At 34.9% G+C, this 72,089-nt stretch overlaps 5 protein-coding genes and 1 pseudogene across 6 annotated transcripts in view; 2 read left to right on the top strand and 4 right to left on the bottom strand.

Moving 5' to 3' along the window:
• Positions 1 to 75: 75 nt before the first annotated feature.
• On the top strand, positions 76 to 1,701 carry LOC143604317 (uncharacterized). The gene has a single exon (XM_077080837.1). The coding sequence runs from the start codon at positions 76 to 78 to the stop codon at positions 1,699 to 1,701; it is 1,626 nt and encodes a 541-aa protein (XP_076936952.1).
• Positions 1,702 to 6,972: 5,271 nt separating this feature from the next.
• Positions 6,973 to 10,864, bottom strand: LOC143603485 (uncharacterized). 2 transcript variants are annotated; one of them, XM_077080269.1, is made up of 3 exons: positions 10,306 to 10,864; positions 7,501 to 9,600; positions 6,973 to 7,428 (listed from the first exon to the last, which is right to left on the bottom strand). In XM_077080269.1, the coding sequence occupies exons 1-3, from the start codon at positions 10,829 to 10,831 to the stop codon at positions 7,418 to 7,420; spliced, it is 2,637 nt and encodes an 878-aa protein (XP_076936384.1). In that variant the 5' UTR covers positions 10,832 to 10,864; the 3' UTR covers positions 6,973 to 7,417. The 2 variants fall into 2 exon arrangements, with proteins under 2 accessions (XP_076936384.1, XP_076936379.1); XM_077080264.1 differs by lacking the exon at positions 6,973 to 7,428 and having other exon boundaries at positions 7,474 to 9,600.
• A 24,170-nt stretch (positions 10,865 to 35,034) lies between these two features.
• Positions 35,035 to 37,526, top strand: LOC143602674 (protein NUCLEAR FUSION DEFECTIVE 4-like). The gene is made up of 3 exons (XM_077079710.1): positions 35,035 to 35,526; positions 36,075 to 36,924; positions 37,011 to 37,526. The coding sequence occupies exons 1-3, from the start codon at positions 35,212 to 35,214 to the stop codon at positions 37,496 to 37,498; spliced, it is 1,653 nt and encodes a 550-aa protein (XP_076935825.1). The 5' UTR covers positions 35,035 to 35,211; the 3' UTR covers positions 37,499 to 37,526.
• A 176-nt stretch (positions 37,527 to 37,702) lies between these two features.
• LOC143604307 (uncharacterized) lies at positions 37,703 to 41,389 on the bottom strand. Its single transcript, XM_077080830.1, has 16 exons — positions 41,277 to 41,389; positions 40,675 to 40,850; positions 40,027 to 40,106; positions 39,835 to 39,930; positions 39,648 to 39,768; positions 39,496 to 39,554; positions 39,322 to 39,399; positions 39,173 to 39,243; positions 38,992 to 39,088; positions 38,800 to 38,874; positions 38,556 to 38,654; positions 38,342 to 38,485; positions 38,241 to 38,270; positions 38,103 to 38,165; positions 37,905 to 37,982; positions 37,703 to 37,780 (listed from the first exon to the last, which is right to left on the bottom strand). Exons 1-16 carry the CDS (start codon positions 41,387 to 41,389, stop codon positions 37,703 to 37,705), a joined length of 1,458 nt encoding a protein of 485 aa, XP_076936945.1.
• Positions 41,390 to 43,829: 2,440 nt separating this feature from the next.
• On the bottom strand, positions 43,830 to 45,326 carry LOC143603474 (xylulose 5-phosphate/phosphate translocator, chloroplastic pseudogene; annotated as a pseudogene).
• Positions 45,327 to 71,466: 26,140 nt separating this feature from the next.
• Positions 71,467 to 72,089, bottom strand: part of LOC143603466 (DDB1- and CUL4-associated factor homolog 1-like) — a 9,018-nt gene continuing 8,395 nt past the window's right edge. The window contains exon 14 of the mRNA XM_077080249.1: positions 71,467 to 72,089. This exon is cut by the window's right edge and continues 239 nt beyond it. Within this exon, the coding sequence (XP_076936364.1) occupies positions 71,642 to 72,089 (448 nt within the window). The 3' untranslated portion in view covers positions 71,467 to 71,641.

The following is a 72,089-nucleotide window of genomic DNA, read 5'->3' as shown; positions in this document are numbered from 1 at the left end:
GTTCAAAAAAGATGTTAGTTTTTTTAGGGCTTTGAATTTTATTTTTGCTTTTACAGAACTTAAATTTGATAGATTATGGACCGTTTTTTATCGAGAAGGCCACGAGACCCTTCACCATCTAGTAGTAATAATCTGGCAAGAGTCGAATTGGATGATCTTCCATGGGATCCTTCAGATCGAAAGCCGATTTCATCATATCATCCTAATCAAAAAGATGAAATTAGAAGAACATATTTGCTAAGAGGGCCATGTCAACCTATTGGGCATAATTTCCCGCAACGAGATTTTAGTGGTTGCTTAAGAAAATTTCGTCCCGAGTGGTTTAAGACACATGAAAATTGGTTGGAGTATAGTGTTAAAACGGATAAAGCATATTGCTTGTTTTGTTATTTGTTTCCAGAAACTGGTCAAAAAGATGCGTTTGTGACCGATGGATTTGGTAATTGGAGCCATTCTGATAGAATATCCTCACATGTTGGTGGTATTAGAAGCCTTCACAACAAAGCACGTAAAAAAGGTGAGGACTTACTTAAACAAGAACAATCCATACATGTTGTCTTTGACAAACAAACTAATAAACAAAAAAGGGACTATAGACTCCGTTTGAGTACCTCAGTTAGACTTGCAAAAGGTTTGTTGAATGGTGGATTACCTTTTCGTGGTGATGATGAATCTGAAAGTTCACTCTATAGAGGACATTTTATAGAGTTTTTGAAATTGTTGGGAGAAATAAATGAAGATATTGCTAAGGTTATATTAAGTAACGCTCCGGGGAGATGCCAAATGATCGCTCCATCCATCCAAAAAGAGATTTGCAATTGTTTTGCACAAGAAGTATTAAAAAAGATATTCAATGAACTTGGTGATGATGTTTTTGCAATATTGGTTGACGAATCGAGAGATATTTCTAAAAAGGAACAAATGGCCGTGGTTTTAAGATACGTTGATCAATTTGGAATTGTAAAAGAACGATTCATTGGCCTTGTCCATGTCAAGGAAACAACCGCGTCGTCTCTTAAATCTGCAATTGATGATTTATTTGCTCGTTACAACTTGAGTTTGCGGAAGGTTAGAGGCCAAGGATATGACGGTGCAAGCAACATGTCCGGTGAGTTTAATGGATTGAAAGCTTTGATTTTGAAAGAAAATTCTTCGGCATATTTTATTCATTGTTTTGCTCATCAACTACAACTTGTTGTTGTGGCTCTTGCGACAAAGCATCATGACATCTATAAGTTTTTTGATGAAGTGTCGGATTTAACGAATGTTGTTGGTGCTTCTTGCAAACGAGTAGATTTGATTAGAGAAAGTCAAAGAGAGAGATTACATTTGAATCCGGAAATTGAAACAGGGCGTGGAAAAAGTCAAGAATTGTCACTTGCGAGAGCTGGAGATACACGTTGGAGTTCTCATGAAAAAACTCTTTTGCGTTTGCTTGCTTTATATCCTGCCGTTATTGATGTGCTCGAGTACATAGAAAATTGGGGAGAGATACGTGCTCAGAAAAGTCAAGCACATGGCCTTCATGTATACATAAAATCTTTTAATTTTGTATTTTATCTACATTTGATGAAGTACATCTTGGGAGTTACAAACACATTGTCTCAAGCTCTTCAGAGAAAGGATCAAGACATCATGAATGCAGTTGAGCTGGTTAGATCAACCAAAAAAGCTCTTTATTATATGATTAATCTTTCTTGACCCGAACCGTTAAACCAATCCGAATCGTCAACCCGACCCAATTTTTTTATACGCGTTCTTATATATTTAGAGCATCTTAAAATAGCGAACCAGATAAAAAAAAATTCTAAATCCGTCACTGGTGACAAGATCAAGGATCTCAATATCATCGTGGGAACAATGGCGATTAATATATAGCAAAAATCAATCAATAGCTAGTTATTATAATAATAAACTATCTGTTTATATACCTGTTAGGTGGTTAACGTGATTAAGAATGCATAATAATAAGTAAGTTAATAACAATAATGGTACTATAGTTTAAAATACTTCATAAATTAAGCACTATTCATTTTGCGACTTTCTATTTTGACCCGGTCAAATACGAGCTTTATTATCACACATTCACGGGGCACGAGTGTTAGGCTTAGAAGTAATTGTCATTGTGCTTTAAACCAACCGACAAAGTTGAAGCCCTAGATAGAACTAGGCTGCCGGTTTAAGGTTTGTGTCAATATTTAGGTCATGAGTAACGGACTTCGGGGTAAATATTGGCTTAAATTCAAATCTATTTAATGTATATATACATCTACTAATTGGTTTTTTGGATTATTAATTGGTTCTAATCAACCCGAAACTAACTTCCCAAATCATCACTTATGACAAGTTAGTTAGTATTTACAAATGAGCAGTGATCGAACCTTGTTTAGGCTGAGGGGTGTGGGGCTTCAACGGGGGCGCTAGAGCCCCTCCGCTCGCGCCCCCAGGCGCTAACACCACACCACCAGGGCGCTAGCGGGGGCGCTAACGGAAAAAAAAAGAGAGGCGTGAGCTGGTTAGCGGCTGAAGAGAGAGAGAAACTTGCATTGGGTTTAGAAAAAGAGCCGTTGGGCTCTTAAATATTAAAAAAAAATATTTTCTTAAACTATAAATATCTACCTTTATAAAATATACTTCATTTCACAATTATACACCTTTCCTCCTAAAATCCTCTCAAAACTAACACAAAAAAAATGTCGTGGTACTCGTCTGATTCCAACTTCTCCGAAGAGGATGATTTGCTTCTTCATGTAGGGGGAGTTTTGACCGCAACCGTGGTGGATCTCTTGCAAAATCAAGCCCCTCAACCTCGAGTCCCGAGAGTTAGAGCACCACCTCGTGATCGTGATCGATCGGGTGCTAACGATACTTTGATTAGGCATTATTTTAGCCCTCAACCGGTATACGAGGAGTCGGATTTTCGAACTCGTTTCCGAATGGGCAGACAATTGTTCATGCGTATAGCAAGTGATTTAGAGGCACGGTATTCCTTTTTTCAACAAAGGGAGGATGCTAGGGGTCTCCCCGGTTTTACCTCTCTTCAAAAATGCACGGCTGCTATCCGTCAATTAGCGTACGGCATCTCGTCGGACGCTTTGGATGAGTATTTACAGATGTCGAAAAGGGTTGCACGTGAATCCCTTCATTTTTTCTGCAAAGGTAAAAAACATTAATTTTAGTTTTTATTAAATATTTATTACATTTTTTAATATATATTATATGTTTATAGATTATTTTATATACGTAGGAGTCATATCGATTTACTCTCGGAGATATCTGCGTAAACCTACAATGTATGACATCCAACGCATATATGAGGTGCACGCAGAAAAACATGGTTTTCCTGGGATGCTAGGTAGCATCGATTGTACGCATGTTGGATGGGCTATGTGTCCAACGGCCTGGCGAGGTCAGTTCCACCGTGGTGATCATGAAGGGCCGACCCTTATACTTGAGGCGGCGGTGTCACAGGATCTTTGGTTTTGGCATGCTTTTTTTGGTGTTGCTGGGTCAAATAACGACCTTAATGTTATCGATCAGTCACATTTGATCAACGACCTTATCGACGGGGTTGAACCACCTCAATCTTTTGTTGCAAATGGAAAACTCTTCAAGTACGGGTACTATCTGGTCGATGGTATTTACAATGAATGGGCTTTGTTAGTTCAAGCTTTTACAGATCCAATCGCCGATAAACGGAAGTATTTTACGAAGAAGCAAGAGTCTGCTAGAAAAGATATTGAAAGAGCTTTTGGAGTTCTGAAAAAACAATATTATGTGCTGGCGAACCCGATACGTTATTGGACTCGGGAGAGGATAATGGACGTCGTCTACACGTGTCTGATCCTACACAACATGACGTTAGAAGACGAGGGCAAAGCTATCTACCAAAACTACCAAGGTGACATTCCGCCACAACCGTCCACAATCAGTGATCAACAAAGACTTCATAACATAGCAAATATCAAGAGCCGTGAGATACACGGGAATCTTCGACATGAGTTGGTTGAACATTTGTGGGCGAGGCGACCCGATGATCTTGTATTAGATTAGTGTTATTATTAAGTATTATTGTTTGTTTAATTTTTAGTATGTTTTCTTTTGTAATTTGAATTTTAGATATTAATGTGTTTTTTTTATTAATGTGTGTTTTTTTAATAATTTATGAGTTTTTTTAATAATACGTTGTTTGAATATATTTATAAAAAAATAAAAAAAAAAATTTCGCTGGAGCCCCTGCTGGAGCCCCTCCACACCAGGGGCCAGGGCTCCAACAACCCCCTTATCCAGTTTCTCTCTCTGCCACATGTCATAATATTATTGGTTGGAGCCCCCACTAAAGCCCCCATTAAAGCCCCCACACCCCTTAGTCTTAGAAATTAATGGTGTGAGGTTAAACACTCGTGATGTCCTTGTCATGCATGCACACGCAAAATCCATAAGAGATGCAATTCTCGCACTGCCTTGGTGCATCCAATGTGTTGGTAATTTGTGTTACCAAGTTATTTTAATTTAACTAGATTTACTAATCAAACACCTGTAATATGTTTGAAAATATTCAATGTAAAGTCTTATGTGTGAACTATCAAACTCAAAACGTATACTTAAATTACGGCTGTAATGTTTGTAAACATGTTGCCAAGTTTGAAAATATTCAGTGTTATCTTTTTAAGGTTTAGACATTTCAAACACTGACCTTGTGTGTGAATTATCATAGATTGTCTAGGTTTCATAAATTATATTTTGTGCAACCCGTATACTAGTGGGCCGAAAGCTCACCTAGCAATCATCCTAGTATCCTACCATATTATAACACCCCCAAAAGCCCAAAGTAATATGGGTCTCATAATAATCCATTTGACCCAAAAATAGTTCTCTCCATTTATATTAATTGCATCCTACCAAATAGAGGTGTATAAAAAACGGTTCAAAACCGGTTAACCGGAAATCGAACCGAATTAGTTTGACATGAAAACCGGTTTCGGCACCGGTTCCCCTTTTAAACTACCAAACTGGTTTTAAAACCGGACCGGTTTGAGTAAAACCGTTTTAAACCGAACCGAACCGAGCTGGACCAGGCCAACATCTCTTGCTCTTAAACCGGTTTCTAAACTGAACCGAGCTAGACCAAGTCGACATCTCTTGCTCCTAAACCGGTTTCTAAACCGAATCGGTTGGGGTCAAACCGGTTTTGACTAGGCTTTGACCAAACCAGTTCGGTTTGGGGAAAAAACCAATTTGTACACCTCTACTACCACACATAGGACAAGTACTTCACAATTAATTAATCACTTTATCAATCAAGTGATTGCATTATTATTGGACTTTGGTTATTCACACGCCCTTATCTATTCACATACTCACTATACGAGCAAGGGTGGACCTAAAGTCCAGGGAAGAGAAGCAGCCGTTCACCTTAAATTTATCCTTTTTAGTATTATACATACGTGAAAATTCCGAGCGCCCTCTCATAAAATTTTTCAATCGCCCCCTTAAATTTTTGAAACCATTGAGAAAAAAAAATAGTTAGTTTTGATTGATCAAATATTTTTTCCAATAATTTTGATTGATGAGTGTTGAGAAACATGCATCTTTCTTTGATAAAACCCTTCAAAAACGAAAAAGACGAGTCACCTTTTATGTAAAAGTAATTTCACAAAATTAAAAGCTGACATACATCGGTAGTCAAATTTAAATAACTTTATTTATTTGATTGTTTATTATTTCTCTTTACCTATTAAATTTAATCTTATAAACTATCTGTATTAAAATATATTCCTCTTTATTTATTCCCTTGTCTGGTTTATTAATTTCAATAATAACAAGTTATATTATTTTATTGTAATAATATATAAGCACACTTTAATAGATAAAACATAACATTACTTATCGCATCCGTTAAATACAAACTAAAAAATATTAAAAAAGACCAATTATATTATCATGTTTTGTGCCTTCATTATTGAAAAATGTTACCAACATACGATTGTAAAATTCGAAAGAAAACTTTTGTTCGGATCTCCGGTTAAAACGATTGGTCTCGTCACTGGTTGGAGGTTGCGAAAAAGATGATGAGGCATTTTGGTGTATTTTATGTTAGTGTGGGTGATTTTTCGTCTTTTAATCAAATCCATTTAAAGCAATAACAAGAAGCAATGACATTATACTTTTCATTTTTCTTTTGTCAAATCCCATGTCAATTTTTTTTTCTTCTCTCATTGTGAAATATTCAATAATAATAACAAAAGTTTAAATAAATTCTTTTATTTTGCTTTGGTTTTGCATTTCATTTATTTATTTGTACTTTCTTAGTGTATTTAGTTTTGTTTCTTTTATATTATTACTTCATCTATCTATTTTGTATCGGTGAAATAGTTATTATTATACTATGAGCCTAAAAAAGTAACAAACACTATGACCATTCGGTTAAAGTTTTCTAGTTATGTCATTGACTATGCATTTGTAATAATGTTTGACATTCTTTTTGTTAATTAAATGAAATTTTAGTTTGATTGTCTTTTTTTAGTATGACCCGGCCGAAAAAAAAATATTATAAATGATAGTTAAATGACACTTAAAAAATTTCGCTCTTAAGAAATATATTCTGGACCCGTCACTATATATGAGTCGTATTATGAGTGAATGGCAATGACAACATAGAAAAGTATGATGACACACATACATACAAAGGATGTATGAATATAACAACCCTATTTTTGTTTGTCTTAGGACAAAAGAGGAACTCCAAGATATCTCATAGGCAACACCAGGCACAATCTTTTAGTCTCAACTTGGTCCTCAATAATATTCCCAAATAAAACCATTATCATTTTTTTAATTACTCACATGATGGCTATCACCTCTACTAAATAACATTATATCATCAGCACAACAGGTGAATGATTTTCAAATCACCATTTAGATCAAGACAAAAAGCAGCAGTCGAAGCACATGTCATAAATAAATACCCTACCAACTCAATCCTCTAGTTACTGCTCTGTTAATTTCAAAAAACCAAATGTCCTGCACCACTTTCACTGGTTTCAGAATCTTCACCTCATTGAGCTGTCAAATCCAAACAAAACAATTTCAAGTGTCAACCACAAAACAAATACAAATACAAACAGAAACAAAACAAGAAATATGGTTATTCGGTTTGTGCTCTTACTTGAAGATAATACCTATAACAGATTACATTACCTCCAGAAAATAACCATCTTTGCTTCACGAACACACCGTTTCGGTTCACTGAACAAATTCACTCCAACCTAAGTAAAAAAACAATAAATCATATCAAAAGATTTAATTAAAACAACCAACTCAAGATTTCTTCCTGAACCTTAATTTTCAGAAATACATTTCAAACATACCCGGGTCAACACTCGTCATTGTTTCCATCAATAATATGCAGGTCTCCCTATCCATTACCTGGTAATATATACAGAACATTAAAATACAAAAGTAACAAAAAAAATCAATATATCAGAAATGAAGACTTACTGTTGATGTTAGACTCGTTTAAGTATTCTTGATAGCAATTAAACTTTTGTTTAAAATCAGAAAATTGCCTCTTATACAATTTATACCAATTCTTTTCTTTTTCCCCGAAACCCGTTTCTTGTTCCTTAAACCTAAACTTCAAATGGCAACCCGAGTCAAAAAAATCTTCCTCATCCTTTTGACCCGACCTAAAAACAATATTATTGTGTTTCTCATCCTCAACATCCGAACCATCCATCATTGCACGAGACTTATATGAACCCAAATGTTGTAAATTTGAAGAGCTATGAAACACATCTTCATTATCATCAGCAAGAGATACCGTGATTGGATCAACAGGCCCCACTAGATAATTATCCACTACACTCAATACTTTATCACATTCAATATCGATTTCAGAATTAACCGGTCGGTTATCTGCCTTTAACATTAACGTTTTTTGATACGCCATCAAGAATGGGATTGGAGTAACGGGTCCCACTAGATTATTACTTGGCTTATGTTTTTCTGACCACTTGCTGCTACGAGAAGAGGGGGCACGAAAGAAGAAAGGAGGTAAGTGGGGTTGCTGACGTGGCACATCCAAGAACTCGAACGGTACGTTCGTTAACGATGCCGGGACGCTCGGTAGATCTGAATATGTCGAGAATCCATGACATAGTACGTTTTTAGGCAGATTTGACCATATGCTTCTTAAGGCGATTTCGTGTATGCTCGTTGGCAAGTAAATGTCTTTAAACACATCGTTAATGTTTACAGACCCATGCGCCCCGCCCCGCCCGTACTCCTTCAAACTCTCGCATATATGTTCGTGAAAATCTGAACCAGAAGACGGGTTTCTCGTGATATCGTTATCATTGTCACTGTTTTTACATAAATTTATACTCAAAATTCGGTTAAGATCAGAGTTCAAGTATCCATCAAGCCAATCAAGTTTCAAATAGTGAAAAACCTTTCTAAACTTAAACTCGTCCTCACCTGTTTCATAATAAACGGGATCTTCAACATCGAACGCGTGTTCAGCGTGGCCCTTATCTGGAATTCTAGAAGAATCCCACAAAGCAAGATACCTATGTAGCTCAAAATTTCCTGAAGCCGTTAATGTAACAACCGAAAACCCACCAAAATTATCACCTTTAAACATATGATGAGAAACCGTTGCATCAAGAAACCCAAAACCCAAAACAAAATTTTTCTTTTGTTGCCAATTAATCCAAACCGGAAGCCGATCTTTTGCAAAATCTTGTTTTACAAGACAACTACCACAACCGCATTCACGGGTACCCAATGGGATGTTAGAAGGGAGTCCCCATGCATACAAAGATGAAGAATCGCGCCCTGAGAAATCGGGTCGTGGGCCATAACAAAAAAGACTAAATTCACCGTTCCAAAACGAGCCCAATAAAATCCCATAGCCGGCTTCAGAAGCCCAACTATAACTAACATCCTCAGATAATGACCTTAAGTCAGACAAACGCGAAACTGAAACGTAACTCGGGTTAGCGATATTGTGGGCCCACAGTAAAACAGGAACCGTGTGTTTTCTAATATCACAAAGGAAAAGCATGTGATTGGTAGCTAAAGTGAAGTAGAATCGGTCGGGCCCGACAACTGAAAACGCAACAAATTTATCGTTCGTTGCAACGTGTCGGGTGCCAAAGTTTAACAAAGGAGTAATATGGTAATTTTCAGATCGTGAATCGACAAGAAAAACGCCAGTTGCATGAACAACAATTAGAATTCTTGGATGCCAACTGAAATCACAACTCAACCAACATCCTTGGTCAAAGTCAACGTACTCTTTCCATGGAACTTTGACTTTCTTCCCGATTAACCTTTGAGACGGGCTTGTGGGTCCCAAGATGGTATCAAGATCGAATAAATATAAATCAGCGGTTTCCAGTAAGACTAAACTTTCTTCGGGTATATGTGGGCTCCAACAAGCGTGAACTATAGAACTTTTGAAAGATTTGTGATCGATTAATTCTAAACAAGATGTAACTGTTCTAGAATGTTCCATTCTGATTGTAACCTTGAAGTAATGAACTGAATTCGTAGTGCAAACCAATAAGTACCCAATGATGGTATCAGAAAAATCACCTGTAACAAATCAACAAGTAGGTTGACCAAGTTGTCAAAAGTCAAAGCAATAAGTTTGTACAATAATAATACGTGTAACTTTACACAACAATAACCAAGTTTCCAAATGTCCTCTAAATTCACATAACTTTCATCAGGTATTTCAAATCTATGTAATTCTTTTTATAAATGTATAAAAGTTTTTAAAGTTAAATGAGGCAAATGAAACATATATGTATAATCGGTTCACTATGGTTAATTCAATTATGCCACACACCAAAACCAACCACAATTTCCAGTTTATCGGTTATGGCTTAAAAGAACCATTGGTTAATTGTTTGGTTAAGTCATTTACGGTTTGATTAATTCGGTTATTGATCATCCATCCCCTACTAATAACTAATAATTTTTCCCCGATTAGTTTGAAGTAGGAGGTAATAGTAAGATAAACAAATTCACTGAATAATAACCAAGTTTCATAATTATTATATATAAGTTAAATTGGAAACAAAATAATCACTAAACAGTAACCAAGATTTATACATGTTTCATCTGCCTCATGTAACTTTAAAACAGTTATAACATTTATAAAAGATTTACATTAAAATTGGAAAACCAAATGAAAGAAACAATGGAGAAGCTTGATTACTATTTTGTAAAGTTACCCCTAATTTATAACAACAAAAACCAATAAATATATATTAAAAAAAACACTATAATAACTACCTGAAGTATATTTACAATCAGCAAGCGGGCTTACAGAAATCTTGATAATCCGATGAGTTAACCCATTTTCCAAACTCAAAACTTCAGTTTCACCATAACTTCCATTAACCGCCAATCGGAAATTCACAACCGACAGTGTAACAAAGCCAACTTGATCCGAGTTGGGCCCGGTTGGAAAGAATGCCAGAGTGGAATCAGTACCAGGACACGTGAGCAACTGAAGAGAGTTGTGTAACAGAAACTGTTGAGGATTTGAATCATCAAATGAGGGGAGTTGTTGGGAAATAGAAGAGGTTGTTGACGGGAGGATAGCAGATGACTTGTGAAGGAATCTAGAGGCCGAAAGTGCAGGGTAAGGAGGGATTTGAGGTAATGTGAAGAAGATATGGTGGTGAGTTTGCGGTTGGGGTGATGGAATGAAGATCAACCGTCCGATTTTGTTGGTGGCGCTCGGAGTGAGGAGGAGTGGCGGCGAGTAGACAGATGAGATTGTCCATAAGGATTTCCATTCATCTGATGTGTCCATCAATCGCCGAATGAGCGAGCTGCTGCAAATATAATAAATACTAGCTTTAGAACCCGTGTATCACACGGGATGAAAAATGAGAAAAAAATAAATACATTACATAAATATTACATACAAATTATATGTAAAACATGTATGACGTAGATGATAATAAACGAAATTTAACTTTACAATTAGAGTATGTGTACACAATTCTTCATAATGCACAAAATAATACAAATATAATGCTTGGAATATTAGAAAAATTGAGAGCATATATCTTCATGCTGCCCTTGGACCAAAAATCTGCAACATTTGCCTCAAACGAACCAAACTAAACACAAATCCCTAAATTGCCCTTGGATGAAAAATGATGATATTTTTACGTGTGATCAAAATCTTAACTCCAAAGTAACGCTTTGACCCGTTTACCCTACAAATGTATAACATGCAATTTGCAAATATTCTGTTACAAAAAAAAAGACCAAAGGGAGTTTTAGAAATACCCTTTAGATCCAAATTTGATTTGCAATTTATTGCTAGTACTCTGTGACTACCACTTGTGCTTTTCAAAACATCCGGATTCAAAATGACCATCTCTATATGTTGATCATGAGGTTGAATTTATTTCTTTGACTTCTAAGTCACAAAAGTCATGTTTTAACTGCTTCAGACACCATAAACCCACCAAACAATAACAATAATAATAATAATAATCCAATTCATTTTATAAAATTCTAATTTCCTGTATTTCCTAATTCATAAAAGTCATCTATAACCCTCTTCAACCATCACAAGTTAAATAAGAATTAGAATCTAGTTAAAAAAAAGAGAGGGAAAAAAGATAAAGAAAAACTAAAATGAATAGATGAACGTTCGAAAAGATGTAACTGTTATAATTATAAAAATCTTTGAATACTTTTTATAACAGAAGAAGCCATAATATGTACTAATATGTTCAAAGACAGTTAAATAAACCAAATTATATTTGAAATACTTGGCAGTGATGAAAGTGCTAAGAAATTTGTTTTTCAAGTCAGAGAATACTATAACTTATAACACTTTTTTTGACCAGAAATCAATCTATTTATAACCCTTTCGACCAGCCCGTTTTGACCTGAACCAATGTGAGACTCTTTTAAAACAACCCGCTTCGTCCCGTACTCATGACCCAAACTCAATTTACTCAAAAAAGAAAACCATTAACCAAAAGTTGTTTGAACTAAATATATGAAACCAACCCGCCTATTAAAATAAACATAAAAACCAAGAATACATGAATAATGAATTTGTCTCTTATAATTTAGAACATATTATTATAACATAAAACAACCCGTTTCAACCCAAAGGCAGTCTGTGCGTAATCCTTTTTGACCGGAACGGATCAGTTTGATACTCTATTTTAAAACATTGAATGCCACTGAAGGCTAATAAGTTAGCTTAAAAAAGCAGTAAGCGCATGCCTAGAGAAATAGATAAGAATAATAAACACCAGCCAACACAAATTTTGTTGCAACATCTATTATTAAGTGTAAAGAGCCATACCAATTTAGCCTTTAAATCCATTCTAATATATATTGCAGGTTGCATAAAACAACTTATAAAAAATGAACATAAAAGGTATATGATATGCAATACAATTATGATGAATGCAATTTCAGTAATTAGAAAAGGAGATAGGGTTCGTTTAATCGCAAATCAAATATATTTAAATTCGAAAATACAGATGATTACCAGCAGATTGTGATGTCGTGCAGATTACAGATCGGTAAGGGTTTGTTTGAATCGCTAATCAGATACCGAAGATCGGTAAATACATCCCAGATTCATAGTGGCCACTGTTACAAAAGGAGGGATTAGGGTTTAGATGAGGCTTTAGTGGGTCAAAAATCGTAATTAGGCCGGGTTTCACCGACGTCCGGGTATCTTATTTTTTAATTTTGGTAAACATAACTAACTAGTTCTTCTACCCGACGTATTGTGCCGGACTGCCGGGGCTACTACTCACATGATCAATAACCCGAGTAATTTTCAATCTTTTTTCAATAGTGACATTTCAAAAAACATATATTATAGACGGTGATGGCACGACCATCCTGGTTCATGGACTTGGCAACCAAACTCTCCCACCACATTTCCCACCTCTTAAACTTAATAATGTTCTTTATGCCTAAACTAATAAAAAATCTAATTTTGGTTCGTCGCCTTACAATAGATAATTGAATATCCATTGAATTTGATCCTTTTTGTTTTCTTATGAAGGATTACAAGACCCGGGTTCCTAGGCTATGGTGCAACAGTAGCTGTGACCTCTATCACCTTCTCTCGTTCATGTTATTCGGCCTCAACAAACACACCGCTTTTGCTGCTGTTTCTCAAGATCTTTGACATAGTCGCCTCGGTCACCCAGGACAAGCATTATGAAATAAATTAAAACTTTCCAGTTATATTTCCTGTGTTTAGAATAATACAGTCTTGTGTTTTTGGGAAGAGTGTTAGACTGCTGTTTCGGTCAAAAATTAGCAAACTAACTTTTGATTAAATTAGTGCGTGAGGTGGGGTGCTTAATGGTAAAATGATTGAACACAATGATGTGATTACGAGGGAAAAACCCTTGATTATGATAATTTTGTCTCGGTCAAAAATTAACAACGTAATCTTTGGTCAAATTGCTTCGGTCAAAGATTAACAACGTAATCTTTGGTCGAATTGGTACGTGATTATGATAATCCCCGGCACAAAAAACCCCCGGACGATGAAAACTATCACCGTCACTTTTATTAATAATAAAATGGTGGTTACAAGTGGTGGAGCTGATAAGTGATCGTAAACTATGTGTTACAGTGTATGCTAGTAACTTGGTAAGTGAAGGTGTGTGTTCTAATGATATTATCAGCTCGTTTATATAAGAAAAAAGTTACAGCTGTTATCCCGAATAATCCGGAAACCCTAGACTATTTCTTCCATAATCTATTGCTTGCCCACGTTCCAATTGACGAAGTTCAAGCATTAGCCGTTGTAAGTCCACGTTCAAATTAGCATATTTAGCACGTGATCTTATCTACAAAACAAATATAAGTAATATAGGACAATTGAATTAGTCAAATATCATCCTCGGAATATTAGCGTTGACAGGATAGCTCAGAATCCTTGAATCGTAGCTCATCCTAAGGATAAAAAATCTACACCCAACAATTGCCCCTAATTTTTACGGATAGCGCGTGACAGCTGTAAAAATTTCAAATTTCAAAGAGTAAAATATCTTCTGTTAACTGAAAGGACATGCACGCGGATTGAGGAGACCCTAAAAACCGTCCTTTTAGGTTATAATCAACCCATTTCCATATCTCTAAATCAAAATACTCTCTCTCTCGCTTGAATCTCCAGGTCAGTCTCTTTCTTCTTCATCTTCTTTAATTTTCTGAAATTTTTTCTTCCGATTCGAACAATAATGAGGAAGAGGACCCTTCGAGCGCCCAATTCTTTCTCTTTCGTAACCTCGGAAGATTTCGTTAACCAAGCTCACATCCCCGCCACCGATGAAGACCAGTGTCTATTCAGAGATCTAGATATTAGATTTCTGAAATACTCGGGCTTACTACCTGCTGAAGCTATTATTAGGCCGTATGACCCCAAAGTAAAGGCTGACTTTTCTTCCAAAACCTGGGTTTGCTTCTTTTATTATCCCTTTTCGATCGGCCTTTCATATCCCTTTTCTCCGCTTATCAAAGAGTTCTTTGATGTCACCGAGTTCTCTTACTCCCAAGTCATGCCAATGGTGTGAAGAGTCTTGGCTACTGTAGATCGACTGAATAAAACCCATGGGTTGTCGATAGGCGTACCTGAGATAGCCGCGACCTATAACCTCCATACCCACGGATCTTTCCGCTACTGTCTTCAATCCAAATACAGCCGTCTTTATATGATTCCCAAGGTGTCTGGTAGTGACCCTGATTGGACGAAAAGATTCTTTTTCGTGCGTCGCGACTCTATTCCCGACGGAATGAGCTTGCCTGTTAAATGGGTTCACAAGGGTAGGAAATTCTTAGGATAAGATTTCTTTTTGCAAATAATTTGTGTTAATACGGTTTCTTTTTGGCAGTTGTGTTTAAGGATTTGATAAAGTATAAGAAGGATACGAATAGAAGGCTTAAGGCGTTGTTTAAGGTTCCGCCGGAGGATAGAGAGTTCTGGGTAGAAGAGGAAACCGGGGAAACAAGTGTGACCGCTACGAAGTCTGTTGAGAGTATGTCTTCTGGTAAGTTTTTTCGGGTTTTTTCATGAAATTCTTAGGATTTCACTTTCTTGGGAATAACTTGATAAATTGTTGTATAGGGATGCCAAAGCCAAAGTCTTCTTTCAGCTTAGTCGACCTGGGCGTTCTTATCGAGGATAGGACCCTGGTTAAACAAGAACACTCCAAGACCCTTTCCCCGGTAGTGAGAGTTCCGATGACTCGCCAGAAAAGCGCTGCACAGAAGAAGAGGAAAGCCACTACTTCCACTGAGACCGAGCCCTTTTCCGACATGAGCACTACAGATGCTGTGGAGAAGCTACAAGCTCTTGCCAACTTTCTTGGAACAGTAAGTACTTCTATTTATCCTGAAAATAGTAAACTGCAGAAAAACTTATGTTAATTTGGGGATAACAGAAAACTGAAGGTTACCGTCAGAGATCCCAAGATGCTGAATCGGCTCAGAGAGAGGCTGAGGTCAAGGTTGTTGATCTTCTACATGCTGTTGACATAAAGGATAAGCTACTCAAAAAGAAGGATAAAGAGATTGTGGATCTTAGAGCCACATTTGAGTTGGAGAAGACTGAATTCCTTGAAGAAGCCAAGAAGTGTGCATCCACCAGTATCTTGGAGTCGATGCTCAAGATGTCGGAGGAAGTGCAAGCGAAGGGCTACACGATGGACTCCTGGAACTCCACGGCTTGGAAAAAGAAGCTGAAGATGCCGATGGGGGAGAAGGTTGAAGAAGATGATGTGGCGGGTACTTCTGAAGTGATCAAGGATGCTGGTGCTAGCGAAGAGGTGAAGGAAACCAAGGCTGGTGAGGTGACGGAGTCGGAGAAGAAGGAGGGTGATCATGGTGAAGGTGACAAGGCTTGAACGGGGGGTTCCGGTTGTGTTAATTTGTTTGTGATGGTTGTTAAAACAATTTTTATTTTGGTTGTGTAAGGATAATATGACATGCTTAGGATAATGGTTTGGGTGGAGTGATCCTAGTTCAGGACGAAGCCCAAACCGTCTTTTATTTCCTGCTTTAGAACAATATGATGGTTCGGGTGGATGGGCTCCGTTTTGAGTGAAACCCGAATCATCTTTTTCCTGCATGATAATATTAGTATAACTTTTTATGACTTATATTGGTATCCTTTTCCTTTTCTGTCTAGAGAAAAATTTAAGTTTGTTAGAAATCAAAAATTTCTTAACAGCTTAAGTTTTATTCAATAAACCAATACCAAGTCATAAACTTTATCTTGTAAATAATACGAAAGATAGAATATTCACAAATAGGAAATCATACCGAAATCGTATATCAATTAACCTGGATAATGTCTAGACCATCTTATTTTTGCAATAAGACCATTGTTTAGGATGCTCCTCTAATCATGGGGATATAGCGATGAGATTGCAATATCAACATTATCCTGAAAATAATTTCATCAATTCTGGCGACAAGGCCTAAATAAACTGGCGACAAGGCCCTTAGAGGAGGTGAAAACCCCTTAAACCTTAGGAATAAACTGGCGACAAGGCCCTTAGAGGAGGTGAAAACCCCTTAAACCTTAGGAATAAACTGGCGATAAGGCCCTTAAGAAGAGGTGAAACCCCTTAAACCTTAGGAATAAACTGGCGACAAGACCCTTAAGAAGAGGTGAAAACCCCTTAAACCTTAGGAAATTGTACGTTAATATGGTCTAAAATATACATATTATTATATAAATATTTCCTACATTTTTAATACTTTGAGCTAGGTTTTATTGAATATTATTCTTTATTGATTCATATTTAGATTTTAAAGGTTTCATGACTAAACTTGCTAAAAAGAGCATTTATATTATGTTGAAACCAATATTAAGCTTGAGGACAATTAGATATAATTTTCTAATAGATTTTATTGTAATTATAATGTTTGTTATTATTATTATTCACCTTTAAAACTTAAACGAGATATATCAATAATATGGTGTAATAAGTTTTAGTTATAATTTAAAGGAATTAATTGATTTGAAGATTTGTTAATAAATGCTTGTTTATGTCTTCCTTATTTGGACAGGTACATCAACGAAAGTGATGCCTCACATGAGTAAAAGTTAATTGTGAATGAGATTTAGAAGAAAGACACTAGATCTCTAATTTTGGGCTTGGAGCCTAAACAACCCACTATCTAAAATAAATGGCTTATTAATGGGCTATGATAAATTGAGAAAAGGGACGGAAGATTGGGTGGACGCAATTAAAGGGGCTGCCAATTAACTTGGAAAAAAAGTCTTCATAGGATTATATATTATTGTTTTAGGCATACGTGTGAAGAGGGGCTAATTGAGAGACGCCAATCACGCTGGGGGCCACCCCCTTTGGACGGCTGGAGCTAGGAACAAATCAGGGAAGCAAATTAAAAGAATTAAAAAAGAAAGAATCAAGCATCCACACACGTCAATTTTGTCCACGGCCAGATTCAAATAAAAGAAAAGAAGCACACAAGCAGGCTGCTCAATTAATTTAAGCTCACAGGCTAGTAGCTCAATCATATTTATATTTTTTTACGATGAACCGTAATATATATTTTATCTTTGTTTCATTCGTAATTACAATTGGCTAAATTGTTAACTGCCTGGGTTTGGATGAATACTTTTTAGACTCGTTTTATTTTTGGTCTTGGATTATTATTGATTGGTTCATGTTTTGGTAAAGTTTTTATTGTGTTTGGTTGTAATGCATATGCGTATTTGGTATTAATTTATTATCAGTTTTTGTTCCATATGAGTCTTTGTGAATGTCTTTCATGTATGGATTCATATTAGGTTGTTTACTGTGTGTTACAATTAGTTTATGGTTTATAGTTAACGTATTCCATAGGAACGGTAATTGAGAGTTTAGAGATACCTTATATTCTGTCATTTGAGAGACCGGGAGGTAATTAAGTGTCGCCTATTTTGGTCTTTTGCGGGTTTGGGTAGTGATTGCACGGGAGTGAGTTACCCTAGATTCCCTTAGATTCTTACAGATCCGAATTATAACCGAATTTAATAAGAATACCCCTTTACACCTTAGGGTGTTTTGTGATTAGAGAGACTGGGAGGTAATTTAATCTTTGGGTACCTTAGCATAGTTAGGTTAGGTGAGACCGGGAGGTGATCCGAACCATTAAACCGTTGAGCTTACATGATATTTAGGGTTCTTAGGTATTGTTGGTGAGACTGGGAGGTGATCTAGCATACTATAGTTATTCCTTAAATTTCATATTTTTAGAATACGGTACCAATCATAAATCCAATTCTAAGAATTTACGAGTTGACTAGTAGGATTCCTTACTTAGGTAGTTGTTCCCCCTATCTGTTCGTGTCAGTTTTAGTTTAAGTATTGTTTATTTTATATTTTAATAATTAAAAAAAGACAAAAATCAATAAAATCAATTTATTTAAGTTATTAGTCAGAGTCTAGTTTAGGTGTCGCTAGTGTCCTTTGGGTTCGATATCCGGACTTCATTAGGCTTTACTACAGTTGATAGGTACACTTGCATGTCTAGTGGTCTAGCATTAGGATAGTCTAGATTTATAAATTTAAAACTAGAGTGTCTAGGTTAGATTAAGTTTTTATTAGACCGTTTCGCACATCATACATCTACCATAAACTTTGAGATTCAAACCAATAGCTGAGGATAACGAGGTAACAAGTCACTATATTTCATGTGCTGGCCCCGTCTCTCAAACTACGGCCGAATAAACGTGCGCTACAGGCGATCTTAAGAAGAGGTGAAAACCCCTTAAACCTTAGAAGGTATTGAATAATACCTTAAATGGCGACAAAGGCCGAAGAAACTGGCGACAAGGCCCAAATATACTGGCGACAAGGCCCAAATACAAACTGGCAACAAGGCCTATATAAACTGGCGACAAGGCCCAAATTAACTTCATTCCACGTGGGGATACCACATGTCTTCAAGCTACAAAACATCCAATCCAATCCTAAGTGAGGGGTGGATGTTAGCCTTGCTAACACCCCTCCGATGCTTAAGTCAGTACTATGATAAAAGAATAATAATATTGAAAATGAATAAAAATAGAAATTTGAATACATACCTTAGTTGTTTAACATTACTGCTAAATTTCTCAGGATAGCAATTATCTTCGAGATAGAAGTCTTACATAAAATATTTTTTGAGGTGGATAGTGTTCCAAGCCCTTGGCAGTGAGTCACCATCCAAAGTGGACAATCAATATGCCCCCTTTCCTGTTTCTGACTCAATCAAGTAAGGACCTTCCCATTTTGGTGCGAGCTTTCCATCTGCAGGATTTGTAGCATTCTGAAAGGCTTTTCGAAGAACCAAATCCCCTTCTTGGAATCTACGAATCCTGATATTCTTGTTGTAGGACTTTGATATCTTTTGCTGATAAGAGGCCATTCTGATCTTTGCTAAATCCCTGAGTTCTTCTGCTGCATCTATATCTTCAAGTAGACTTTGAGTGTTATCTTCGGGATTTTGATGACTGACTCTAGCTGTAGGGATAACCATTTCTGTTGGGATAACTGCTTCAACTCCAAATACTAATGAGAAAGGAGTCTGACCAGTAGCATTCTTCGAAGTGGTCCTATCTGCCTAAAGAACAAAAGGTAGTTCTTCGGCCCACTTTCCTTTCTTAGACCCCAACTTTTTCTTCAGGTTATTGATGATGATTTTGTTGCTTGATTTGGCATGTCCGTTAGCCTGAGGATGGACAGGTGTTGAAGTGATCATTTTGATTCCTCAACTGGCACAGAAGTTGGTGGTTCTCTTGCCGATGAACTGCGAGCCATTGTCACACACTATCTCTGCCGGGATTCCAAATCTTGTCAGAATATTGCGCTTGATGAATGAGATAACCTGTTTCTCTCTGACTTGAACAAAAGGCTCAACCTCAATCCACTTCGAGAAATAATCTGTCACTGCCAGCATAAAGACTTTTCCTCCCGGAGCTCTTGGTTGCTTTCCCACAATATCCATACCTCACTTCATGAAAGGCTAAGGGGATACAATAGGATACAATGGTTCTGCTGGTTGGTGCAGAATGTTGCTATGTCTTTGGCATGCATCACATTTCTGAGAATAATTTATAGCATCTCTCTTCATCGTTGGCTAGAAATATCCTGTTCTCAGGATTTTGGAGAATAACGCTCTGCCCCCAGTGTGATTCCTGCAATCTCCTTCGTGGATATCCTGAAGAACTTCTTGAGCTTCTGTGTCACACCCCGCCAAGGCGGAAGAGCGGGCACGTGACGTCATGAATATCGTAAGCATATGATTATCACAAACATAGTAATATTAGGATACCATTAGTTTTCAAAAGAGTTTTACAAACCATGAAATGTTTTTAACTAGATAATTATACATAATAAGAGATTTCTCGTATATGACCCAGATATCAGTCGGGTTATACATCTGAAATCCCTCCAAAATAGGTATCCTAATTATGCATCGTGGTCCCGGTTCCATGATTTCCTTACAAGCTTGTTAATTCCCTGAAAGAAACATACGATTTAAAAAGGTCAACACAATGGTTAGTGAGTCCACAAGATTTAAGACTCGATATAAAATCACGTTATTTATAAAACGATGAATCAGTTCACAAATAAGTATACGATAATATATTGAAACAAATACGGTAATCCTCCGCAGACTGCGCTAAATCTACGAATTAATATACGACCTATGAGCCTATAACCAAACCACGACTTATATCCGTTTTGCCCTGTTCAAATCTCACAGATGGAATATACGCACCCTGTTTCGATGCAATATCGGAGGTTAGCGCGACCAACCTAAAATAGGGGGGATGTCAAGGCCAATAGTACTATTCGTATATTTCTGTGGCTAACTACGTTAGCTAATGGTTATATTATGCAAACAAGGGACTTATAGCACTACATAGTTCAACTCAAGTTCGTATAAGGATCGGTTGTTTTGTTTCTAACTATCGTATAAAGCAGTTGTGTATGTTCCCCCCCAAGTTGAAAACAACAAAACAGTAAAAAGGGGTCGTGAAACTCACCTTGTGAGTTCAGTGGTTGATTTGCTAGCAATTTTAGATTAATCACAATTCCGCTGCCTTCACACGTCCTAAACGCGTAAGGTCAGTTAGTTCATTATCGACTCGCAAGTCGGTTTATGCCAGTCTCTTTCACCCAACTAGCCGTTTCGTTTATTATGTTTGTGTCGGTTGCTTTCACCAACCGAGCGTTTCGTTTGTTATGTTTGTGTCGGTTGCTTTCACCAACCGAACGTTCCGTTTAATTTCTGGACAACCCGTTGGTGATAAGTTTTTATATTCTTTTTGAAAATAAATATTTATATATATAGTTATATAAATATCAAGATTATAATTCTTATTAGTGCCGGTGTAAATTTGGATATATCATGTTTGTTTGGGCGAGTAATAAATATATTTTAAAATTATATATTTATATCTTGATAATTTTTCCTTAAGTTACGACAAATATTTTTGTGAATCATAACTGGTTTATATTTCGTTCAAAACTTTTAAAACCGACTATATATATATATATAGTTTTGTTCGTTTAACTCGTAAAAATATTACTTTTACGTCTAACATATATATTTATCTCCAAAATTTAAATTTATGTAAAACTATCGTTTGACAAGATGTCATCATAAAAAAAATATGATATTTATTATTTGTCAATACTATGACATAAAACTAGTCATGTCCATAATTAAGTTTTATAAATCGAATGAACGTTCCAACATAAAAACTTATAAAAGACCACTTTTGTTTATTTGAAGTTATAAAACACATTTATGACTTGAATACATAAGTTCAATACTTAAAATCCATTTTTTTATAAAGTATATATATATATATACATATATATCTTTTCACATATAACTCCATAAAACTATATTTTTACACTAAAATGGTATAAAATCTTCATATGTCCACATTTTACTCAAAACCATAAATCTATATATCTTTTTCACAAATCAAGCTCATAAACTTTAAACTCGTGCTTAGCTCATTTATTATTTTTTTTTATATAATCAAACTATGTATTTTTTTATAGGTTTAGATTCCATCTTTCAAATATACTAAATTGTGTGCCTAATTTATACCAAAAGCCATCTTTTAACAACATGAATTTATTTTCTATTTTTAGGATTTTGTAACACACTATAAATAATAGCCTATTTTCTAGCAAGTATATAAACAACATTCTTGTATAAATACATTTAATGATTTTTAAAAGTATGACACCATGTATTTAATCACTTTAATCAAATCTTAGTAATATGTAAACTACATTTAAGCATGTTTTTAACCCATATCATTTAACCCCTTCAAGTCTTTTAAGAAATTTTCAAGCATAATATGTTTATGTTCACGACTATAAGTTCTCTCTAGTTTGTTAAGTGGGTAGATTTTTAGTTGGGTGTTATAACTAGCATAAACAAACTATATATATAAAGTATAAAGATAGATTTAAAGGAATTTAGCTCACTTAGCACTAGGATTAGAGATTAGAAAGAAAATAGAAAATCTTGAGCTTGTAACCACTTCTTAGAGCATCCTAACCCATTGTTGTTTCCTTGAATATCTTCAAAGTAATATATATTTGTTTGTTGTAGAGTAATCGGCCAGGGAGAGAACAGAGTAGGATTATTGAGTGAGAGGATAAGTGTAAAGTTTGTTTATTGTTACACCACTCACATGGGTTTATATTAAAAGAAACCAACACTTGAAGAAATATGGAGATTGTATTTTATTACTAGTAGTACAATTATGTGGTGAGGGTGGGTTTGAAAATTAGAATGACATAGGAATGGTATGGAGATTTGAGTCGGCCGAATATCAGGAAAATTGATGGAGTTTGGTGTGTAAACATATAAGTATAGTGATGGTTTAAAGATTTGGAATGATAATGTAAAGACACTATTTACTTTGACTTTAATATATATACTAGCTAGTTATATAATTCCATGAATATTTAATACTTCTTAGAGAATTTATGTTTGTTTGTAGTAAACAAGTGTATGGTGTGTTGACTAAGTAAAAGAAAGAATGGATGTGGGTGGGTATTGTGTCATACGAGACAGAGGAGGTAAAACAGAGTGATGGCATGTTGGTTGTTTGATGGTGTGATTGTAGGAAAGATTTGATTGTTGAAAATCTTGACCAAATATTTATAAGTGTATTATATGCATTCTTATTCAAGTTTTCATGCAAATGTAAGAGTGCATGCATGTATGCATACAAAATGCTTCGTGAGTTTTAGTTTGGAATTTAAATGCTTATTAAATTTGTTAATAACATTTAATGCTGGCTATAAGCTAATTAATAATATCTTAAATTTGGATGTGTTTGGTTGTTTAGCTATCAAATAGTTGAAGAAGCGAGATCAAGTACTCTTAACGTATAGTGTTTCGTATTCGTATTTACATATATATTGGCTTTTAATAAACTAAACGCTCGAAGACCCATAGAATTTTAAACTTCCTACTTTGTTCATATATATGTTCGAGTCGTTTAAAATTATCACCAACGTCCGTGTTTGTCGCACCAAATCCGAAACTTTGAGTAATTTAAATAAATAAAAATAAATTATTTGTTTGCAATGTATCATGCATATGCGACCTATGCTAGACTCGTCGTGGTTAAACTTAACAAAATTTAATCATGTGGGAATTAACGTTAAGAAATCATATTTAGGTATTGTACGGAAAATGACCTGTTTTACGGAGTGTCACATTCTGCCTTCTCCAAGCACCTAAGATATGGTCCTGCAAGAGATTTTCTGTATAATATATCATTCATTATAGTATATGGGATTACCTTTGTGCGAAAAGCTCTTGGGTTTTCATCATTGGGGATAACTCCATCCTGGATATATCTTCTGATCGGGATAATCCAAGAATTTTCATTATCCTCAGGATTCTTGATTCTCATATCTTCACCATCTTCTGATATTTCATTGACACCTTGTTCTTCTATTGTTGGGCTCAGGATACGTATGATGAGAATTTTGACACCTTCTGGTATTCTGAAGGATGAAGCTAAGTATGCTATGGCATCTGCTTCAACATTCTCTTCTCTTGGTACCTGTGAAATATCAAACATTTCGAATATTTTGCTAGTTTTTTGACTAGCTCTAAGTATTTCATTAGTTTTTCTCCTCTAACAGTATACGAACCATTAAAATGATTAGTTAATAATAATGAATCAACATGTACTTGAATAAACCTGATTTTCATGTCGATTGCTAGTTGTAATCCTGCTATCAAAGCTTCGTATTCTGCCTCATTTTTTGTGGCTTGGAATCCGCAGGATATGGATTGAGGTATAATATCCCCCTGTGGCGATTTCAGCAGGATCCCGAGACTTGTTCCTCTAACATTTGAAGCACCATCAGTGTATAGAGTCCACTTATCTTTGGTTTCTTCAAGTTGTTGGACTTCCAAGTCTGCTTCTTCTTTAAGTTCACTGGTGAAATCAGCCACAAAGTCTGCTAATGCCTAAGATTTGATGGCAGTCCTAGGTTCATATGCTATAACATATGCACTCAGCTTTATAGCCCATTTTGCCATCCTACCTGACATTTCTGGTTTTCTCAAAACACACTTAATAGGGTAATTAGTTTTAACAAGAATAGGATGAGTTTCAAAATAATGTCTAAGTTTAGTAGATGCCATAATAAGTGCTAAAATCAATTTCTCAAGATAAGAATACCTAGTTTCAGCATCCAATAGACTTTTACTTACATAATAGATGGGATGCTGTTGAGCTTCGAGATCCTTGGCTAAAACTGCACTCACAGCATTATTTGATACAGCTAAATATAGATATAGAGGTTCACCTTCCTCAGGTTTTACCAGTAGAGGAGCAGAAGAAATATAAGCTTTTAAGAACATTAAAGCTTCCCCATGCCTACTGGTCCATTCGAACCTCTTATTTTTCCTTAGGATATCATAAAATTCTTTGCACATTTCTGAGGATTTAGATATGAATCTGTTGAGTGCCGTTATCCTGCCAGTTAGCCTTTGAACATCCTTGACTGATGCTGGGGATTTTAGATTCAGGATAGCTTGTATCTGTTCTGGACTTGCCTCTATCCCCCTCTTGGTGACCATGTATCCCAAGAATTTGCCAATCTTCACTCCGAAATGGCACTTCGCAGGGTTTAACTTCATGTTATATTTGTCGAGGATATCGAATGCAGTCTTGAGATCCTGGAGATGATCCTCAGCTTTCTTGGACTTCACCACCATATCATCAATATATACTTCCATTGTGTCCCCCAGTTGCTCTTTGAACATCATGTTAACTAACCTCTGGTAGGTTGCACCTGCATTTCTAAGTCCAAGGGGCATAGCAATATAACAATAAATACCTGTGGGAGTCATGAAGGCTGTGTCTTCTTGATCTGAGGGCTCCATTTGGATTTGCTGAAATCCTGAGGATGCATCCATAAATGTCAGCATCTCGTGGCCGGCTGTAGCATCTACCATTGAATCGATGTGTGGTAGAGGGAATGGATCTTTAGGACAAGCCTTATTCAAGTCTGTGAAATCTACACAAACTCTCCATTTTTCATTCTTTTTCTGCACAACTACTACATTTGCTAACCATCGGGGATATTGGACTTCCCTAATCATATTTGCCTTCAAAAGTCTTTCAACTTCTTCTTGGATAATTGTGTTTCTCTCAGGTGCAAACTTTCTTCTCTTTTGATGGATTGGCCTAAAAGAATTATCAATTCCAAGTTTATGTGTTTTAATATCTTTGGAAATACCTGTCATATCTTCATGTTTCCATGCAAATGTTGACAGTCTCGTCTTGAGGAAATCGAGCAATTTCGACTCAATATCCTCAGGAATGCTCGTTCCTATCAGCACTTTGACTTCAGGATCCTCGGGATAAGGAAGTACTTCTTTGATTTCTTGTTCCCTGGCCTCCATTACGTCTCGTGCTGGCTTCTGTAATTGCTATGCCTGCTGGGGTTTGGCAGCACATTTCATAGAAGAGGTGTAGCAATTCTTTGCATCTTGTTGATCGCTGATGATTTTGATAACTCCCCACGGACTTGGGAGTTTCACACATTGGTGATAAGTAGAGGGGACTGCTTTCATGTCGTGTATCTAGGGCCTGCCTAATATAATATTGCAACAAGAAAAACAGTCAATAACACAAAACTTTAGTATTTTATTTACCCCTTCGACGTATACTGGGAGTTTTATTTCCCCAATAGTGTTCTTAGTCTCTCCGCTGAATCCAACCAATGCTGAGGAACTGGGAACAATAACATCCTCAGGAATATTCATCATTCTCAGCACATCTAATTGAATAATGTTGACAGAGCTTCCACCATCTACGAGGATCCTGCGCACATAATGGTTAGCCACATATAATATTATTACCAAACTATCATGGTGAGGATCCTGAATGTCGACTCTATCGCTTTCGTCGAAGGTCATGGTCTTTGCTTGAGTGAGAATGGATGTCTTTGTTGGTCTGTCAACCACTTCTAACTTCCTTTGATCAGCATTTCTTTTCGCAGCAGAATAAGAGGTTCCACAGATGTCAGATCCTCCGGATATGAACATGATTGTTCTTGCGTCTGTTGGTGGAGGAGTCACCTTTTCAGGATTTTGTTCCTTTCCCTTCTTCCGGCCAAGTAGCTCTTTCAAGTGGCCCTTGCTGAGAAGATAGCTAATCTATCTTCTGAGTGCAATTCAATCATCAATCAAGTGCCCAAAGTCTTCATGGAAGGCACACCACTTTGATTTGTCTTTGTAGGCTCCTTGTTTTTCCATCATCTTTGGCCACCTGGCTTTCTCACCTAAATCCTGCATGGCACACATTAATCCACCAATATCAACAGAAAAACAATATTCAGAAATTTTAGGATATTCTTCATCATCCTCATCATCTACTGCATTGATCCTGGGGTTATCAGGCTTGTGGTAAGGCTTTGACCGATATGATTTTCCTGGGGATTCGGACTTCCTGTTCGTCTGGTCATACTTCGGGATACCGGTCTTATAATTTTTCTTATCATCTTCTAGCCTGATAAACCTCAGAGCTCTGCTTCTTGCTTCATCTAATGACCTGCATGGAGTCATAACAAGATCATCATAGAAAGAGGAGCCTTTTTCTAACCCCAGCTTAAGAGCTTCCACTGCTGAAGTCGAGTTTAGATTTGGAATTTCCAACGACTCCTTGCTAAACCTGGTAATAAAATCTCTCAAGGATTCCCCAGGATTCTGGGTAATCCTGTAAAGATCACCTGTCATTTTCTCAAATGTTCTACCGCAAGAAAACTGGTTATTAAACAAGTTAATTATATGAGAAAAGGAAGTGATAGTATTAGGAGGAATACTCAGTAGCCATTTCATGGCTGCTCCGGTCAAGGTAGACCCAAATCCCTTGCAAAGACATGCTTCCTTGATTTCCACAGGGATTGGGTTGATCTCCATACGCTCTCTATACTGTGCGAAGTGTTCCTCAGGATCCGTTGAACCATCGTACAGTTTCATATTTGGGGTTTGAAACCGTTTTGGGATCTGTACGTCACCAATTGATGGCACAAATCGGGATATTCTGTGACTATCAGTGGGAACTTCGGCTATGGGACGAGTAAAACCAAGAACATTTGATATCATGACCTTAAGCTTCTGTAATTCTCGAGCTAAACTTGAACTTATGCCTACATCCTGCAAAAATCCTTGATTAGCGTTAAAAGGAAATTGTATTGAAAGTGTTACCCTGATTAATATTCTGAGGAACAGACTAGGGGTTGTAGCTTGCATTCCCGAACATAGTATTTCCTGGAGTGACAAATGGAGTGGTAGAAATGTTAGCTTGCATCAGAATAAAGTCTCCCTGGTGCACCTCGGAGGACCCTGCAAAGTGCTGAGTCTGAGCAAATGGTTGCTGGGGATTGAAGAACCCTAATGGAGGCACTCATGAGAATCCTGCCTGTTGCGGAAATCCTGAGGATACCACCTGCTGATAAGGACCTGAGGATCCTCTCTGTTGCGACAATCCTGAGGATAACGCTTGCTGATAAGGACCTGAGGATTCTCCCTGCAACGACAATCCTAAGGATCCTGCATGTTGAAACGGCCCAACAAAGGATGCATGCAAGTATCCTTGGGATCCGGATGAGTATAGTCCTGCAGACCCAGAGTGCTGGAAGAGTGAGGATCCTGGGTTGTACGCCGTGGTTGACTCTGGACGCACCAATCCAGAGGATCCTGGAGGAGTGAAATCCAGAGATCTCGAGATTAATGGTGTGAATTCTTCCGCCGGCTTCTTGGCTTTTCTGATACCTTCCAGTTCCTTCACCAGCATCTGGTTGGTCTTGTTTTGGCGATCCATCTGTTCCTGTAATCGCTTATATATGGACAAAAGTTCATTATTAGATACCATAACTGGATCTTGGGGAGATGGCCTTGATCCCGAGAACACGGGAGTAGCAGGTTTCTTCTGAGTGGTGTCCGGTTTTTTCGGGATACCACCAGCAGGAGGAGGTGTTGGTGCATTTTGTGACCGTTGCTATGCAATTCTGTCTGACTAGATGGGACGTGTTGGTGAAGTTAGCACAACTTCACGTGTTGGTTAAGTTAGCACAACTTCACGTGTTGGTGAAGTTAGAACAACTTCACCATAGGCCCAAGCCCAAGCCCGCGAAGATATTAGTCTATATATATGTGTGTAATGTTTAGGGTTTTGAGTTAGTTTTTCAGTTGTTTAAGAAAAAAATAAAGAGAGAGTATTTGTGAGAGAGAAACCGAGAGGGAGAGTCGCGTGGGACGGCCCGAGGTAGAGCTCACCTGGGGTCGGCCGTGTTTTTTGTTTTGTTCGGTACGTAACGTGGTTTGGTTACTATATAAAGGATCTGCAGATTCGTTTATCCCATTCGTGTGTTTGTTTATGTGTAATCTTGTTCTTCGTCTCCTACAACATTAAACGAGTCTAGGAGGATTCCGCACTCCTAACCTCGTGCGGATCTCGTATCGATCAGCGACGCCCCGGGGGACTTACAAGTGGTATCAGAGCCTTAGGCTCTTATGCTATGGTTCGAGATCTGCGTTTTGGTGTTTCTGGTCCGTTTCTGATATGTTTTTGGCTGAACAGCCGTTTCGGCGAAGTTGTCGCTAAAATTTTAGGGTTTTGGCGAAGTTGACTTTTTGGCGAAGTTGACTTTTGGCGGAGTTGACTTTTTGCGAAGTTGACTCTTGGCGAAGTTAAAAAAAATGTTTGGAGTTTTCGTCCGAATGACCAGGTTTACACGATTATTGTGAGACCGAAAACGTTGTTCCGACAACGAGTGAAACTTGATATCTCTTGGTCTTACGTGTGAACAAATACGGGTCAACTCTGGATTTAGAGTTGAAATTGCATGGGATATTGATTGAAACTGGATATTGACACATATTTGGTTATTTGGGTGTTTTTGGGCCAAGAAATAATTATAGTTCGAGATTGACCAACTGAAGAAAGTCAGATTTTGTTCGGGTTTTCGTCATTATTGGATCGTGGTCAAAGCTTATTATTTATGTGGTCAAAGCTTATTATTTATGTTATTTTTAAAGCGTTCGAGAATTGGATCCTGAAAATGTGGGATACGAGCATCCGGAATGCTTATTTATTAAGGTGAAAATTTTTGAACAAGTTGGATTTAATCGGAAATTAAATTGTTTAAGCTCTCAACCTGAAAATGTGGGATACGAGTATCTGGGATACTTATTTAATAGGGGTGAGCTACTTAAATAATTTCATTCTCGGAAATAATAAGAAAGTCATTTGATCGTTATCCCTGGTGATTGAAGATGCTTCGGATTTATTAATGGTCATGTGTGTTAGATTATGTCAAGGTGGTTTTGTGATAAATCTGATCACTTGCTGTTGAGTAGTTGAAGATTGAACCTTATTTTACAAACCGATTATGGTTGAGATGACTGATTATGTACCGGGATTGTCACGAACAAAGTTCTCGATCGAAGTAATCTGGAGGCGCTTACAATGAAGGGGAGATCTGATATGGAAGACGCAGGGTGAATGGTAGATTTGTGAAGCTAAAGACAGTTTCAGACACGACTGGTTGAAGACAGGATTGATGTTGCATGTATATGTGAAGTTCAACCTTGAAGATAACAGTGCAATGTCTGAAGATCGAGTCCTACAAGAAGAAGAAAACAGAAGATCATCAGTTAAGGGGGTGACTGTTGGTGCATGGTTTGTAACAGATAATCTTTTGTGTTTGTTAGAATTGAGAGCAACGGTCAAGGGGGAGTCTGTTGGTGCATTTTGTGACCGTCGCTATGCAATTCTGTCTGACTAGATGTGACGTGTTGGTGAAGTTAGCACAATTTCACGTGTTGGTTAAGTTAGCACAACTTCACGTGTTGGTGAAGTTAGAATAACTTCACGTGTTGGTGAAGTTAGAGCAACTTCACGTGTTGGTGAAGTTAGACCAACTTCACCATAGGCCCAAGCCCAAGCCCACGAAGATATTAGTCTAATATATGTGTGTAATGTTTAGGGTTTTGAGTTAGTTTTTCAGTTGTTTTAGAAAAAAGAAAGAGAGAGTATTTGTGAGAGAGGAACCGAGAGGGAGAGTCGCGTGGGACGGCCCGAGGTAGAGCTCACCTGGGGTCGGCCGTGTTTTTTGTTTTGTTCGGTACGTAACGTGGTTTGGTTACTATATAAAGGATCTGCAGATTCGTTTATCCCATTCGTGTGTTTGTTTATGTGTAATCTTGTTCTTCGTCTTCTACACCATTAAACGAGTCTAGGAGGATTCCGCACTCCTAGACCTCGTGCGGATCTCGTATCGATCAGCGACGCCCCGGGGGGACTTACAGGAGGAGGCATAGAAGGCCTCACAGAGGAATCCGAAGTCGCGACAGAAGAAGAAACAATCTTCGGTTGGGAAGACATGTTGTGGATGTTGAGAGTAGGGTTTAGTTTGAGGGTTGATAACGATCAAAGCACCGATTGCCCCACGGTGGGCGCCAAATTGTTTCGGTCAAAAATTAGCAAACTAACTTTTGATCAAATTAGTGCGTGAGGTGGGGTGCTTAATGTAAAATGATTGAACACAATGACGTGATTACGAGGGAAAAAACCCTTGATTATGATAATCTTGTCTCGGTCAAAAATTAACAACGTAATCTTTGGTCGAATTGCTTCGGTCAAAGATTAACAACGTAATCTTTGGTCGAGTTGGTACGTGATTATGATAATCTTCGGCACAAAAAACTCCCGGACGGTGAATACTATCACCGTCACTTTTATTAATAATAAAATGGTGGTTACAAGTGGTGGAGCTGATAAGTGATCGTAAACTATGTGTTACAGTGTATGCTAGTAGCTAGGTAAGTGAAGGTATGTGTTCTAATGATATTATTAGCTCATTTATATAAGAAAAAAGTTACAGCTGTTATCCCGAATAATCCGGAAACCCTAGACTATTTCTTCCATAATCCGTTGCTTGCCCACGTTCCAATTGACGAAGTCCAAGCATTAGCCGTTGTAAGTCCACGTTCAAATTAGCATATTTAGCACGTGATCTTATCTGCAAAACAAATATAAGTAATATAGGACAATTGAATTAGTCAAATATCATCCTCGGAATATTAGCGTTGACAAGATAGCTCAGAATCCTTGAATCGTAGCTCATCCTGAGGATAAAAAATCTACACCCAACAACTGCCATTTATGGATTCTTATTCTAGTTCTTTTTTTACTTTGATATCATCCATAGTGTTTTATGGATTTCTCCTATCATTTGTACGTCCGAAAATTTTGTTCGTTAAGGAATTGAACTGGTTTACGAATGCAAATGAACATGTACTATTTAAGGGGATTAAAATAGATCGCGTTGTTAATCCAAAATGTATCTTAACTAGTTCTTCCGGAGCAGCTGACAAAACTCTAGTGTTGAAAACCAGGTGTTGGTAAAACCCGAGCGTTACGACGACGATTTGACGCAAATTCGTTTAGTTTCGGTTTCGTTTATTAGGGTATAGACATCATTGGTAAAGTTTGAGTGTTAAAGCCCAAAAATTAATTCGTCTTAACATATAAAAATATTAATATCTAATATATATATATGATCAGGATCATGAGAGAACTTTTTTGAAATTGAGAACTATGAGAACCATTTTGGACCGCAAAAAACCCAAAAATAAAAAAATCATAAAATAAAAAAAACACAAAAATAAAAAAAAAGTAAAAAAAACAAAATTCTTATTTTATCATCCCGGTTTCATAAAAAAATAAGAAATAAAAAAAACTCGATTTAGCTAAATTATATACACATATGTATAATATATACATATATGTACATTTAGATGTTTTTTTATACACATATGTATAATTTAAGATAAATGATATTGTACGTATGTGTATATTACGTAACTAAAGATTAAATAAAATTATACATATGTGTATAATACGACATTTTTTTAATGAAACCGGAATGAAATATAAGAATTTTGGTTTTTCTACTTTTTTAAAATTTTTGTTATTTTTTGTTTTATAATTTTTTAAAGGTGTTTTTAGTGGTCAAAAATGGTTCTCAATGTTCTCAATTTGCAAAGGGTTCTCTTAGAATCATTACCCTATATATATATATGTGTGTGTGTGTGTGTGTGTGTGTGTGTGATCAGGATCATGAGAGAACTTTTTTGAAATTGAGAACTATGATAACCATTTTGGACCACAAAAAACCCAAAAATAAAAATAAAAAATCATAAAATAAAAAAAACACAAAAATAAAAAAAGTAAAAAAACCAAAATTCTTATTTTAACATTCTGGTTTAAAAAAAACTCGGTTTAGCAAATTATATACACATATGTACAATATATACATATATGTACATTTACATGATTTTTTATACACATGTGTATAATTTAAGATAAATGATATTGTACATATGTGTATGTTACGTAACTAAAGATTAAATAAAATTATACATATGTGTATAATACGACGTTTTTTTATTATTTTTTATTTTTTTAATGAAACCGAAATGAAATATAAGAATTTTGTTTTTTTTTTTACTTTTTTAAAATTTTTGTTAATTTTTTGTTTTAAGATATTTTAAATATTTTTTTAAATGTGTTTTTAGTGGTCCAAAATGGTTATCAAAGTTCTCAATTTGCAAAGGGTTCTCTTAGGATCATTACCCTATATATATATATATATATATATATATATATATATAGGGGATGGATCTTGCGAGAATTGATATTACAACGAGAAGTGCGAGAAGTGAATGTATAACTCCGTTAATCCCTAATTTCACTCCCTTTTATATAATGTTACATACATATATGTAGGTTGGTTGTATTTATGTCTTAATTACACATTCAAACCTACCTACAAACATATAAATGTACCGAGCCACATTCAAACCTATGTACCTACACACATACAAACATACATACACATATGCAAACATACGTACACATATACAAACATACGTACCTACACACATACATATGCACCTACACATAAGAAAGTGAGTGAAATTAGGGATTAATGGAGTTACACCTTCATTTCTCGCTGTAAAAAAACTTCTGAAATGATCCAATACCTATATATATATATATATATATATATAAAGGTGAGAAGCTAATTGTGTATTAAATTTAACTTTTGGTTTCTTAGCTCCGGATGCCGTGGACCTTTTAAATAGGGTTAAGAAAGTTGTGCATAGTAACGTATCGGCCCATAAGAATCGAAACTTTGTTTTTAGTGGATTGGGTTTGCTATCCAAAAGGGGGTTGTGGCGCAGCTTGTTGCTCGCTTACCTGCCACTTCATTGTAAATCGTTTGGATGTTTCTATGATATTATTATTATTTAAATTTAACTTTAGAGAACCATATGTGAATAGGTGTGTGAGGTTAATGTAAATAATGGATTTTAAGGAGTACAAATTGTTTGGCACGTTTTCAACACACTACTTTTAATACTAATAATAATAATAATAATAATAATAATAATAATAATAATAATAATAATAATAATAATAAAAAAGTAATAATAATAATAATAATAATAATAATAATAATAATAATAATAAAGTCAAGAAACAAACACAGTCAGCATAAAACTTTACTCAAATAACATCATCTATTGTTTTAAAAGGAAAACAAGCTATCTGTTAGAGACATTGTTACCTACCCTAACCGACCGACTAGCAATTACTACAACACTTATTCAATAATCTGAGTGCTTTTTTACCCCTTGGAAGTTGGTATACAAGAAGTAACTAGGAATGGCAACGGGGCGGGTTTGGGGCGGGTTTGGCTTAACCCGAACCCGAAACCAAAAACCATCCCCGTACCCGCCCCATTACCCGTCGGGTTTAATTCGGGGATTCCCCGTTTGGTTTTTTGTACCCCCGACCCGCCCCGTCCCCGAACCCGAAAACCCGAAACCGATCCGACCCGACCCGAAATTGGTTCATCACATAACTGAACATTTATCGAAATAAACTTCTGCATCACACACATGAAAGCTGAAACAATGTGTTACAAAGGAAATAAAACCAAGTCTACATGGCCGAAAAATCATGCCAAATACACAAACTACAAACTTGCGACCAAATCTAAATACCAAATCAAACCAAATCATCCAAAGTCGTCGTGCCACTTTCTTTAGTACCTACCTACATTAAGAAGTGTGAATCACACAATCGGGGGCGGCGGGGCAATATGCAGATATGAAATTGAAACTGGGTGTAGGTTTTTAATATATATATATATATATATATATATATTATTTATATTTATATTTATATATATTATATCGGGGCGGGTCGGGGCGGGGGTACCCGAACCCGAACCCGAACCCGAAACAATCCCCGAAACAATCTCCGAAACCCGACCCGAAACCGAAAAAACAAAACCCGACCCGACCCGAAATAAGCCGGTTTTCGGGTTTCCCCGTCGGATTCGGGGATTTTTGCCATCCCTAGAAGTAACACAACATAAATGGGTCTAAAATGCAAATCTAAATAATGCAGGGGCAAAATCTGTAGTTTATTCCCCACAATTTAAACAACTTTTTAAACATGCCAACTATTACACCAACCTTATAAAATCCCATAAACACATACAACACCTCTTCTTCTTCTTCTCGGTTACGGTGTTAAAAATTTGGACTATGAAGGCACCCATAAAATGGACTAAATGGACGGTATTAGCGGCAGCGATATGGATACAAGCGTTTACGGGTACAAATTTCGACTTCCCTTCTTATTCAACCCAACTGAAATCTGTCCTGCAGATATCTCAAGTGGAGCTAAACTACTTATCAATGGCTTCGGATTTTGGTAAGCTGTTCGGATGGTGTTCGGGTGTCATGTTAATGCATTTTCCAGTAAGCGTCATCGTTTGCATGGCTGCTTTCCTTGGTTTATTCGGTTATGGGCTTCAATGGCTTCTTATTCAGAGACTCGTCTCGTTGCCTTACATCATGGTTAGTTAAACGATTTCAATATCTATTATGCGATCGCCTCCATATACATTCTCACCATTTCTTTCTATCCGTCTTATTAAATACGAGTATCTCTTTTTAATAATGAAATATTTTTCAAGAAGATACTAATTATACTAATAAAACACATTTATTTTTCCACCTATAAGATGCACATATAGATTTAAGAATTTTATGTGTTGATATTTTCCATAAACCCGTGTAGTATACGGATTCTAAGCTGGTATGTTAATGTAATAATTTGGAGAAGATGGAGGATTTTGACTTTTATTACTTTTGACTCTTGCTAAAGAAAGTCAAAATGCAGTTTAGTTTGGTGTCCTATTAAGTTGTTGGGTGCATATTAAAGTAGTTATGTAACTTGCTTGGTAAAGCAAGCAAACTTGTTTGGTGGTTTGGTGACCAGTAGGTGAATGAAGATATTAATAAAAATAATTATAACCTTTTTATTCAACAAAATAAAAATAAAAAAGTGTAAACAAACTGATTTCCAATATAATAATATTAACAAAAAAATTTATACTTGACAGGCATTCATTCTATGTTTATCAGCTGGCTGCAGCATCACCTGGTTCAACACTGTTTGTTATGTTTTATGCATCAAAAACTTTCCTAATAACTCGCCACTCGCATTATCCCTAAGCATTAGTTTCAACGGTCTAACCGCAGCCTTGTACAATCTCATCGCCACTAAAATAAGCTCACTGTCACACGATAATATTGACAGCAAGTCTTACCTTATTCTAAACGCGTTTGTCCCGTTCATCGCATCCGTTGCTGCATTATTCCCAATCTTCCAAACCTCTAGAAGTAACAACCTTCAAACGGATGACACAAGGAACAAAGATGATGCACATACATTCATGTTTTTGTACATACTAGCCGGTTTCACGGGTCTTTATCTTTTTATTTTAGACGCACCGTCACAAAATATGCTTATTGTCGCGATGTTGCTGGTGGTGTTTCCGTTAGTGTTGCCAAAGATCGTTTATAGCCTCAAGCGCGTGCACAATTTGGCCGAAACAAAAAATTATACCGAGTTTTATGAAGAGAGTTCAACTTCTGGTTTGAAGAAGTGTGATTTTGGTGTTTTTGATAAGATGATAAAGAAATATCAGTTAATGGTTCTCGGTGAAGAACATACTGTTCGGGTGCTTGTGACCCGAATCGATTTCTGGCTTTACTACGTTGGGTATTTTTGTACGGGTACTATCGGGCTCGTTTACAGTAATAATCTTGGACAAATTTGTCAATCACTTGGGTATGGTTTGGATACCGAAGCGATTGTTACAATTTATTCGACATGCTCGTTTTTTGGTCGGCTTATATCAGCTGTCCCCGACTTGGTTACCCGTTTCTACCCGACCCATACGGGTACTAGTAAGTCTAAAGTCATATTTTTAGTACTGGTCTAAACGGGTCGAAATTGCCACGTTTAATATTATTCAGTTTCTAACTTTATGCAGAAAGGTATACTACTAGAACCGGATGGCTAGCTCTGTCACTCGTTCCAATGCCCGTTGCGTTTCTTGTGTTATTTTTCTCGGGTAGTAAGAGCAGTCTGAGTTTAGCAACCGGGTTGATCGGTGTCTGCTCGGGATTCGTGTTTTCTGCAGGCGTATCAATCACTTCCGAGCTGTTTGGTTCGAAAAGCGCGGGTATTAATCATAACATTCTGATAACCAACATTCCATTGGGGTCATTGTTGTATGGTGGTGTTGGTGGTGTTATTTATGACCACCATATCAAAGGGTCAAAAGAGGTGGTTTTTGTAGGCGGGTCAAGGGTGTGTATGGGTCGAGAATGCTATAACGAGACGTTCGAGTGGTGGGGTTGCGTTTCTTTGTTCGGTTTAGGTTCGGGTTTTCTTCTTTTTGTGAGAACTAAAATGGCATATCAAGATTATTTTCAGAGAAAAAACTTGCTCTTGGATGACACAACTTGTACTGTTTAATGTTTGTTAAGGCATATTTTTCACATATTTTATAAATAGTTAAAAAAAAGTACAAAATACAAACTTTTATTAGTTTGAATTTGATTATAAAGTGTTTAAATATAAGATAAAAAAAACTGAACACTAAATGACACTAATCCACTATACTCCAAAAATGCCTTTTTTGTATCTAAATATAATAAAATTGACTTTAAAATAAGAATATCAAAATGATGTCACATTCTGCCTGGAGTATTTTCCATATCTTTTTGAAATGCCAGCATCAGATAATATGTCCCATAACTGCAAGTAACATATATATTGCTGTTAAGTTAACAACACTATATTATACTAAACAAACAAACAAACAAACAAACAGATAAATAAACCGACCGTTAACTATTATAAAAACTATAGCATTGTTTACCTGCAACTTTCCATTAGAACCAGCAACAGCCAGCAAAAAAGGACAGTCTTCCGAGAACGATAAGGAAAACACAGCTCCCTGACAAATCAAATCAAAACAAATATAATGTTATAAACAGGAGTGGTCTTGTTAAATCCAATGTAACAGATAAAATTATCACAAACTATGTTTTCTTTACATAGAAGTCAGGACACGTACCGCATTGAGATTTCGTGAGGCGACACACGAAGGTTGGTTATTTGACAAGTCCCATAGTTTGACCTGTTATTTGATAAATATTATTACTTCATGACATGAGAGATAATTAGTTTAATATGAAACCAAATACTAACTTACCATTTTGTCTTCAGAACCAGTTGCAAGAAGCTGGAAAGAGAGAATATAATGTTAACTGTAATTACATAAAAGTATATAAAACTTAAAAACCAAAGACTTACATTTGGCACCAGGGGATTATAAAAAATAGCACACACGTTTCTATCATGCGCATGGAGAGTGAATTTAGGCTTTAATTCCGTCGGTGAATTAGACGTCGCGGTTCTGATGTCGAAACCAACAACGGTTCCATTCTCGAGACTCACCTGGAAACAAAAACAGGTCAAATAAAAAAAATTTAAAAAAAAAAACAAAAAACATGACGAGTTTTCTAACCACAAACAAGTGTTGGTCGTGTGGGTCCCATGCCAAGCTTTCCACATCAGCGTCAACAGACCACTTAAACCCGGAGTGTGAAGGAACCCTTCCATCCCTCTGCAATGTAACAATAATATTATCAACCAAGAAAGATTTATAAACTATAGTTACATATTTATATTTGACTACTGAGACGAGTTGCAGCCGATCAAAGCATTTTATGAGCTAAAATACGAATATTGTTTATAGCAAAACATCTTACCATGACTACTGTATGATCAAAGGATCCACTGAGAAGAACTTCATGCTCGTTATGATTCCATGCAACTGCTTGAACCTGAATGAAAATCAAATTTACATGTAATTTATGCAAAATCATGTTTGGTCATTTTATCAGTTAATTCATAAAATAATCAGAGTTTGCCAAAGACTTAAAAACGTCTTATAAAATTGCCTTATCGGTATGGTGCTCCATGGTAAGCTTGCATTTGCCAGTCGTCACGTCCCAAATCTTCACCAATTTATCAGCACCACCGCTCGCAAGAATATTCCTGATTCACCAATGTGACAAAATGGCATCATCATACAGAAAAAAAATAAAGATTAATATTTAATTTTAAAATTCGATAACATACCTAAAGCCCTTATTCCAAGCTAGAGCAACTACAGGACCGGTGTGACTATCTTCTTTAAACTTGATGGATTCCTACAATAAGTTTACAAATATAAGAGTAATATGTTTTTCAACATGAAAATAAAATACTTAGTGAATTAATTAAAATACCTTAACTTTCTTTCCTTTCTTCACTATCTTCTTCTCAGCAAAGCCACCTAATGTGAGTGCCGGTCTGGTTTCATCAATCTGAAAAATTGTCGACAAAAACCAACGTATTAGAATAATATTTTGATATATTGATTAAAAACCTACAAATGATAACAAAAATCAAAATCTCCATACAATATCAAGGTCCCATATTTCAATTCCCGGGTCCATCGATCCCACTGCCATGAAATTCCCTGCAGGCATACAATGTTAAAACATAAATAAGATATATACCAAAGGAGTAAAACAGAAATAAATGATCATAAAACATTTAAAAACATAATTACCCTTTTCTCCGCCTCTAATCGGGCAATCAAGCCAAGCAGTGCAAAGAAGAAAACCACCGACTTGAATTTGACGTTGAATATACGAGTTAAAATCACCGTCTGGATCCTCTATTATATGAACCTGTTTAAACACTCAGATTAGCACATCAAAATATAAAAAAATGATTATTGTATTAGAATCACGTACATATAATTCACCGATATCATTCTTATTATGTGCACAGACTACAACAGCATCTTCGGATGTGATGATCATGTTTTCAGCCTCTTCAGAGTCCTCATCCTACAGAAATGGGATTGAAAATAATAAGATTGCAAATTTAACCACACAAATATAAAAAGTGCAGACAGAAGACTGGTTAGGAATTGTTTAACTTACATTTGCATCTTTAAAATAAGGGTCTAATGCATTGCTGGGATAGTACGTGTCCCCGATCCCCGCACCAAATATGTCGACTGCTGATGGCCGGCCACAAATAAAAAAAATGCAAGGGGAATTACAATGGTTAACATACAGAACATGTTGCAGTAACTAAGGATCGTCATCATCGTACTCAGTATATCCCACCAATAGCAATGCTATGGTAGGGTCTGAGGAGGGTAAGATGTAGACAACCTTACCTCTATCCCATAGGGATAGAGAGGCTGCTTCCGGTGAGACCCCCGGCTCGATAGTAGTTTTGAATCAAGCCTTGGACATAAGACACATAACACTCAATCATCGGGACACCGGCTGATTGGTGCATGTGCCCTTGTCTTTCGGCTATCAACGCCACCACATGATGCCTGATTAACCTTCCGCCACTTTTAACGTTATTTTCACGTGATTAGTAAAATAACGTTATTTGCAGTAACTAAGGATGTTAAGTATTATTCAACCTACTTTATACAGAATGAATACGACACGAAAAATAATCAAGTTAATCCATTTGAAAAATGGGTTGTGTTCAGGCTGACTTGCTTAATTAAGCAGGCTGCGCATTTCATTTAACATATTAAAAGAGAATATAAGAAACAAGTGAAATACCATCATCCTCATTATCATAATCATCCATGTTTAGTTCACGTAGACCGTCTGCAATGTCAGGGAAGCTGGATCCACCAAGTGCATTAGCTGCACCCAACGCTTGCTCGATTTCCGCAGACTGTTTGGATGCATCAACATTCATATCTTCATCACCTTCTTCGCTTTCAACATCTACACTGCAAACATCAAATACAAGTAATTACACACAGGTCAAAAACATTCCTTAGTAAAAGTCACTTAACATTATTTTGCACATAGAAAACCAACATACTTACTAACTATTATCATAAAAGTCACTTAACATGTTAAATTTGAAAAAATAGCTAAATAATATATATTATGTCATATATATAAGTTATAATTAAAAAATATATAATATAGTTAAAATTTTATTTTAAAACGGTTATATATAAAACCACGAGAAACCAATTTAAATAGTACGTGCATCAGGCCAATAAGATTTAACCAGTGTAAATAAACCTCAATTTAATAAATAAATAATTAAAAAAACAGAAAGTGTATTGGCTTTTTACGTGCAAACAATGTTAAAGAAGTTTTACGAGAACTAGAAAATATGTTGGTTTTTTATGGTATTAACATACTCGTTATAATCCGAGATGGTTAGGTTCTTCATGTCCTCGAATTCAGGAGGATCAGCTACAACAAGGATAGGTTTGGAAGCCCCTTTTGGAACCCATGATAATGCTGAGATCATCCTTCTAAAAACACACCATATATATATTTAAGACATACAAACAAAGTACTATAACATGTTGTTCAGTATATATATGAATAATAATAATAATAATAATACATGAATGAATGAATGCAATATTCAAAGGCCATACGTTTAACTCTTACCCCGTCGATTGCCCGTAAAGGTTTTGTGGTTAGGCGAGGGTTAAGTGTATCATCAGACATACTTAATATATAATGTCGTATTTATTTACTTATAACAAATATATTGATGTTAATTAATTAAATAGATTTATTTTCGTCTCTTTTAGATATAAATAAATAAATACCCTTTCTCTTGTTTTTTTTCCCTATAAATATAAATACGCATACAGCATCTCCATCTCCAGACTCGCAACGATACGATTAAAAAGTTTATATTTCTTTCATAACACCAAACCTTCACAAAATCTATTAATATTAAAATTATATACTACATATATATATAGACAAATGATAATGATGATGAGTGTCGGATCCAAGTTAACTACTAGACTAGCATCCATTACTATCTGTAGTTGGCGATTTGTGAGGGGCGATGAGGGAGATTTGTGAGGGGAACACCCCCCCCCCCCTCCCGGGAGACAACATGGACGATAAGGGGGGCGATTACTATTCTTCGTCGTTTTTTGTTTTTATTATTATTATATTGTGTGGTATATATATATACCATTACATCAAAACGCCTCATTTTATACATAGCCCCCTCACTACACATAGCTTTATGGATCCTTTATTTGACTAATGACATATTTGTGCATGATGACCGATTCGGATGTACCATTTGGGCTTAGGCACCGGCCCTGACTCATGTCACTAGCCCAAATGTAGCTCATACCTTTTCCTATATAAAGAAGGTCGAGCATTCTTTCGTAACACTATTTACAAAAAACACACATGATGTATTACTCATTACACACGCTTCTTTCTCATGGGACAAGATACTACACCCGCTCTCCCTCTCTTCTCTCTTTCATATACAAATAAGCATACTAATTATATACATGTTTCTTACACAATATGATCACCATACTAATGTTGACCATCGGATGGTGGTTCAGAGACAGGACCAGTCTCTAACCCCTTCTAACATGTTTCTTTCTTGTTGTAGCTAGATAACAACCTGGAAGGTCAAGACCCGGCTCGCACGAGACCAGAGCCTGAACTCGACTACCTCTGTAGGCTCTGTTTCAAGTTTCAACATATAAAATACTTTAATTCATTATCGTACAAAGTGGCACACGTATTCTAAATCTTTGATTTCATGGCGATGGTATATTTGTAATTATAGACCACAACTTTTGACGTTTTTTTTTTAATTCCTCCACTTTAACCTTTTACATGGCATTAGAAAAAATTACACTATAAAGAGCATTGCATTCTCTTTAATTCGACTACCTTATTGCTACACTCTTTTTTAATCCACTTTAAGGCCACCCGTAGCGGGACACCATTTAGGCGCAAAAAGCCCCCATAGCACCGGGAATACCGCCCCCTGGGGCGCTATGGGCTTCAAAATCTCTCCCAGCGCTTTATATAAAACGCCCCAAAATTTTAAGAGTGAAACCATTATTCATGAGAACCAATGGAATTAAAGGAGGGGGTGCTTCCCCCTCCATCCACTACATTCGGTCTAACAATAAACACTTGCATTTTGCGTATAAGATGCTTGATGATGTTCATACGTAATTATTTTATTTGTGTGAGAGAGAGAAAAAGCGAGGGGCCCACCAAGCTTTTCTGCTTCCATTTTGCAAATACAAACTTTATTTCTAGACCTCTTGCCCGTTGCCTTTCACCTAGCTTCGGACCCCGGACAACGTACCCCATTAGTTTTGAGGACTGATATAGGATCTTTTCTTCGGGACGTGTCAACCCCAAGGTAGACCAGTGATACGTTAGTAATCCAAATTGCAATTAGAAAAAACTATTACTATATTTTAAATTAGATAAATATTGTATTTATCACACGTTCTCAACAGTCAATAGTCTGTATAAACTTGTCACAATAGACAGCACAGATTTCAAATACACTCATGGATTTCAAAAAGTATGACATATAGGTCCAACCAAGTTTTCGAATTTTCAAAACCACCCCCAACTTTAAGTAACTGTGAATGTTCTTATCATTAATCAATGTATGTATACATATGAAAAGACTCCATAGTGAACAATATCATTAATCACTATGCACAATTGCAAATAGGGCTTGCAGACCTTAATTTTACCAGTAAAAGTAATAATAAACCGCGAGAACTAGCATACGCCATTAACTAGATTAAACAAGTAGAAGATCAATGAATTTGGCATTCTCATTGAAGCATGACACCAAAGTCTACCAAAACAACAAGTAACAAAACCACTAAAACCCTACACCAACCAAGAAACCAAAAGTACCAAACTTTCTAAACCGAAAAAACAAAAACCAGACCACACAAACCTCCTCAATCCTTCTTTTCAACTGCAGCCTTCTTCTTAGACGTCACCTGCGAATACAAGAAAGTCCCCAAAATCGCAATAGCCGACCCGAGTGCATTCAAAGGCCTAACCGGATTCCTAAACACAATCACGCTAGACACGATCACAACCACCCGCTTCATCGTATTCCCAACCGAAAACGTCAACGGGCTAATATCGTCAAGCGCCTGATACGACGACTGATTGTAAAGATGATAAAACACCCCCGATACCAACACCCATAGATAAAAAGTAGACGGCGTCCCAACACTCGCAATCGCCTTATGATATCCAGCAACCCATTGACACCCTTCAACAAAAATCGCAACCGGAAACAGGTAAAAGAACGAGAGAATCGTAATCCACCCGTATAAGTTCAACCCGTTAACCTGCTTAAAGTTTTGCAAACTCTTTTTCGAGTAAATGTTTCGCAACACGAACCCGACATTACTGATCATAGCACCCCATAACCCGGCAACATTGAACGAAACCTCGGTTACAGCGGCTAAAGAACAACCCATAACAATTGGTAAAATCGATAACCAGACCGACAAAGGGTAAGTATCACCTAAAGCCGACGAAAAGATAACCGAAAAAACCGGCTCTGCAGACTTAATAACATGAGTAAAAGAAACAGCAACTTTAGAGAATGAAACACAGGCAGAAATGTGACCAATTGTGTGAAACAGTGCAGGGCCTAAGAGAGCAATAATAAAAGATTTATCAATCTTAGGGCAAGGTTGAATCTTGGTAGCCCAAAGAACCAACATCCAAACAGAGCCAACAAGTAACTGAAATGAAGCAAGAAGCCATGGATATGGGAACACATTCAAAGCTTTCTTGTTATAAATATTAAACACAATATTCTGAAAGTACCAAAAACCAAAGACAATGGCCAGCTGAAGAGTCTTGTTATTATTATTAGGGTTTTTTTCAATTTCAGCATCTGGGTTTGAATCTTGAGCTGATTTAACGATCTGGGCAGCTTTGTTTCGTCCAAGATTGGAAAACCCAGATGGGGATTGAAGAAAGATTGAAGCTTGATGGATCTTGGAAACTGGGTGTGTGTTGGGTTTGGTAAAGTTGAAGACTTTGAGCTTGGACTGGTGAGAAATTGAGGTTCTTGATGCAAGATTAGGGTTGGTGTTAAGTGGGTATTTGTTGATTGATTTGGGAAGAGTAATAGATAATGAAGGAAGAAGATTCAACATCATTGTTATTATTACTCTGCAAGTGATTGATAATAGCGAAGATTGATGATGAAACAAGATTTGGGAGGAAACCCTATATATTATATTAATAATCAAGTCAAGTGTGGTTGGTGGTGATATAGCGGTCTGAAAGAAGAGATTTAATATAGTTTAGTGAAGTTGGGCACATGTTTAGGGAGATTAGGGGAAAAAAGGTTGATGCTTGATGGTGATTGATTTGGGCCATGTAAAGATTTTTAGTGGTTTGGGCCATGGAATATTATAGCATATACTTCATTTATGACTCGCTTGGATTTGTCATTTGATAGATGAAGTGGGGTCGTAAACGTGTTAAGTTGAGCTTGACTAGTTAAACTTATACAGAGTATGTATTTGTAAAGTTTAAGCTTGGCTCGTGAGTAGTTTTTTAAGTTTGGGTTTGGACTCGGTGAATTTACTAAATATTGATTAATCATTATATATTTATAATTATATATATATATATATTCAATTATTATTTTATATATAACATTATAACGTAATATATATTAGTTAATAATTAAATTGTTGTTATATTTATATATTATAAAAATTTTATAAATGACAGACTCGTTTAGCTTAATTGTATTATAAAAAGTTTAAAAATTATATATATTAAAAAAGGTATTAAAAAAAGGCTTTTAGCTTAATGGTATTATGGTGTTAAAAAAAGTTTTCCATTCAAGAGGTGAGTGTAAAAATCTCTTTATAGCAAATTAATCGTGTGTATTTATAGGTGCCTAAGTTTGTCATTTATAATGATAACAATAATACTTTTTGCAAAGTGGAATTAAAAGATATCTTAAATTGTTTTATAAACTAAGATAAAAAAATAAAAATAAAAACAAAAACTGTTAATTTAAAAAAATAATAAATTAATCATTTATATTATAGAATAAAAAATAACCATAAATAAAAAGGTTAAGACGTAAAAAAACAGTTAAGTAATGATTAATTAGTTGATCATTTATTTATTTTTTACATTCTGAACCTAAAGTTATTCTAATAATTATTATCTTTAATCTTTTATTTTTAATTAAATAATATATTTTATATTTTTATCATTATATTTTTTCTTTCCTTCACTAAAACCCACTTTCAAAAATATTTAAAATTAATATTGTGAAACAATAAATTTTCATATATACACAAAAATCACTTTATTATTCTTTCTTTCACTCATAACACCCTAAATCACTTCCTATATTATAAAATTCGCCTCACAAAATATGAAGGTTGTGATGTGAATGCTAGATGTTTAGAGTTCCCCTTTCCAAAAACTCGGAATGAGGAGCTCATTTTAATTAACTGTCATTTGAATCAATAATGGGTCACTGATTCATCCAAGTATCTACATTTCAACACAAGAAGAAACTCATCATATGTGAGAAAACCCTCTAGTCCAACCTAGATACCATTTTTTTGTCACATGTTGGATTTGAACGCAAGACCTATCAATTATTTAAAATTTAAACGAAGTCTTTCAATGTCTTGCCTCAACCACTTGAACTTAAGATCATTAGTTGATGGACTCATTCACTTTATATGTTTTAAGTTTTTTCTTTCTATTATTTATTAAGGTAAATTAAGTTGTATCTATAAAACCTATATTTTTATAAAGTTTGTAGAATAAAAATAAACAAACTTATTAAACTTTAAGAAAAAAATAAGTATGATAATTAATGAAAATAATATGTAAGTTACACAAATTAGATAAATGGGCTAAAGATGTGTTGGGGTCGAAGTGTCGAACAATTCAACTCACCAACCATACACTCATGACTCATCAACTTGTTAATGTTTACTTAAGAAAAAACTTTATAAAATAATAATCAAATATTCTCAATTAATATTTCAGAATTTGAATTTTTTTCATCAATTATGGAATATTTAAAGGTATTTTTAAATACTATTAAAGCAATACAATGTGGACACATGGCCTTCTTCTAGGCTGTCCACATGTGCAATCCAGCATGTTTTCATTCTCATGTGCTATAATATTCTGCCATGTGTCATCAAACCTTTTTTTAATAAATCAAAAATTAGTTGCGTGGACTAGGATTCAAACATGGGCTTTGAGGAGATGAAAGTCTTAATACATAGCACACAAACGATCCAACTAAGCTATCTTGATGTTTTTAAGAATGAAAAATATATCCTATATATTAAAAAAAAACACATTGTATTGGAAGTGGACAATGGAAATGAACTCAAATATGGAAATAAATCATATGTATATTTGAGTTAATAATTCATAATTTTTCACCCTAAACATATTTTTCTCTCTTTCTCTATTAGCCGGATCTCTTTTCACCCTCTAATATATTCCGGCTACTCTAGATCTAGATTTGTATTAATAGTTTTCCGGTAAGTTTATATTTTATAATAAACTTCCGATTGTTGATATATGTATTCCCGGCAAAATTATATTTTCTTCCGGTTATTGTTTCCTCTAACCTTTTTATCTTTATTTTCATTGTCAACTGATTTTATTAAAATCAGTTTAGGTTGTAAATCAAAAACGGTGATGAAGCTAATATGTGGACGTATTTACGTTTTTCCGGTAACTTTTTCCGGTTATGTATTATAGCTATAACAATGGTTGTTTTATACTTATTTGAAGTTTTATATTTTTCTTTCATCTCAAATATTCCGACTAATCTAGATCTAGATTTGTATTAATCGTTTTCCGGTAAGTTTATATTTTATAAAAAATTTCCGATTGTTGATATATATATTTTCGGCAACATTATATTTTCTTCCGGTTATTGTTTCCTCTAACATTTTTATCTTTATTTTCATTGTTAATTGATTTTATTAAAATCAGTTTAGGTTGTAAATCAAAAACGGCGATGAAGCTAATATGAGGACGTATTTACGTTTTTTCAGTAAGTTTTCCGTTAAGTTTTTCCGGTTATTTGTTATGCCTATAACAATGGTTGTTTTATATTTATTTGAAGTTTTATATTTTTCTTTACTGTTTTTTTTGTTTTACATGTTGTTCTTCTAGGTTCTAAATAAAAAATCACCTTCATCCATGGAAAATATCATTATTTCGTTTTTCCGATAAGACACATTTAAATTATCCGGTTATAAATTATAATTATAATCTTCCATAATATCAATGTTATAACAAAAATATGTTATCTTTCAAATTGGCCCAACTTTTTATTGTTTGTTTTTCTAGTTCTAAAATTATGTCTAATTTATGTTATTTTTCCGTCCAATTTTTTATTTTTTTCTTTACTAAATATTAAGAATCATCAATTCCGTCCATTTTTTTATATTTTTCGGTCAGTTTTGTTTCAGTACTGTTTAATGTTTTGTTGGGTTATGATCTTTAATTTTTAATTTAATATTCCTAAAATATTAATTATAAAATTACTAATTTTTTAGTAACATTTAGTAAATTATAAATATACTAAACTTACTAAATTAAATTATAATATTGATCTTTAAGATACATATTAAATTATAATATTCATCTTTCAAATAAAAATTAGAGAAATATGCATTTTGCCTCCCTGGTTTAAATCGTCGTGCGATGGGTTAACCACTGAAAAAGATTTTGCGAATGTTCTGCCACTGTGTTTTTTCGGCGGGTCAGTCTGTGCACTGCCGTCAGTTGACTGAACAAAAAACCGCTGAAATGACCATTTTGCCCTTGAGCCTATAATTAATCCTAAAACTAAATATCCATATTTCTTGTAAAGGGTGGGGTTCGAACCCCCGACCCCCAGTTTGATAACACAAAACACCAACCAGTTGAACCAAATTAACATTTAATAAATCTATATAATATGTAATATATATTCACCATTTGAATTGAAACTTTAATTATGTAATATACTAATAATTATGTAATATATATTCTGTATATATATTATATATATATATATTCATCGCTTTTTAAACGTTTTTTTAAAAACCATTTTTTTGTAAAAAATGTAACGACTCGTTTTTTAGTAAACTTTTCGTCCGAAAACGACGAAACGGGCCGTTTTTTTAGTAAACTTTTCGTTCGAAAACGACGAAACGGCTCGTTTTTTAGTAAACTTTTCGTCCGAAAACGACGAAACGGGCTCGTTTTTTAGTAAACTTTTCGTCCGAAAACGACGAAACGGGCCGTTTTTTAGTAAACTTTTCGTCCGAAAACAACGAAACGGCTCGTTTTTTCGTAAACTTTTCGTCCGAAAACGACGAAACAGGCCGTTTTTTAGTAAACTTTTCGTCCAAAAACGACGAAACAGACCGTTTTTTAGTAAACTTTTCGTCCAAAAACAACGAAAGGGCCGTTTTTTAGTAAACTTTTCGTCCGAAAATGACGAAACGGGCCGTTTTTTAGTAAAATTTTCGTCCGAAAACGACGAAACGGCTCGTTTATTAGTAAACTTATCGTCCGAAAACGACGAAACGGGGCGTTTTTTAGTAAACTTTTCGTCCGAAAACGACGAACGGGCCGTTTTTTAGTAAACTTTTCGTCCGAAAACGACGAAAAGGGCCGTTTTTTAGTAAACTTTTCGTCTGAAAACGATGAAGGCTCGTTTTTTAGTAAACTTATCGTCCGAAAACGACGAAACGGGCCGGTTTTTAGTAAAATTTTCGTCCGAAAACGACGAAACGGCTCGTTTTTTTAGTAAACTTTTCGTCCGAAAACGACGAAACGGCTCGTTTTTTAGTAAACTTTTCGTCCGAAAACGACGAAACAGGCCGTTTTTTATTGTAATTTTAGCTCAAAAACGACGAAAGGGGTCGTTTTGTAGTAATCTATACGCCCGAAAACAACGAACCGACTCGTTTTTTATTTAAACCCAAACCCGAGCCCGAACACACAATGAACACAACCATTCTTTTATATATATCACACAATACATAAACACGTAAACACATAAACACAAACACAATACATAAACACATATATCAAAACACCCGAATTATAATCTTAGGGATTTTACGCGCCGACCCCGACCCCCGAACACTAAGGTAGCATCCGGAGACGCGGCCCAAGATTCCATGTACGGTGGAAGTTAATTTGTTTATGGCCGGCTAAGTTAACCAAAAACCAACCCCTAATCTCTCCGATCCGGGGCTCTATGCGGATATTAATATCAATCGGGACTCCTAATAGAGCCTGATTGAAGTTCACATTGATTATTAGAACCAACTTGACGGAGCCGGAGACGGGGAGCGGGAGCCGGAGACGGTGGGAGCCGGTGCGATGGTGGCAGCCGGAGACATGGTGGAGGGGGCTACGGGTTCAGGTCTTGGATGAAGATGGAGGATGAAGTGTTTTGTTGATGAAGATGGAAGATGGAGACGGTGGTGGTGGGTATATATATGTGAAGAAGGAGTGTTGAGAAAGGAGATGTTGATATGGGTAAGGAAGAGAGATGAAAGGAAAAGAAGAGGAAGTAGGGAGTAAACTTACGGGGGAAGCAGGGAAGAAAAAAATACCCGATGGTCGGACTGCCATTTTTAGCGTCAACCTGGTTTTCCAAGCTTTTAAAAATAATAATAAACAGAATGGCACATTTTTATCGACAAATTTTCATTTGTAAAAAGACCAAAACACCCTCCATCTCAACAGTCTTTAACGAAAATTGTAACACCGCGTCTTTTACCCTATTTAATTTAAGCCTAAATATACTAACTTAGAAAGTATAGGGACCAAAATTGTAAATTCTAAAAATGTTGTCCCATCGCGGTACGCGACGGGGTAACACTCAACCCATCGCGTAGTGCGACGGGCTTGGTGAGTCACCGGACACGTGTCCAACACCGTGTCAACACGTGGCGCAATGTGACCGGCCACGTGTTACCACCGCATAAGGCGACGTATAATTGCGGCGTCGCGGTACGCGACAAGTCCCAAAGAACCGGTCGCGTACCGCGACGGGGTCCAATCTTGGCTATAAAGGAGGGGGGTGACGTGCATGAGCTCCATTCATCCCAAAATACACCTCTCTTTACACACACATAGCATTGGAAAACATGCCCCATTTCCGTAACAAGCCGACGTGTTGTTTTCTCGTAGTTCGTGCAAGAAATGAAGTTATAATCAAGTAGCAATCACTTAAGCGAGTAGATCAAGATCCTGCCTTTTTCTAATTATCAATCTAAGCATCCGAATTAAGGTAGGAGTTATGTTTAAGTTATTTGAATTATAGCTTAGACTGTCAATCGAGACTATGACCTTTCTTGATCGTATTTTACAAATCATTCACAATCATGTTTTCATAAACGTTACTTCATGATGAAGTAATGTTAAACATAAGAGATATTTTGACGGGCATGTAGTAACTGGAAGGGGGATATCATTAGTATTAAGTTTATTGCCTAAGGAAAAGTAATTCGCATAAATCCCAATCAACCGAGGGACCCGTTTACTTACCTGGAGGAACTTACCAACGTGATAGAACCTATTAGGCCAAAACATGTTATATCAAACGTCACATAAAACAAGTGTTTTCATTCACAATCAAAGATAAACGATTTTAAGGTTAAGCTTACAATCATAGCTTAACATTATTCAAAACATTCATAGAAACCTATTTATGTATAGGTTAAGTATCATTCACAATCAATCAATCAATCAGTCAAGGTTTTCAACACCGAATGTACAGGTGAATACGTTCAAACCTTTTATAACGTGAATACATTACCCTTTTCAATCAGTCAAAACATATTTATACTTGATAAGATGAACGGGTGTTTGTCTTAACGAGTCTATCAATGTCTACATGAGATAATGAAATCTCTAAAACGTTATAATACAAAGTAGAGAATAATATCAACTCAGACCGAATATGCATGTGTCTGGATCCAAACATAACTGTTAAAGCTCAATCAATCAATCAAAGGCAATGAAGCCGCGAGCTTAAACGGTCATGACCAGTTCTCATTTTAGGGCCGTTTGGCTTGGGGAATACCGTTATGTGTGTAGGGCAGTGGTACATATACCGGAAGTAGAAATGCTTCCGCTGAAGTTGTCAAGAAAACTACATTTGTATTGTAATGTCATTCAAAATGTTTTATCAAGTCATACGTGTTCACCAGCATATAGCTGACGTATTTTTCCAACCCATTGCAGGTAATTAAGCATAAGTAGCATTAACAAGGATTGAAGCCTTATTGAAAATAGAAGCGCGTACAAGATGGCTCCGTTTTTGATATAAATCCTTGTAATATGAAAACATATCTTTTGTAAATCAATACTCGGGTATTTAATTCCCGAGTAAATTTTCAATGTAAATTAATATTATATTCAACCTAAAGTCTTCCGCTAAAATTAACCCATAAACTCTGATATATTTACAAAACAGGTACCAACTTGTGATCACACGCCTAGGCCCTAAATCGGGGTGTGGCAAAAATATTTAACGGTTGGGCACAGACTGACCCGTCGGAGAAACACAGTGGCAGAACATTCGTAAAATCTTTTTCAGTGGTTAACCCATCGCACGACGATATAAACCAGGGAGGCAAATTACAGATTTCTCTAAAATTTATTATAGAATTTTATACAAATATTAATGGTGATAAATGATTCTATTATTAGTTGACCTTTTGACTATAATTTGAAATTCAAATTCAAATTATTACGTACTATATTTAAAGTTTGGACTAAAAAACTATAATTAAGGAAATAATTTATGTTTTTATATAATATTAAATAAAATTATATAATAATATATAATCATAGATTCTAAATATACTTTGCTTTATGATCAATCTTTTATTTTTCCAAATATAATATATTATAGAAGTTTCCAAAAATGTTAATATTTTATTTTACACTAATATTTTATTTTTCACTAATTTGAAATTCAAATATATTATAATGTTTGACTATAAAAACGATAATTAAGGAGAGAGTTTAATATTTATATATTATTCTTATTATTACTTCATGTTTAAATTAACCAACTTATTATTGTCTTTGTTAACTGATTTTGATTAACCTTAAATATAGTAAACCATTCTAAATATACATTTTCAATATAATTAATCGGTTATTTTAGGAAAAAAAATATTTACAATAAACCGATTTAATTATATTCAAACCTATGTTTAGAAAGTTTCTATACATAATACGTTTACCAAAATGTATATTCTTCACATCCTACTATATAATACGAACCCTTCACATAATCGTTTATCATATTTTTCATAATCAAATTTTTTGCAACACTGAAAGCTCCTACCCTTTTAACAGCTTTTTTTATGTTTCAAATATTTTAGTTAACTGTGATATTAATATTAATATTTAATTTTCTCATTTCAGGTTATGTCTCCAACTTGATATAGTTAATTTCATGGATTGGGGATTTGTTGATACGATTTCTTATTTTTTGTTTAATATTGATGTATATTTTTGTTATTATTCATGTATTTTTCATAATTTATGTACTTTTTTCAATATTCATGCCTTAAATAAAAAATAATATTTAATAACCATTTCTAAATATTTCAAGTCATTATGATTTTAATGTCACTTTCAACTAAATTCATTAATATATTTATTCCTAGATGTGAAAAATAAAATATATATATCTAACCGAATATCAAATTATGATTCTCAAAATAATATGAATTCATAAATTATAGAGTTTAATTTTAATAATCATAATTTCTAACGATTTAACTAAATCAACACAATAAAAAAATATATTATTTTTTATTACATAATTTTAATTAACATTATTACAACTTTCATATTTAATCTTTAGAGTATATATGTTGAATGAATCCTAAAAATATGCCACAAAAGATTTTATCATGTAATATTTTTGACTTTTTATCTTTAAATTCTCTGATTATACCATACATTATTGCATTAAAAATTTAGCCATAATAATTTTTCAAACCCAAAATATCTGCCAAAATTGAAATAAAATATTCCATTCAAATTAAAATCCATGATATATAAATGTTTTGTAAATAATAATATTAATTTACACAATGTATTCAACAATATATAATTTTTGTTACTACATAATTTTAATTATAATTATATATGTAAAAAGTTTTAGACAATATTTAATAACTTTAATAACATTTAAGATTTCAATTATATTCAGAATTTACTTACAAATTTATAACTCAAAATCAATATCTTCATGCTTGTGTTTTTATTTCTTATAATCTTTGTATATTTCTATTTATTTAATATGTTTATATTTTGTTAATGTTTGTAAAAGGTTATTATTTATACTTTGGTTGGTAACATTTAAAAAATTATAAGTATAAATACAATGTTTTCTTCATTAAATATGTTATGGTTATTTAATAAGTTTAAATAAGATTTAATTTAAATTTAAGATTTTAATTATATTACATTATTTACCTACAAATTTATATCAAAATACGATTTCAAACACAGATTTAAACAAAAAATATTTTCCATTATAATGCATTTAACCCTTCCTTAATTTAAGCTCAAAATAAAATAAAATTGATCTTAAAATTAATTAGCATTTATACCCATTTTTATTTAAACGAAAGTTATAAAAAATAACCTTATAATATTTAATGACTATATAAGCGACATATCAGCCATGCATTTTTCAAAGTGTTCAAATCATCTATATATTCACAATTTATCTACAACTAATTTAACTTTTATATGATATATTTGTTTTTGTTTCTCAACTTATTAATTTATTTCCAACTTATCAACGATGAAATTCGAAAGTTTGACTATTCTTATATATTGATATTTATAAGTAATAACAATAATATTAAAACCATGAATTCTAAATGTTCAAACTTATGGTAATTTAAAGAAAACAATATTTGATGGTGATACATGTACATAAAATTATTTTTCACAAGACATTGATGATGAAGGTTCTGTTGCAAATTGTTGTGGTTATTATATTACTGAATGTTAATATTACTTTTATTACTTAAATATTAAATATATAACTATGGTCAAACTTTGGAATTTCAAGTTTGATCAAATTAAAGTCTTGATTGTGTTTATAAACTTATTTTTGTTAAATGTTTGAATAATTTATAATTACAATAATTTGTTTTCAAAACGTCCACATTTAAGTTATTCATTCACGTTTATATTTATACTAGGTTATTAACTCGTGTACGACACGGGTGGAAATATTGATATTTTCGAACAAACACATGTCATTTGAAAGGACAACATATGTAACATCCTAAAATTTTCATATTCAATAAAAGAAAGTCGCGTTTAGTTGATGAACATAATTAATTAATTAGTATTAGCAAAGAAATGATCATGGACTTGGATTAATTAAGATTGATTAAAGGGTAATGGGCTTTAGGTCCATGAGCTTTAAGAGATATAAATACCCCCTGAAATCATCCTAAAACCCTAACTCTCATTCCTTATTTCAATAATCTCTACACACACTCAAAAACACACACATTCCTTACTCCTTACATAATCTCTACTCTTTTCCTTACTCCTTAATTTCTCATTTATGCTAATTAAAATTTGGTCAAATATAAAAGATGGAAAGTTTGCTGAGGTTGAATACTTCTAAAAACTACAAAAGATTGTTGCAATAGTAGTCAGCTTTGAATTTTAAAAACATAAATAAATAATTGTAAATATTATTATAAAAAAACGTTCCATTTTTTTTGGAAGTTCAATAACTAATTGTTAAAACTTTCAAGATAAGATTCAAAAATTTTAACACAGAAAATAAAGATTGTTGTTCATATAAAAATGAATTAATTTACATGAATTGTCTAAGTTACATAAAATAAAACATTATAGAAAATTAACAACTAAAATACATTCGTAATGACCAAAACAAACATAATCAACCTAATCTCCATCAAATACTTTTTCCATGCAATTAGCCAATCTACCAAGTTGGACAGCCATAAATTGAAATTACTAAAAATAAATTAATGTTAGATACACTGAACTATTAAAAAAAATCAGTAAGAATTATCAATGGATGTAATCGTAATAATTATCATAATAACTTTGATAAGGAAATAAATCAACAATATTTTCGCATATCTCAAAACTTTCAACATGTCTATTGAATCTTAGAAGGAGCAGGTGGAACTTTGGTGACATGGTCCTTAAACTGTAAATATTAATAGAGGGAGCTCTCAACATATAAAAATAAAACTGTAAATATGAATTTCAAGAAATCTTACATCAATCAGAACACGCATTTGGTGACCAGGTCCTACCATGGCTCGAGCTAGTCTCTGAATGGTCGTCAAACTTCATGATCTGACCTACCTAAGTAGCAGCAAGATGTGTGCAACATATAAGATGAACTGCAAATAATACCAACAATTCAAATAATTAAGTTTCATTCAAGGTACACCAACAATGAGAACAAAAGAAATATGTTTAAGTAGAACTGAAAATACAGAAATTTTAACATGAATCATTGACCTAACCAGTTTGCATACATCTAATTCCCAAGCTAACCTGCCCGCATAACAATCAAAAGACCAAATAAGGACAACATAATTAAATTAATATGTGAATTTCACTTATAAACAATAACAAACGATAGAAATTTGAATACAAAGTCATAGTTATAAGTTATAATAGCTTCAGAAGAGTGAAAAGGATGATATAAACAAATGAATATGGAATACCGAATTTTTAGAAATGATTGTTGAAATGGTTTTCAAAGTATAAGATGAGGTCAAATAAGTAGTGGAAATTTGAAATTTTAAAAATTGGACATCTAATACTTGAGGGTTTAACAATAGTTATTACACGGTTTTTATATTTAGATGATTTAGATTTAAAGTAAATACATTTAGTAAGGATATGAATTAATTATGTTGTTAGTTTTGGTCTAAATTTGAATATTAAAATTGAACATTCATTGTGTTAGTTTCGGTTTAAGTTTGAAATTAAATTTGAATATTAAAATTAACGGTTTTAGCTAAAAATTAGTTTATAGATGATTTAAATATCTTAGTATGTGAATTAATTGTGGGTTACTGATTATTTAATTAATTTTTGAATTATTTAATTGTTAACAAAATCATAGAAGTGATAGTTATATATGGAAACAATAGAGTTTGTTCAATAAAACTCAATTGTTTTAATATATATATAGATTTATATTGTGTATATATAATTTTGTTTTATTTTGTTTAAGAAATTTTACTATGTTTTAATTTGTGGTCAAATTTTGAATTTCAAATAAGAACAAATTAAATTCTTGATTGTTTTACAAACTATTTTTGTTAAGCAGTCAATAAATTAGTTTAAAACGGATCTGACATTTCTATAATAAAAATTACATTTCAAAACTTTTTAGAGTTAAATATTTATATATATATATACTTATTTAGCAACCGATTTTATGATAAAAACACGAAAATACTATTATTATCCCCTATATTTACTAATATGTTTTGTAATTTTTCTGGTCTCGGACTTTATGCATGTTGAAGTATACCTTATAGATTGCAATATTTGGATGTTGATTTAATTAGATGCTTAATTTTTAATTACTATTTGTTTTTTCCTCATGTTATAAGTTATAAAAAGGTTTTAACTTTTTATTTATCTTTGTTAGTGTTTGTGTGTTTTTGTATTTGAATTTACATAACAATTTAATGTCTCATAATTTATGTAAAATTATTCTTTTTTATATAAATATGACATTTGCATTTTACTAAATTTATAATATATACATTAACCTAAAATAATTTCCAGTTTAAGGTTAAACATCCATTATAATACAAATTAATGGTTACATAATGTTATTTGAAGTTAAAAAATCCGTCATTAAAAATATTTCAATATCAAAATACTATCAAGATTTTTTTTTAAAAATTCCATTAAAATACCAATTAATGGTTACACGATTCTAATTGAATTTGAATTCAATATTATATTATAATAATATGTTAATTATGTCAAAACTAGTGATTAAAATAAAACCATTTGTTCCTTAATTTACGCATAATTTTGGGTATAATAGTTGTAAGATGAAGACCATTTAATTATATCAAAATGGATGCTTAAAATAAAACTCGCATTAAAAGTTTATAAATCTCAAAATACTTTCTAGGTTAATGTTTTTTGAATTATTCAAGATTATATTAAAATATTTTAATTATGTCAAAAATCTTGCTTAAAATAAAACTCTCGGATCCTTGAATTATTCACGATACAAAAAGATAATATTGAATCCTTCATGATGTTCAACAACCTCTTTAAACATCAAATTCATGAGATTGGTCTTAGGAAGAATTCTCCATGTCAACAAGAAACAAATCTCATAAATGTTTTACATGATTTCCTTCATGATCTTCAGCAAGAGGTTTTACCTTATGAACATGTAAGTGAGCTGTTTTTTTACCCTTATCAAAACAAGGTTGTTATCTGGTTTGAGAATGAAGAGTATAAGAATTTTAAGCCTAAACAACTGTTGTCATGTGATGATTTGATCATTTTGAGAGAGCATGACCTGTTGAAGTTATCTAATGTAAGAAAATAAGTTGCACATCTTGAGTTGGAAGCGGAAGTGAGTTTGAAGGTGAAATGGTTAGAAGAATGTTGTAACTATGAAAGTGATTATGAAGATTTTTCAGACAATTTGGAGTCTGATGATGAACTTTAAGGTAAAATATAAATTCTTTAGATATTGTTGTTAGATTTAATACAAGTAGTAGATGGTCAACACCTATTTACACTTTCTAAATACTATAATTTGGAAGTTAAGATTTATTGGTTCCATATAACAACTTTAGTAATGTTTATATGTTTATAATTATTATACATGTTGTTTTGTGTGGTTTATATTTTATATAATCTGCTATTGTGTTGTAACAATTTTCAGGTGTGTTAGAAAAAGTGATTTTCTTTTGGTTGAAGTTTTCAAAATGTTGATGATAGTTTAATAGCAAAGAACATTATTAGTTATTTTGTTGATGTGTTTTGTTTGTTATGCTCAAATTAACTTCTTGTAATTTGAAAGTTTTAATATTAAGACAATGCAAATCTATTAATTTTTTGTTGGTATGGTGATGTGTTTAGTGACAATGTAAATCTATCAAGTTTTAATAGTTAAAGAAATATATGTTTGTTTAAATTGATGTTTAAGTTGATTATGTTTAGTGACATGTTATTCCACCTGCATGTCACGCGGGTCTATACCCTAGTATACAATATATAAATGCATCAATATAATTTTTTCTTAGATAGTTAGATGCATTATATTCATTTATTTGATAGTAAAATCTAAAATAAACAATAAAATAAATAAGGGTCGTGATATTGGCACACCCCCACATCTATTTAGACACCCCCAATATAGTCCATATTGCCCAATATGAAGCATAAATGGCCTCAAATCAAACACAAAAGTGCTTTATGTCATACATGATTGTACATACACGGAATCATATGCAAAGTGAATGGGTCCCACAAGTCTAATCTCTCACAATATGCTCCATATTGGTCAATATGGTGCATATCAGGCTTACCATGTTTCCTCTATGAAGATAAAAGCATATTCCCTCCTACCAACTTATAATCACGAGTATACGGGTCTCCAAAACATGAATCTTCTTACCTACTCAAAATCAATATGCTTCATATTGGTCAATATGGTGCATATGAGGTTGACAAAAGCATATTCCCTCCTACCAACTTATAATCACGAGTATACGGGTCTCCAAAACATGAATCTTCCTACCTACTTAAAATCACACGCATACCACAAGTCAAGTTTGTCTTTTCTGTCTATATGCTCAATATTGCCCAATATGGAGCATATTAGGTAATTATATATCACCATAACACCATCCATCACCTACAACTCTGTGAGAAACATAACATTTATTCTCTTTCACATGTAATAACATTCATGTCAAAATTGTCACAATGTCGTGGTGGGACGGGAACTATTTTTTCGGCGAAAATTTTAATGATCAGTCAGACATTCCTAATTCCTACGAGAAACCGCTGCAGCCAGCCCTAAATGAGGAGGAGGTCGTCACTGGTTTTCGTTCACAAGACAAGAGACCCGTGTTGCCAGACCTAAACCAGGAAAAATATTTATTTCTTAATTTACAATTGGTTTTATCTTTATACTCACCTTTTAACCACAAACATGCTTCAGGAGCTTCTCCATCACGGTGAATCTTCGTACGGACAACATGATTACACGATCTATAGATACGGGGGTGAACCTTCGTATGCACAACACGATTGTTCAAGAAACAAATGCGGTTGTGAACTTTCATACGGACAACAAAACTGTTTTGGATAAAAATCTGTTAAGGATCAAGTATCCAAATCTGTTAAGTGAGGTAAGGTGCTAATTTGATAATGACAAATGAGTAATCGTAATATTGGTGAACACAGAGGTTTGATCACGAGGGAAAAAGCCCTTAATCAAGATAGTCTTACTTCGGTCAAAACTTATCAAGGCAATCTTTGGTAATAGCTTCGGTCAAGGATTAATGAGATAATCTGTAGTCGAATTACTTTAGTCAATGATCAACAAGGTAACATTTGGTCGAGGAGTATGTGATTATCGTGATCTCCGGCACAAAAAACCCCCGGACGGTGAAAACTATCACCGTCGATTATATTAATAAACAAAAGGTGGTTACAAATGTGGTGGAGTGTATGATAGAGATTACAAAGTACGCTAGTGTAGAGAGAATGCTTGTTTCAGCTCTAGTGTGTGCAATATTACATGTGTAATTTCTACTCGATCATAGCTCGTTTAAATAAGATAATAACATTAACAATATCTCCTAATTAACCGGAAGTCCTCCACTTAGCCGCTCCACGATCTTTGACCACGTGCCAATAGTCATCCAGCAACGATATAAGCGGTAGACCAAGTCTAAATACCGTTGTTGTTATTAAACATCAATCTTCTAGAGAATTCGTCCATAATCAGCTGTGTTGAAGTAGGATCCTGGATCCATGCTCCAGCTAGAAGTTGCTATATGAAGATAGTTGATACAAACCTGTCTAACACATCACCATACTAAACGCAATCATTAGTAAACAAATAATACCGAGGATCGTCGGTCCTTTATATCCTGATACATATTTCAAGGATAACCTATCCATAAGACAGTTAAGGATAAAGGATCCTCAGTAAAAATTCATGGCCTAACAAAAACTACGGGGATTACGGCTACGGTAGTGAACCCTCGTACGTACAGAAAAACTATCCCGACAAGGCATATGCAGACGAACAAATCAAGAAGGAGTTAGTGGATGACGAGGAAGACCCTTACTCGATAGTTTCGTTCGAAACTGACCAGGTATGGGAACTACTCAGTTACGTCCATTTCCATAAATCTAAGTCTAAATGTGTCTTTTTCTTAGGAATTTAACTCCCTTGAAGAGTTAAAGGATTGGGTAAAGAATAGGGGAACCGATAACGGTTACGTCATTGTCACTAAAAGATCGAAGAAAAAAGGAGAAAATGGCGCGAGTGTATGGCTTCAATGCATTCTTGGCGGCGAGTACAAAAGTAAAGCCACAATGAGAAAAATGGACAGCAAAAAAATAGGTTGCCCCTCTCACTTAAAGGGTGGTACGACACAAAGCATAAGGTTTGGAGGTTAGACGTGTTGAACGTTGAACATAACCACAGTCCTTCTGAAAATCTAGAGGGTTACGCGTATGACAGAAGGCTTTCTTCGGATGAATGCAAACTGGTAGAGAAGCTGGCAGCACAAAACATCCCAACATGTAATATTTGAAAAACCATAACAAAACAGAATCCCAAGAGCAAGTGCATTCCAAAAGATATACACAATGTTATTCAGAAGATTAATGCCGAAAAGAGAGTTGGCGAATCTCCCATGCAGCAACTCGAACACCTGCTTTTTACGCAAAAAATACACTTATTACACACGGGAGAATCCCTCCACAAATGTTGTTGAGGAGGTTTTCTTTGTTCATGAACTATCCTTTTAAGATGTGGCGTGCATTTCCGCATGTGTTGATGATTGATGCCACCTACAAAACCAATATGTATAAGCTTCCATTTTTTCAATTTGTGGGTATGGCATCGACAAACCAGTCGTTTGCTATCGCTCATGCATTTTTTTCGAATGAAAAAGAAGAAAACTACATATGGGTCTTGGAGATGATCAAGTCGATGTTGTAAGAGTGTATGGAGCCGCGTGTCATTATAACAGACAGGGACCTAGCACTCATGAACGCGTGTGATAAAGTTTTCCCAAACGCATACAAGTATCTTTGCAGGTTCCACATTGAACAAAATATTTTAAGGAACAGCAAAAAGCGCTTTCCTGAAAAGGAGTGGGTTAAATTTACTCGTTCGTTTGCTAGATTGTGTGAGTCTCCGACGTCGGAGATATACGAGTATAACGTTGACAACCTCACTGAAGAACTCAAGGCAGCTGGTTATGAACGTAAGTTTTTATAAATACACAAACACACACACATACATACATACATACATACGTGACATGGGTATATTGTATTTTTTCATATGCATATGATTACTAATTGGTTGGTACCCTACCATGAAAAGTTTATATCAGCATGGACCAATAGAACCATCAACTTTCACCAAACTACAACCAATAGAGTTGAGATCCAGCATGCTGATTTAAAACGATACCTTGACAATCATAACAATACTCTTCAAAAATTGTTGGGTTTGTCGATGATCTTGTAGTTAAACAACATAAACTGATAAAGAGAAGTTTCAAATACAGCCTTAGGAAAATAATGAACCACCACAAAGCGATGCCTATGCTTGACAACCTACGTCATAAAGTTTCCCGCCGTGCTCTTGACCTGCTTGAGCTTGAGCTACATCGGAGGCTATTCGTGATACGAACATATGGTACAACATGTGGTTGCCAGGTTTTCATGAGATGTGGGTTGCCATGTGCTTGTCGCCTGGAAAAGTTAGAAAATGCAGATAATAAATACTAGACTATTTACGATTTATCACTTTGTTTTCATATGGTTGCAAGACTTTGACTATTTATTTGTTACAGGTCGCAAAATTTCAATCGATGAGATAGACGTATTCTGGAAGAAGCTTGACTTCAAATCGTCAAAGATTAAAGATGAAGAATCTGACATGGACCAAGAATTTGAAAAGTTGAAACAACAGTTTATGCCACAACCTACGCAAGTGAAAAAAAATATGTTCGAGAAGCTCAAAAAGATGTTTAATCCAAGCAATACCGACAAAAAAACACCCGTGGTTCAACAAAATACTCGTGGTCGTCCAACATTGAAGATGCAACAACAAAGGAGAGATGATGCTGCGAGAAACAACTCATACGAAGCGCCGGTTGTACCGTCAGAACAAAGAAAGTACGATCCTCCTCGACACAGCTTGTATATACCATTACAAGACTCCCAAAGACTGAGTCCCGTCAAAAAGCCCGTAATGCGACGCAGTCGCTCAACAACTTCAAGAAAAGGAGAGCCACGTGATAACCCCGAGTTTCCCTTAACCCAGGGGAATACATCAATAGCGGTCATCAATTGTTATAAGGATCAAATTCCAAAATTGTTTCACTCAAACACACACGGGTTTCTCCCCGGATACCCGACGCTTTTTTCCGACCGATTCGTGATTATTTCTCCGGAAAGGTTAGTGTTTTTCTCTCCTGATCATAAATATGTAGGTTGTATGTGTAGATCTAGTATAAATTTGGGGCTTTTTGTTATTTGAATCTGAGAATTTTTTAAATTTGGGGAAGAACAATATGCATCATAATAGACAATATGATGCATATTGAAAGCCATTCAAGTTAAATCCAGAACTGGGTTTTGCAAATGAGAGAAATCCCACCATGAAAACATGGTCAATTATTGATTACAACATAATTGGAATGGATCAATTGGAATACCTGTTATTATTATTGTTTGAAGACAAAGAAAATGGTTTGAGGAAAATCATTTTTCAATTCTACATAGCCATCAGATTTTTAGACATTATCTGTTTATGAAAATAATATAAGCATTAATATTGCATATTGCAAGTATGTATTATTCCTTTCCATAAAATGCAGTGAGTTTTGATTGAAAGTAACTCAACATTCTCAGTTTCGAAAAAATTGAACCATATTAAATTTGGTTTACTTTTGTTACAAAATTTTAAACTCAATATATATAACATTTAATATTATATTTCCAGAATGGATACGGATGAGGAGATGAACGTGGTCGCACATGATGAGGACAATGGGGTTGACCCACTGCTCGGTCACCCTTATTTGTAGTTCGATGATGGTAGCGAAGCGCAAAAGCATTGTAAGAAGCTATGTAAGATGAGTATCGCAGGCATGTCACGATCGACTGGAATTTACTAGAGGATCTCCGCGAGGCTAACAGAGCTCGGGAGATCATCGGGCACGATACGCCATGGGACCGGTTGTTTGACATTGTGTCCCAGCCGTCGTTTAGGGAGTTCGTTGTCGAGTTTATCTCCTCTTTCACTTTCACTCCTCGACCGGCTGATCGTCCAGAGGAGTTGGACGACCTGGACGACCCGTTTATTGAGGTTTGATTTCGTTTAGCGGGAAAATGGTATGAGATGTCACTTTCCGCCTTCGCGAGGCATAGCGGCTTGTACACTGAGCCGGAGACGGTTACACCACTTTACACGGAGGGGGTCACAGGATACGATAGGCAAACCCTTGTTAGTTTTTGGATGGTGATTGCCGACACTCCTTATGGTAAATTGTCTGGGAAGGTTAGCGCCATTACAGACCTTCTCAACCGATACTTACACAGGCTCATTACTGCATCCATTCCACCACGAGATTATAGTCGTGACCAATGCACGTCTTGTGATATGTTTTTCTTATATTGTCTTCTCTACCGGAGGCCGTGCGCCTTCGCGAGGTGTTTGGCGGATTACTTTGTGACTGCCTATCATCGTCAAAAGCGAGGGTCATTATACGGAGGGGGGGGGGCGTACATTACCGTTATCGCTCGATCTTTGGGTCTCTTTCCGGACGGGGACACACGGTTGTCAGTTTGATAACAAATCGGTGGTGAGCATGCGTTGTACACGCATGTTTAATGGGGGCCTTCGATTTCGCTCTAGGGACCATAAGATTTTTGTTCATGTGCCATTACCGGCGGTGACCCGGTTTATCATGAGGTGCATCCAGGTGAAGACGGGGCTCATGCTGACAATCCGATCGATCATGATATACCACCGTCACCTCAGCCGCATAAGCAACGACGACAACCTCAGTATCCTCAACACGTCTATTTGGATTTGCCTCCGGCTGCACGGGCACTCGCTCAGGACTATGGTATCCGAATCGACCGCATTGAAGACTTGTTGGGGTGGGCGGTTGAACATTGAAGGATTTGAGGCAGGCCCACGGATTACAGGAACGACCACTACCATTGCCCCGACAGTATCCAACGGCCGGTCAGGATTCGCCCGCCGCTCAGGATTCGCCACTCGCCCAGGATTGGCCGCCCGCTCAGGATCTACAGCCATAGCTTAGGTTGTTGACTATATTAAATTTCAAATATCAGTTGTAATTTTGTTATGTATGTACAAACTGATTATATATTTATGCAAATTTTAATTTTTCATGTCAAATATCAGTTGTAATTAGTTTTCATATCTACCCATATCTACCTATATGATACATATTGGTACATATCATTTTATAACCAACTTAATCACACACAAAAAATTGACACTGATATGCACCAAAAATTATCACAGTGAAGTTCATATGGTCCATACTAGCCATATGATCCATATTATTACATATCATCTTATAACCAACTTAATCAGACACAAAAAATTCACACTAAGGTTCATATGGTCATATTAACCATTAAGGTACATATTTGAATAACAACCAGACCAAAACTGACATGACCAGTTTTTTGTCTGTTTTTGTTTGTTAGATGGGCTGATATGGGTCATATTGATCAATATGACCCATATAAGCGTGTATAAATAGAAAAATGGGGTGTGTCAATAGACGGAGCCATAAATAAATTGGTCATGAGATAGGAGTATAAAATGTGAAAGTAATGATGACATGCAAATGTATTAAAGTTTGTATGATATAATAATTTATTTGTAAAAGATTAATGGAAAAACTTGTGGTACTATTGATTTGTCCAATAGTGAGTTATTTATTTTTGAGATTAGACCACCCGCAGTGGCAAGTTTTGGGAGGCGTTATAGCCTTAAACGACGGAGGCACACCGTCCCCCCCCCCCCCTCCCCCCGACATTATGGCTTATTAATTTTTTATTTTTTTGCGTTTTGTACAAAACGCGGGTGAAAGGCAAAAATATAATAATAAAATAATGGAGTTGAGGTATTATGGAGGCTTTATGACTACACCCTGTTTTTGTATAAAATCATGACTCTGACTGGACGTCACGTGTCGCATAATGCCTGAAGGTGAGGCTTTATGACTACTCATGATCTTATCTTATGAGTTATTGAAATTGAGATGTTTGGTTGCTGGATGGGTTTATTTATTAGAAACAAACATATTCAACGAAGATGATTCTAACCAATACAAATGATTCTTATGATTATAGCTTTTTTTTTCCTTTTAATGAATGCATTTGCAAACTCCCTAGATACACCATCCAATCAAGGGTTTAGGGCAGAGATGAGCACAATCTTCCACACCTCTACAATTACGGTTAATACGTTCAACATTATTTGGGATAAATGTTACGGCTTCAGCCACACTTTTAGCGGCGGCGCCTATTTTTTTACCCGAGTTTTCCAGTTCTGCTTTTAATACTGCAATATAAAGAAAAACGTACATTATCACACATTTTTTATATGTATTGAAAACAAATGACAAGCATAGTTAATCTCGTGTAACACGAGAGAAAAGGTGATAATAACCGCAAACATTGAGCAATAATGTGGTAAGAAAAACAACTTTGAACAAAACGCCTGACATATCTTCTTGTTGATTGGTCGATACGGTTTGTGTTGTGAACTCAATCAGCTCATCTACAAGAAATTTATAGCAATTTAAGAACTTTTTTTATATATAAAAATATATTTTCATTTAATGTTGCTGTTTTTCTAACAACATTTAATGCTGCTCAAATATAATTTTAAATACTATAACTTATTAAATTTTAAGAAAAAATAAGTACAATAATTAATGATAAATAAACTATACATTGTTTTATTCTTTTTTTAATGGTTTTTACCTTTTTTTTGGACTTAACTCATGACTTTCATAAGAAAACCTTAATAGTGTTTGGTATGAATGAATGAATGAAATATTGAATGAATGAAATAAAACATGTTTAATTGTCATGTGTAAATGGAATTGATTATTTGTTAAGAAATATGATTTTCATTCCTATAAAAAGGGGTGTTTTTTTTCATTACTTCAAGAAATAAAGAAGACACAATCAGTAAGCTTCCTCTCCAAGCCAAGACCTTTCTTAAACCTACTACAATTCAAATAACTAAATTATAACTTAACAAAATAAGCCCTTAACTTTACTAATAATTCAAGATTAATCCTTCATTCACCCCTTAATCTTGAATTATATTTTTTTTGCATTTGTTCCTCCTTTTCAACTGACTATAACATACTTGCTTCACCGATTCTTCAAACTTAGCATTTGTTCCTTCATTGCTTAACTTTGAAGTCGTATTGCCATTTTCTTTCTTAACTCGCTTCTTCTCATCAACTCGTTCTTGACCAATACTTTCACGAACTCCAAACAAATCATTTGGAATTGTTCCAAACCGAATATCCTTCACTTTCATAATCGGTTTCACATCATAACTTTCTTTCTTTTCATCTTCAAAGTTGTTAGGATTACAACATACCTGAAGCTTGATGTTGTACGTCATATTCGGATTTCTCTGAACCTTCATCAACAATCTCTATTTATGATCATATAGCTTCAATGTCCCATTGGCTATTTTAATTTTACATCCTTATTCATCCAACTTTCCCAAGCTAAGAAGATTGGTCTTCAACTTAGGGATATAGAAAACATCACAAAAAGTTTTCTTTTCACCAGTCTTACTTACCACAGTCACATTACCTTTACCTTTGATTTCAATCTCGGATCCATCACCAAACTTCACTTGACCCGAAACTCCTTCATCCAAGGTAGTAAAAAACTCTTTCTTTCCTGACATATGATGACTTGCACCATTGTCTAAGTACCATGTTCCTTCATTCTTTTCATCATTTTCAAACACACCAGGGATAACCCTTTCTTCATTCAAACTTACTTTCTTTATTGAACCAACTGCCATGAACAAAGAAGGATCAACATCATCTTCTTTCTTCATTAAATTCAATTCATCATTCCCTTTACTTGGTTCTTTACATTCATTCGAGTAGTGCCAAATCTTATCACAGTTGTAGCACTTTACATACTTCCTTCTGTCTTCCCATTCTTTTGGGTTCCTTTTCTGGTATTCACCCTGTTCATCATTCTTACGTTCACCATTCCATCTTGGATTCCCTCTTCCTCGTCCATTGTATCTTCCACGGCCTCTACCATGTCCTCGGTAGTTTTCAACTTTCTTATCAGTTTGGGTGAACATGAGCTGACTTTGGGATGAACTTCCATTCATATTTTTGAAATTGTTTCTTTCTTCATATGCCTTAAAACGTCCAACCACATCTTCAAACGCCATTGGTTCGATGTATGCGAGTAGCTCAATCGAAGAAACAACAGGTAAATATTTATCTGACATAGAGTTCAAGAACTTTCTTACCAAAACCTCTTCTTCAAGTACCGCTCCCAAGCTCTTGTACTTTGACTGTACTCCACCCAACTTCGCCGCATAATTATCAATACTTTTGGTCTCCCCCATCTTCAATCCGTCTAACTCGGTTCTTAGCATTTGAACATGAGCTTTCTGAGTTCTTTCTGCACCAAGATAACGAACTCTTAATGCTTCCCAAACATCTTTCGGTTCTGAATACTCGGCTATCTGATGCATCACGTCTTCAGGTAGGGTTTGAAAGATAACACAAAGGCCATAAACTTCTTTCTTTATTCAATTCTAGTCCCCTTTTCTTTATCAATCGCATCATGCAAACCGTTCCGCACCCAAAATAATTTTCACCATAGCCGACCATGACGCATAATTGGTCGAAGTTAACTTTGGTGCTTGCAAAACAAAACCACCTATCGATTCTTTCACTATTCCTGAGCTCCCTGCTTCTTTATCACCAGCCATGTCTCGATGAACAAACTCGAAAACCAAAACCAATAACCAGAGGCTGTTGATTTAATTGAGGTATGTGGCTACACACTTGCTTGCTTCAAACTTAATAGTTATTTACTACTTGATGAAACAATCACCAAAAAGTTCTCATGTGGATTTCAATTCTTATCCATGCCACACGTAAAAAAACCTTTTGTTGACTTTTGTGACAACAGTTGTCGGAAAAAAAATAAAAGGCAAAGAAGTTAACAACTAGGTAGTACTTCGATCGAACACCAACTTCGAATGAGAACCCCACAAACTTTTACGAACAACGAGCTTAGGCTCTAATACCAATTGTTGGCCCAGACGGATCAAACAATCACATCAAACGAACTTTATCAAACAAACAAACACGCGATATTGGGGTGACAACCCTCGACTCTTTTTATATAATCAAACGAATTTCACGAACTTATCAAACGTACATGGAGATGAGACTTCTTAACTCTCTCTTAACTCTCTCTCTCTCTCTCTCTAAAAACAATAATCTAAACCTCTATTTATAGACCTGCTTAACTTGCTCTCCAAGACAATCACTAAACTTCCTCTCCAAGCCAAGACCTTTTCTAAACCTACTACAATTCAAATAACTAAATTATAACTTAACAAAATAAACCCTTAACTTTACTAATAATTCAAGATTAATCCTTCAAAGTGAAGACCATTTAAATCATTATTTGTACCGGCAACACCAAAGTAAGCATCCCAAATCCATAATCATGTGTGACGATTGCTTGTAGAGATATGGCCAGTATGGATGATCACCTCGTATGTACTTACCACGCCAAGCAATAGAACAATTGCCCACTCCTGATGCATACAATCAATGCTACCAAACATTCCATGAAATCCATGTTTCATTTTATGTCATTCATAAATTATTTTAATGTTAGTCCAAGTTAGGCTGCCTAAGTCTCTTTTGCTATGTAGCTTAATGATACTTTTATAGAATGTATAAACACTTTCGCGTATCATTTTTTCAGACAATTGAAGATACCTATCCAAAGAAGTTCATGCCGTGTTGAATGCCATGTGCCGAATAACACCCCATCGGGATACCTATCCAAATAATCTCACTACTTCAAGATACACTCGCCCGAAGGCATAACAATGCGATGAGATAAACTCGTTCAGTTCATGGATTGAACTAGTGATCGCAACCTACTTGCCAACCTATGTGCCGCTGAAACTAAATGGTAGAGGTTGGAATCAAACATGGGTCACATGAAACACTACGTATTTCTCTTACTATTCCCCAACTAACTCATTTTACAAGTTAAATGTACAACATATATTTATGTTTTCTTTCCATTAGTAAATGTATATAATAACCTTATGCTTTACTTTTAGTGAACCTTATAAACTTATATAACTATTATCATAATTGTTAGTATAATAACTCAAATCCCAATGAATTGTGCGTTAACATGTCAAAACGCGTGTGTGTGGTTCAATATTTTTACGTTTAATTTTTGTTCGGTTTAACGCCGTGCGTTTTACTTTTACATAAGCTTTTAAATATTATCAACATTTTTGCTATAACGTGTGGGCTTACATAGAAGATTTTTCTTTTTCATTTTCAACTTTTAAAGACGTTAAACTTTTTCACAGTTTAATACATAAAGTTTGTATATGTTTTTAATGGCACTGGCACATCTAGATGGTCGTAAATGCTAGTTTGTCATAAGAAACAATGGTGATATATTCGTGTGACTTAAGAATTCAAAGTTGTCATTTTTATAATTTAGGGTCTAATGCTGTATCAAACAACCCATACATGTAATTATTTTTAAATTTTATTAAAGTTTATATACATGCTCTGAACACTTTATATCTATAAATACAATAAACACCGACTAATATATTATTGAGCCAATGAGCTTTATCTTAATCGGTATCGGAGGGGAAGTGAAGATTTGAGATAGAGGTTGTTAGGTGTCAAGTTCGAATCCGATCTTAACCAAGGTTTAGCCTTCAAACAACGGGTTTTCCCGAAAGTGGGCTTAAAACTAGCTAGTGATGTATGCGATAAACGTATGAGGTCGTTTTTTGCCATTGGATTACCCCGGGTAGCCGGAATTTATTTGTTCATTAAAAGTATTATATTACGATATTTAATAGAAACAGCAATGATGTATTCTAAGTTTTTAACCATGACTAACTCAACCAATCAGTATCTATTTTCCAATAAAAATAATATAAAACTTCATTTTGTAGATCATACTAAAAAACATCAATAAACCATGTGTCAAAACTTGGAGATAGAAACATCTTTGTTGTCTTCTTCGTTGTAGGTTACCAAAATAATCATATAAATATGATACAAAAGACTGTAACTTAGAACCCACCAAAGAATTCTTCATCATCACCACTACTCAAAGACTCGATTAGCTCGTCGTCGTCATCCTCACCATCCTCCCCTTCACTCACAATCTCAAATATCCCGCCACCACCACCGCCAAAATCAACACCATCCATCATGAAATCACCATCTTCGTCTCCATCATCATCGTCATCATCAAGATCACTTAAACTATCTTCATCATTACTCATGTCATCACCATCTTCATCATTTCCAATCAACTCATCGTCATCAATGTCCTCGTCATCCTCGTCGTCTTCTTCACTTTCAGCATCATCTGGATCAGAATCATCATCTGTGGGCTTCCGTCGCCCGATTTCATACACTCTGGCAGATGAATACATTTCATCTTGATCGTCCATTGTCACCAGCCCGACAAATGAGTCTGTAGGCTCGGTTGAAAAGTCAAGCACACAGCGGTCA

Source organism: Bidens hawaiensis, unplaced genomic scaffold (genome assembly GCF_021521415.1).
Source record: "Bidens hawaiensis isolate Kalapana, Puna unplaced genomic scaffold, B.hawaiensis_p1.1 tig00001961_1, whole genome shotgun sequence".
NCBI classification, from domain to species: domain Eukaryota; kingdom Viridiplantae; phylum Streptophyta; class Magnoliopsida; order Asterales; family Asteraceae; genus Bidens; species Bidens hawaiensis.
This window is presented reverse-complemented; position numbering and strand designations above follow the sequence as displayed.

Coding starts and splice junctions, on each gene's coding strand:
- LOC143604317 (XM_077080837.1), top strand. CDS start 76: ATGGACCGTTTTTTATCGAGAAGGCCACGAGACCCTTCACCATCTAGT.
- LOC143603485 (XM_077080264.1), bottom strand. CDS start 10,831: ATGGACACATCAGATGAATGGAAATCCTTATGGACAATCTCATCTGTC. Junction 9,601..10,305: donor TGATTGTAAATATACTTCAG/GTAGTTATTATA, acceptor GATTTGTTACAG/GTGATTTTTCTGATACCATC.
- LOC143604307 (XM_077080830.1), bottom strand. CDS start 41,389: ATGATCTCAGCATTATCATGGGTTCCAAAAGGGGCTTCCAAACCTATC. Junction 40,851..41,276: donor ACCATCTCGGATTATAACGA/GTATGTTAATAC, acceptor TGATGTTTGCAG/TGTAGATGTTGAAAGCGAAG. Junction 37,781..37,904: donor GTTCTAATGGAAAGTTGCAG/GTAAACAATGCT, acceptor TGTTACTTGCAG/TTATGGGACATATTATCTGA.
- LOC143602674 (XM_077079710.1), top strand. CDS start 35,212: ATGAAGGCACCCATAAAATGGACTAAATGGACGGTATTAGCGGCAGCG. Junction 35,527..36,074: donor TCTCGTTGCCTTACATCATG/GTTAGTTAAACG, acceptor TATACTTGACAG/GCATTCATTCTATGTTTATC. Junction 36,925..37,010: donor CCCGACCCATACGGGTACTA/GTAAGTCTAAAG, acceptor AACTTTATGCAG/AAAGGTATACTACTAGAACC.